The sequence below is a fragment of the Lycium barbarum genome, chromosome 8, assembly GCF_019175385.1.
Source record: "Lycium barbarum isolate Lr01 chromosome 8, ASM1917538v2, whole genome shotgun sequence".
Lineage (NCBI taxonomy): Eukaryota > Viridiplantae > Streptophyta > Magnoliopsida > Solanales > Solanaceae > Lycium > Lycium barbarum.
In genome coordinates this window covers 70836467-70908555 of record NC_083344.1, presented here as the reverse complement: position 1 = coordinate 70908555, position 72089 = coordinate 70836467, and the positions used below count along the sequence as shown (strand labels likewise).

The window sequence follows — 72089 nt, the reverse complement described above, 5'->3', positions numbered from 1 at the left end:
CATATATCGTATGCATATTCATATATCGTACCCGGCCCTTTAATGAGGGACTCGATGAATAAGATCATCATATGCCCTCCTGGCCGCCATGACATGTCATCATATCATTATATCATCATATCATCATATCATCATATCATCATATACATATATACCGTACCCGGCCCTCTAGTGAGGGACTCGGTGAACAATGCAGTGGAACTGTGCACGATAACATACCCGGCCCGGGACTCGGTGAAAGATACATCGAGGTATGCACGAGTAGAGTAGTGAGAACAATACGCAATTAAAAACGTTTTTAAGGACTCAATAGAATAGTCAATGCGAATCATCGTTCGCAATTTCAATAATAGTCATATCATTTACCTTTCGGATGTCCCTGTGGATTATGTCAAAATGGAACTTTCAAATCATGTGTACATATCAATATATATGAAGCAAAACATAAATTATGTGAAGAGAGGTCAATAGCCATCCTAGTGGCTCTAGGAACAGGAATTTCCTTTGGAATCGTATATATGTCGTATATTCATTTCACAACGATCATGCCAAAAAGAAAGAAGGGTTAGCTTCACATACCTTTAGCCCTTACTTGTCACACAATATGTATACGCTGCCCAATAATACTTCAACCTATATTAAGACGCCAACAACTACAGTTAAGCTACGGGAAGATTTAAAACGTATTCTAACGTTAGTAACTCCTTTCTAGATGTTTAGACGACATTTTCTCTTGTAGTCAAACAAACTACATACAACCAATCCCACATCAATAATTATACGTTCAATTCCAATCCGGACAGCCCACATAACATTCCAAACAGTCCACATTCACAACATTCAATCGCGATTCACATACAGCTACTACATTCTCAAGTTATTCGTAATAGTTTGTAGCCTTAACGTTTGCATGTAACAACTTTATAACAAACCATCCAACATACAACATAATGCATAAACTTAATTATCATTAATCTTCCAAGCTCAATAAGAACCACAACAATGTGTCAAAACAATCCGTACATTACAACACCCAATAATAGTCTACATGCGATTATGACAGGTCCAATTTATTCTTGTTAGTCTATAGTCATAACATTTCGTCGAAACGATTCTATAACATCCCAACCACTATGAAAGCATGATGTATATTCTTAACTATAATTAGTTTTTCCAACTTAGCCAAAACAACACGTCCAAAACAGTCCCTAACCAACAACACGTCCAAAACACTCCCTAACAGACAACATAACAATGTTCGGAATTCTTGCAAACGTTTACGAACATACTAAGCAAACCACATATGATTGTTACACATTATTTCATGTCTTCTTTTCATATAATTTCAGTAAGTTATTACCAGCAATCACATGACAACTACATCATCAATTCATACACAACTAAGCTACATCGTCATCTCTATAATCCTTACAACAACTCACAAACGACTTTAGTTCCAACTCCAACCATTAAACACCTTTATGTCCATCATAAAATTCATGAAAAAAACAATCAAAATATCAAGTAAAATCAGTTCACTAACTTCCACCCAAAACAGTCCACTACATGGCTTAACCATGCTTCAACATCACACACATAAAATCATGGATTCAACTATTTTCATACTAACACAACTTCACCTTTAACCTTCCAATTCCTTTCATTCTTTTTACCATGCAATCTATGATAGCATCATCCACAATTACTAAAGAAATCAGTCCACCTTGGCCACTAAAACAGTCCCTACGGCCACATTAACATTCCAACACCAACATTCATGATCTTATCCATGCAATTCATGTTCATCAAGTTACAACCATACTTCAACATCAACATATACAAGTTCATGTCTACTATCATGTTCCAACATCAACACACATCATTGCATGCATGAAACTTATATTCACACATCTACATCACCCTTAACACATGTAAAAGAAAGTTAGATCTTACCTTGACAATCCGACTTCTCAACTTGGCTAGAGTTTGTGAATTGAAATGATAATGGTTCTTGTTGCTCCAAAGACTATCTTCACGTTTATAGGGACCTTATAAAGGGTTGAAATGCTTGAAGAAATATGTTTTTGATCAACACACAAGCAGCTCCAAAATCAGCCCTTTGGCCGTGAGCTTTCTCTCTCTCTCTCTAGGGTTTTCTAGTTTTCTTTCTTTGTGTTGTGAAGTTGAAATGAATTGTAATGGATGATTCATTAGTCATTATTTGGTTAAATTATGATGCCTACAAGGTGGACACATGCTCCACTCATGACAATGAGTCACTCCATTAACTTTACACCAAAATTCAATATTTTTCTCCCTCACTTTCGGCTATATGCCTTGGCCGAACCCCCCCCCCCCCTGTCTCTCCTTCTTCCTTTCCTTTTAATTGTTTACAAGACAATTGCATGTGTAGTGGATGATTCATACACTAACCTTTGTCCATTGCAATCATACAAAGATGAATGTCAATATTTAAGTGTGCAAGGATTCTTCCTAACATGTGTGTCTTCATAAAATAATGCATGCTTTTATAAAGTAATAGATGCCTTCCATATTCAAATGCATGCCTCATATCGATGTCTTCTTTTTTTTAGCCACCTTGGCCGAAATTCACATGTATTTTTCTTCCAATTTAGTTGTCCACAATATGATGAAAATGTAGTGGATGAATCAACATTTAAATGCATATTTGTATGTCTTCCATAATAGTCTTATTTTAGATGACTTTGAGTCATCTTTTGGACATGGCATGTTAATGTTCATATTGGCTCATTGTTGCCACTAATTTTTACTTAACACCACAATTAAGTAGTTCCTAATTTCCAACAACATTCTTATACTATGTAAAATTTATAACCGATTAGTTCTAGTTTAGAAATTAAAAATCCGAGGTTTCTATCTCACGTCGATTCTTTCGCGAATAACTCGACGTATAAAATACGGGGTCTAACATTCTCCCCCCCTTTAAAACATTCGTCCTCGAATGTTGAATTGGTCCCGTAAGGTCCTATAAGAACTTTTTAAAAAGTTTCCCTTATCGTTATAACATATAGTCTTATCGGACAATCCATATAATCAAGTGAGGAGTCGAAGTTACCTGTAAGCGTAGAGAACAAGTGAGGATACTTGTCTTTCATCTTCTCCTCGGCTTCCCAAGTCATCTCTTCCTTAGTTCGTAACCTTCTAACCTGCCGATCAAGTATGGCTATAGGCTGCTCCTCATAGGATAATTCCTCTGTCACTTGGACATCATCTACGGGGAATACTCTGGAAGGATCGCCTATACATTTGCGAAGCATTGACACGTGAAAGACTGGATGCACTGCTTCCAAATCAGCCGGTAGGTCTAACTCATAGGCAACCTGGCCTACTCTACGGACAATCTGATATGGTCCAATATATCTCGGACTTAGCTTTCCTTTCCTGCCAAATCTCATGACACCTTTCACTGGCGACACCTTCAGGAACACCCAGTCACCAACCTGAAAGTCTAAGTGTCGACGTCGATTATCTGCATATGATTTCTGCCGACTCTGGGCTGCCAGTAATCTTTCCTGAATGAGCTTCACTTTATCAACAGCCTGCTGAATCATAACTGGGCCTATCAACTTTGTCTCACCAACATCAAACCATCCAATAGGTGATCTGCACTTCCTCCCATACAAGGCCTCATATGGTGCCATCTGAATACTCGAATGATAGCTGTTATTATAGGCGAACTCAATAAGTGGCAAATGATCATCCCAGCTACCCCGAAAATCCATAACATAGGCCCGTAACATATCTTGTAATATCTGAATGGTACACTCGGCCTGTCCGTCACTCTGAGGGTGAAATGCCGTGCTGAGACTCACTTGTGTCCCTAATCCCTCCTGGAAGGATCTCCAGAAGTTAGTGGTGAACTGGGCTCCTCTATAAGAGATAATAGTTGTGGGAACCCCGTGAAGTCTCACTATCTCCTTAAGGTACAACCTGGCATAATCCTCAGCTGAATATGTAGTCCTGACTGGAAGAAAATGTGCTGACTTTGTCAACCTATCCACGATGACCCAAACGGAGTCATATTTTCGCAGAGTGCAGGGTAAACCTATGACGAAGTCCATATTGATCACCTCTCACTTCCAGGTTGGAATCTCCATCTCCTGTAATATTCCCCCAGGCTTCTGGTGCTCGACCTTAACCTGCTGACAATTCGGACACTAAGCAACAAATTCTGCTATATCCCTCTTCATGCCATCCCACCAATACAAGCATCTGAGGTCATGATACATCTTTGTTGACCCTGGATGAATAGAATAACAGGCACAGTGTACCTCTCCCATCACCTGTTGTCGTAACCCTGCAACCTCAGGTACACATAATCTACCTTTGCATCGTAGCACCCCGTCAGGTGCAACCTCAAATGGGGTGTCTTCCTTTTTAAGAGTTGCATCCCTGTGACGTACAAGGATAGGGTCCTCGTACTGGTGTCTCTTTATCTCTCCTATGATAGAGGACTCAGTAACTCCCTTAATAGAAACCCTGTCATTATCAGAATCGGCCAAACGGACTCCCAAATTAGCTAACTGGCGAATCTCACGAACTATTTTGTTCTGCTCTGGTTGTACGTCTGTCAAACTACCCATAGATCTACGGCTGAGTGCATCTGCTACAACATTCGCCTTCCCTGGGTGGTATAGAATGTCAACATCATAGTCCTTCAGCAACTCTAGCCACCGCCTTTGCCGCAAATTCAGCTCCTTCTGCTTAAAGATGTACTGGCAACTCTTATGATCTGTATAGATGTCAACATGCACACCGTATAAATAATGTTTCCATATTTTTAAAGCTTGAATCACCGCTGCTAACTCCAGATCATAGGTGGCATAATTTCTTTCGTACTTTCTGAGCTGTCGGGAGGCATAGGCTATGAACTTGCCATGCTGCATCAACACACAACCTACCCCAACACCGGAAGCATAACAATAAATGACATAGCAATCCGGTCCCTCAGGAAGAGTCAGAACTGGGGCCGTAGTCAACTTATCTTTCAGCAACTGGAAACTCCGTTCACAAGCGTCGGTCCACTGGAACTTAGCTGCCTTCTGGGTTAGCCTCGTTAAAGGCACTGAAATTGAGGCAAACTTCTCTACGAACCTTCTGTCATACCCTGCTAGCCCCAGAAAGCTGCATACTTCCGTAGGTGTCGTAGGTCTAGGCCAAGTCTTCACCGCCTCAATCTTCTGAGTATCTACCCGCACGCCATCCGCTCCAACAATATGCCCCAAGAATGCTACTGAAGTCAACCAGAATTCACATTTAGAGAACTTAGCATACAATTTCTGGTGCTGGAGCACCCTAAGTACTGTTCTCAAGTGATCTGCATGCTCCTCTTCTGATCGTGAGTAGACCAGAATATCATCAATGAATACAATCACGAACAGGTCAAGAAATGGCTAGAACACTCTGTTCATCAGATCCATAAATACTGCTGGAGCGTTGGTCAACCCAAAAGACATCACCCTAAACTGGTAATGTCTGTATCGGGTTCTGAATGCAGTGTTCGGAATGTCTGCCTCCTTTACCCGCACCTGGTGATATCCTGACCGCACGTCTATCTTTGAGAAACACTTAGCACCTTGCAACTGGTCAAATAAATCATCGATCCTGGGGAGGGGATACCTGTTCTTTATTGTTACTTTATTCAGCTGCCTATAATCAATACACATTTGCAGCGACCCATCCTTCTTCCTTACTAATAATACTGGTGCTCCCCAAGGTGATGTATTAGGCCTTATGAAGCCCTTTTCTAATAAATCTTTCAGTTGCTCCTTCAGTTCCTTCAGTTCCGCAGGTGCCATTCTGTAAGGAGGAATAGATATGGGTTGAGTGTCTGGTAATACGTCTATCGCGAACTCTATCTCACGCTCAGGAGGAAGGCCTTGGAATTCATCTGGGAATACATCGGGAAACTCGCTAACTACCCACTGACTGAAAAGTTGGCGCCTCTGCCTTCAGGTCGTGTACCCGTACCAGATGATAAATATAACCCTTTCTGACCATCTTTCTTTAGAATTCCCTTATCATTTCTCCTGTTTGTGTCTATCTTTTATTCGGTACACGAGGAATCTTATGCTACCTATGTATCCTTCGGAACACATTACTTCCGCATAATCTCTTTCTCATTTTCACAGTGTATTTGTTCCTCCACGTCTATTCTTATCATATCATTCATTTTCTAGCACTCATTCTACCCCGTTACTCCTCTTCCTATAACCTGGCCTTTCACAGTTCCGTCACTTATAATACTCGTTTTCTCGGCTGTACATGTCATAACCTATTGCTACACTGTCATCTCGCTTTCTTCTTATTTCCTCCCTTTCAATTACTCTTTCTTTTGTCGTACTTGCTATCATTTCCGTTATCATGTACCCTTTATTTTAAACTTTCCCTATAGAACTTGATAAGTCTTTCTTATTTGTGCTATAGCTCGCTTTTTCATTTTACAGTTACCTTTATATTCTAGTCACACGGATCACGTCATGTCTTTGGCCATTTCCTCACTAGGCTTTACTTATTTTCATAACAATCCTCCTTATTATACCCTGTTCGTATTCTATCCCCTAGCGCAACACTTTTTAATCTTATTCACAATTCTTATTATGGTTTAATTACACTCTGTGGAGTAGGCGTACTTAATCCTTTTTACCCTTTCTGATTAATCTTTTATTATCACAAGCCCTTCCAAATTGTCTTAACATTTCCCTTTTTACCATATTGATCTTGACCTCATAATTATTATTACCATCTATTCAGCAGTTAACTTATTTCTCGAGGCCAGCCGTACTCGCAACTTAGTAAAATCTTGTCATTACTATTGACAGGACCTTTCAGGACATATTACAAACCTACATCTCATTCTCTTTTTATTTCTAGGAAAATTTTTGGCAGAGTTTCCTCTGTATTTCTTATTCTCTCAAAACCTGCACGCAGGAAATACCAACAATGCCTCACAGGGCCAACATATATACACATATATCATATCGTAACATAGCCACACAGGGCTCCCAACTTCAAGTGAAAGGCATAAAGGTGTCGGGACTTACCTCACATATCGCACCTCGAGACGTACCTGATCCTTTAACGATCTGTTCTGTTATACTTTCCTACCCACCTTCTCTTTCGTCCTCTAATTTTACATTTCAATCACATTTCAATATTCTTACCTTATCCGACATGCCTCTTTCGTACCGTTACTTACCTGTGTACTTTGTAATTTCTAACATCGTCAATCGCTTCCTTCTTTCGATGTCTTTCTTCAGCTGAAATCAAAGGTTAGTACAAGGAATTTCATTTCCTATGGCTAGGCTCTATTGCACGATCTGAGATATGAAAGAAAGATGACATCCTAAATGTCCTGTAGCTTCCTGTTTATAGATGTGGTGCACAACACACCGATAAACAACACTCTACTAGACACGGTCTGTAGACACTCCGAGGATAAACTGCTCTGATACGACTTTTGTCACGACCCAACCCCGTAGGCCGTGACTAATTACCCGAACTGGGTACTCATATACACTCCCGTTAGCTACATGTTCAGTCCACAATAGACACCATATGGAATTCATAACGACCAAACCATGGTCTCAGATTTGTCGCATAGTTATACATATAAAAGCAAGCCGACAAGGCTACCATCACATATCAATATCATAAGTAAGCCGACAAGGCTGCCACTATAGACGAACATCATACCACAACACATCATATAGACACAGCTAAACAGAACCCATACACAACCCACACATATGTACAATATCAAGAATACCAAAACACTTGCCTTTCTAACATAATCATATTTGTCAATATCATATATCGTATGCATATGCATATATCGTACCCGGCCCTTTAATGAGGGACTCGGTGAATAAAATCATCATATGCCCTCCTGGCCGCCATGACATGTCATCATATCATTATATCATCATATTGTCATATCATCATATCATCATAGCATCATATACATATATACTGTACCCGACCCTCTAGTGAGGGACTCGGTGAACAATGCAGTGGAACTGTGCACGATAACATACCCGGCCCGGGACTCGGTGAAAGATACATCGAGGTATGCACGAGTAGAGTAGTGAGAACCATATGCAATTAAAAACATTTTTAAGGACTCAATAGAATAGTCAAGGCGAATCATCGTTCGCAATTTCAATAATAGTCATATCATTTACCTTTTGGATGTCCCTGTGGATTATATCAAAATGGAACTTTAAAATCATATGTACATATCAATATATATGAAACAAAACATAAATTATGTGAATCAAGGTCAATAGCCATCCTAGTGGCTCTAGGAATAGGAATTTCCTTTGGAATCGTATATATGTTGTATATTCATTTCACAACGATCATGCCAAAAAGAAAGAAGCGTTAGCTTTACATACGTTTAGCGCTTATTTGTCACACAATATGTATGTTACACCTCGGAAAAAATTTTTGTTGGTACGTAAGTGATAAGTATGAGTGCATGATGTCCATGAGCAAGAAACGACGTTTGATGACCTTAGGCGAGATTTCAAAGGTATCCGATGTGAGATGAGAAAGTTGGCTAAATTAAGATGAGATATAAGGTGAGCAATGCATGTGCATGGACGTGGGTGAATAAAATGAGAAGTCTAAGAAATATGGGAAGTTGCAGAATTGCAACTGCCCAGTGGTCGTAAAGTGCTAGGACGGACCGTAAACTGGTATACGGTCCGTAAACTGCCATTCAAGGCTTCAACTTTCTGCCAGCCGAGAAATGGTAAAATACGACCTGGAGGACGGACCGTAAAGTGATTTACGGCCCGTAAACCATGGTCGTAAATCACCATGCAAGCAGCCAAAGCTTCTGGTTCTGGAAATGGTTAAAGACGATCACGAGGGACGGTCCGTAAACTACAATACGGGCCGTAAACCATGATGGACGACCACTGTTCACCTCAGCACAGATTTTGCAAGTCATTAAATAAAGGGACCAACACTTGTTTTATTTCATTACAACATTACACCACTTCTCTCTAAAACCTCTCTCTACATTTATTATACAAGTTTTCAAGGATATTTGAGGATCATTAACATAAAACAAGGTGAATCAAGAGTAAGAGCATGATCAAAGATCATCTAGGTCAAGAAATCCAAATGGAGAAAAACTAGGGTTTTGCTCAAAGTGGAGTATTATTAACCAAAGCTTGTTCCTACAACCTCTAAGGTAAGATTCATGATTTTTACATGATGTTTAAGGTATTGAAGAGTTGAAATACATGGATTGTAGAAAATATGGTCAAGTAGGTCATGAATGATGAATAGTGACATTTTGAGGAATAGTTTGAATTGAATCATGAATGTTGTTGTGTTGTGATATGAATGTATTATAAATGGTACTAAGATCATGAACTAGACACTTTAGACGAAGGGACGAAGTTGGATGTTATAACCATGAATATGGGTGATTTAGAGGCAAAGTAAGGAATCTAGGTAATGTGGACAATGTGAATGACTAATGGCCATTGTTATGATATTAATGAATGTATAGACGCTAGCATTGGAAGGAAGCGTGCAAGTGTAGAATAGTCCGACGAAAAGGTATGTAAGGCTAACCCTTCTTTCATAAGGCATGGTTCCTTGGCCAAACTCTTAAATCCTCTATATGAGTATGTTGTATTCGAATGATTGACACTCCGAGCTCATAAGCTAACGATCCTCGATATGTGCTACGATTGTACTACGCACCCCATATGACGAGTAAGCATAATATATAGATGTAGCGAAAATGATGATGATAGTGGTGACGATGATAATAATAATGATGCTAAAGGTGCCTACGGGCTATTATACTTATATGTGCCTATGAAGGGCTATAATGACACCCCGAGCTTATAACGCCGGGTAGGATATATGTATATTAATACGTATAAAGTATGTATACGATTATGAAACGCGCGCAGACCTCTGCAGATGGTACGGATAACCCTGAAGCCTTGGTAGGGCCAGGTATGAGTAACCTTGAGCGTTGGTTGGCCAAGTATGTATGAAACACCGATCCTATGAGGTCGGGGATGCTATGTAAATGCTATGTATATGAAATGACTATGTATATAATATGAATATGAATGTGATAAGACTATGTATAAGAATACGAATAAGGACATGTATACGAATATGAGCACAAGTATGGTACGAGTACTATTATGGAATATGGATAATGACGTAGGTGTACAAATACGTATGAAAAATGGAAAGTCCTACGAAAGGCAGGTAAGTACTATGACGATGATATTATTGTCTCCCCCTCCTATGCTATTTCACGTGTTGTTAAAGATGCTTATTTATTGATGTTTCTCATGCTTTACATACTCAGTAAATTCTTCGTACTGACATCATTTTGTTTGTGGACGCTGCGTCATGCCCGCAGGTGCACAGGGAGACAGACTTGATCCATAGCTGCCTATTCGGAGATTACATAGAGATCTCCATTTCCTTCGGAGCCATATCTTTTGGGTACTCATTCTTTTGTGTATATAATTATAGGCATAGCGGGGTCCTGTCCCGCTAATGTGATAAGTTGTACTCTTAGAGGCTCGTAGACATGTGTGTGTGTGGGTAGATGTGTTTGGCCCTATCGGCCTATGTTTTGTATATCATTTTGTCGGCCACGTTAGCCCATGTACATTGATGTGGCATAGATGCCTATGATAATATAAATGTGTTGTTGTCCAAATGGGACTAGTTGACGAATGAATGGAAATGCATGTATAATTATGTGGCTCACCTAGATGTAAGCATAAGGGTAAGATAAGAGGGTGCCCGGGTGGGCTAGCACCGGGTGCTCGTCGCGACCCCGAGTCGGGTCGTGACAAAAGTGGTATCAGAGCAGTTCAGTCCTAGGGTGTGTCTACGAGCCGTGTCTAGTAGAGTCTTGGTTATGGGTGTGTTGCGCGCCACACTTATAAACGAGAAGCTGCGGACATTTTAGGAATAAATGACCTTCTTTCTTCATAAAAATCGTGCGATAGAGCTATGATGTAGGAAATTCTTGCTCCTAAATCGTGTGTTGTGTATTTCAGAGATGCCTAAAAAGGGAAAGACTACGGTAGCCCAAAAGGGCAAGACGGTGGCAGAGAAGCGGGCTAAGAAAGCACCGCCACCAGTAGTAGAGGAAAGTAAGTCCCAGGGTGCGGCTCAATCTCAATCCTCCCAGACAGTGCCCGTCTCTGAGGAGCGTGAGGGAGCCTCAGCCCCAGCTCCAGCACCTCCAGCTCCTCCACCAAATGCTTCAGGCCAAGATGTAAAAGAGGCCATTACTTTATTGACTCAATTGGTTGCGGCCCAGGCTCAGAGGCACAGTTCAGGGTATGGTGATAGGGTTGTTAGTGCAAGAGCCCGTGATTTCATTACTTTGAACCCTCCGGAATTCTTTGGGTCAAAACTGGAGAAGGATCCCCAGGACTTTATTGATGGTATGCTAAGGAAGCTCCGGTTGATACATGCTTCGGACACCGAGTCAGTGGAGTTAGCGTCATATAGATTGAGAGATGTCTCGATTCAGTGGTATACAGTATGGATGGCTTCACGGGGAGCAAATGCACCTCCACCGGTATGGCAAGAGTTTGTTGATACTTTTCTCCGTCATTATATGCCCCCCAGAAGTTTGGCGAGCTAGGGCCGATAAATTCTTAAATTTGAGGCAAGGCAGTATGAGTGCCCTAGAGTATAGCCTCCGTTTTAACTCCTTGGCCAGGTATGCTTTGGCCATGGTAGCAGATATGGGCGACAGGGTACACCGATTTGTAAAGGGCCTAGGGCCCCATCTGATGGACACATGCTTGACTGCGTCCCTTCAGGACGGTATGGATATTGCACGCATTCAGGCATATGCTCAGAACTTAGAGGAAATCCTACAGCAGCGGAGAAGTTAATGTTAATAGGATAGGGGACATAACAAGAGGACCAGATCTTCGGGCCCAATAAGTGAGTCCAGAGGCGGACACAGGCAACAGTTCCCTAGACATTCGGGCTATTCTATGACCAGTGCACCTCCACGGTTTTCAGGCTAGATCCTTGATAGATCTACTCATCCCCGGCCGAGTCAGAGCTATTCGGGGTCCCAGTTTAGAGGTGATTCAGGCCAGTCAAGGCCACCTATACCACGATGTTCCTAGTGTGGGAAGTCGCATTGGGTTCATTGCCGATTGGGTTCAGATGCTTGCTATTCATGTGGTCGACCAGGCCATATTATGCGTGATTGCCCCTCAGTACATGGTAGAGGTAGGACCCAAACATCAGGGTCGGTAGCCGGATCTTCAGCATCTGTACGCCCTACGGGGCCAGGTTCACATGCTCCAGTTGGCCATGGTAGAGGTAGAGGCAGAGCTCCCAGTACTAGCGGCCCTCAGCACCGTATTTATGCCTTGGCTAGATGCCAAGATCTAGAGTCTTCCCCTGATGTGGTCACAGGTATATTATCGGTATTCTCTCATGATGTATATGCTTTGATTGATCCGGGCTCCACGTCATCATATGTTACTCCTTATATTGCGGGTCAATTTATAGTTGAGCCGGAGTCGATCAAACCTTTTGAGGTGTCCACACCCATGGGTGAATCGGTAATAGCTAGCCGAGTATATAGGGATTGTGTAGTCACGATTTGTGACCGTCGTACCATGATTGATTTGCATGAGCTAGAAATGGTAGATTTTGATGTTATTATGGGCATGGATTGGTTGGCTTCTGTTATGCCAATGTTGATTGCCGAATGAAGATGGTTCGTTTCCAGTTTCCGGGAGAACCAGTCTTAGAATGGAAAGGGAATGCGGCATCACCAAAAGGTAGATTTATTTCCTATCTAAAGGCAAGGAAGATGATGACGAAAGGATGTATTTATCATCTAGTGCGAGTTCAAGATGTAGAAGCTGAATCGTCGACTCTTCAGTCAGTTCCCGTAGTGAACGAATTTCCGGATGTGTTCCCGGAAGAGCTTCCAGGCCTTCCTCCCGAACGGGAGATTGATTTTACCATTGATGTGTTGCCAGGCACCACACCTATAGCTATTCCTCCATATAGGATGGCACCCGCAGAATTGAAAGAGTTGAAGGAGCAATTGAAGGACTTGCTTGATAAAGGCTTCATTAGGCCTAGTTCATCCCTGTGGGGAGCGCCCGTATTGTTCGTCCGAAATAAAGATGGCTCCCTGAGAATGTGCATTGATTATAGGCAATTGAATAAAGTAACGATTAAGAATAAATATCCTCTCCCAAGGATTGATGACTTGTTTGATCAATTGCAAGGCGCCAAATGGTTTTCAAAGATTGATTTGAGGTTCGGGTACCATCAAGTGAGAGTTAGGGAGAAAGATATCCCTAAGACAGCCTTCAGAACGAGATATGGTCACTTTGAATTCCGGGTGATGTCATTTGGGCTAACTAATGCGCCAGCGGTATTTATGGATTTGATGAATAATGTGTTCAGGTCCTTTCTGGACTTATTTGTAATCGTATTCATTGATGATATTTTGGTGTATTCTAGATCCGAAGCAGAACATGCGGATCATTTGCGTATTGTCCTTGGAGTTCTTCGAACTCGTGAATTGTTTGCAAAGTTTTCCAAATGTGAGTTCTGGTTGAACTCAGTGGCATTTTTAGGGCATATTGTGGCAGCCGATGGTATTTGAGTGGATAGTCGAAAGATTGAGGCCGTGAAGACTTGGCCAAGACCCACAACTCCTACAGAGGTTCGTAGCTTTTTGGGCTTAGCAGGTTATTACAGGAGATTCGTTGAAGGTTTTTCCTCTATTTCTGCACCACTCACAAAGTTGACAGAAATCAGCCAAGTTTCAATGGACAGATGCTTGTGAACGTAGTTTCCAAGAGTTAAAGGGTCGGTTGACTTCTACCCCGGTTCTGACACTTCCAGAGGGATTGGAAGGATACGTTGTGTATTGCGACGCTTCAGGTGTTGGGCTAGGCTGTGTGTTGATGCAACGTGGAAAAGTGATTGCGTATGCTTCAAGGCAATTGCGGAATCATGAGCAGAATTATCCTACCCATGACTTAGAATTGGCTGCGGTGGTCCATGCATTAAAGATATGGAGACATTACTTAAATGGTATCAACGTGGATATTTACACAGATAATAAGAGTCCTCAATACATCTTCAAGCAGAAAAAGTTGAATTTGCGGCAACGACGATGGGAAGCAAATGTGGTGGCTGATGCTCTTAGCCGTGGGTCGATGGGAAGTCTAAGTGATGTACGACCAGAAAATAAAGAGATGGCCCGTGAGCTTCAACAGTTAGCTAGCCTAGGAGTTTGAGTAGTGGACTCAGGTAGCTGTGGAGCTACTATCCAGAATACAGCAGTCTCGTCGCCAGTAGCAGAAGTGAAAGAGCGACAATATGAGGATCCCATGCTAATGCAGTACAGAAATACACTCCCTCGGAAAAAGGAGTCATAATTTGACATTTCAGGAGACGGAGTTCTCCGATGTAGAGGAAGATTATGTGTTCCCGATGTGGCAAGTTCACGCCACCAGATTTTGAGAGAAGCTCATAGTTCCCGTTATTCTGTTCACCCCGGAGCGACGAAGATGTATCATGATCTTAAGTCTATATATTGGTGGAATGGGATGAAGAAAGATATAGCGGAATTCGTAGATCAGTGTCCTAATTGCAAACAAGTGAAGATTGAACACCAAAAGCCGAGTGGATTGTTGCAAGCTATAGAAATCCCAACTTGGAAGTGGGAAGTGATTAACATGGACTTCATTTCAGGCTTACCCCGTTCTCGACGTAAGTATGATTCCATATGGGTGATTGTGGATAGACTCACCAAGTCAGCTCATTTCTTACCGGTCAGGACGACCTATGAGCAAGAAGATTATGCGAAGCTTTATCTTAATGAGATAGTAAAACTCCATGGCGTCCCGGTATCTCTTATCTCCGACAGAGGGACTCAGTTTACAATTAAGTTTTGGAGGTCTTTCCAAGAGGGTTTAGGGACCCGAGTTAGCCTTAGCACGATATTTCATCCCCAGACCGATGGACAAGCTGAACATACTATTCAGACTCTTGAGGATATGTTATGAGCATGTATGATAGATTTTGGAGGAAATTGGGACGATCATTTACCACTCATTGAATTTGCTTACAATAATAGTTATCATTCCAGCATTCAAATGGCACCATATGAAGCTTTATATGGGCGAAAGTGTAGATCCCCAATTGGGTGGTTTGAAACCGGAGAAACTAAATTGATAGGGCCAGACTTGGTCCAGCAAGCTATAGAGAAAGTCAAGCTTATACAAGATCGGTTGTTAGCGTCCCAAAGTCGTCAGAAGTCCTTTGCGAATAATCGTCGAAGAGACTTGGAGTTCAAAGTGAAGGATTGGGTATTCTTAAAAGTGTCGCCAATGAAAGGCGTTATGAGATTTGGCAAAAAGGGGAAGCTTAGTCCCCGGTATATTGGACCATATGAGATTGCGCGCAAAATAGGCAAAGTGGCCTATGAGTTAGATCTACCTCCGGAAGTGGAGTCAGTCCATCCAGTATTTCATGTCTCGAAGCTTCGAAAATGTGTTGGAGATCCCACTAGGATCGTCCCAGTAAATGATGTGCAAGTGACAGAGAAATTGACTTATGAAGAGGTACCCATTGCCATATTAGACAGTCAAGTATGGAGGCTTAGAAACAAAGAGGTGTCCTCGGTTAAGGTTCTATGGAGAAGCAGTAAGCGAGAGGAGATGACATGGGAAGCAGAAGAAAGTATGCGATCCAAATACCCACATTTATTTCAGCCCTTGGAAGAAGCCCAAGATGAGACGTCAAGATCATAAGGTATGTATATTTTCCTATTATGCTTTTGGGTCATGTGTGGCCAAAATTTTATGTTGTTATGTTGTGGCCCTGTGTGGCATCGATATTATGGGTTGTTGTGGCAGGATGGTAGCACTATATTATAAGGGAAACTCTGGCGAAAGTTTTGTAGAATTCCCGAGTACTTTAACATTCGGGGACGAATGTTCTTAAGGGAGGAAGAATGTTACACCTCGGAAAACTTTTCCATTGGTACGTAAGTGAACGAACTAGTGATAAGTATGAGTGCATGATGTCCATGAGCAAGAAACGACGTTTGATGACCTTAGGCGAGATTTCGAAGGTATCCGATGTGAGATGAGAAAGTTGGCTAAATTAAGATGAGATATAAGGTGAGCAATGCATGTGCATGGATGTGGGTGATTAAAATGAGAAGTCTAAGAAATATGAGAAGTTGCAGAATTACAACTGCCAAGTGGTCGTAAAGTGCTAGGATGGACCGTAAACTGGTATACGGTCTCTAAACTAGCAGGTCGTAAACTGCCATGAAAGGCTTCAACTTTCTGCCAGTCGAGAAATGGTAAAATACGACCTGGAGGACGGACCGTAAAGTGATTTACGGCCCGTAAACCATGGTCGTAAATCACCATGCAAGCAGCCAAAGCTTCTGGTTCTGGAAATGGGTAAAGACGATCACGAGGGACGGTCCGTAAACTGCAATATGGGTCGTAAACCATGATGGACGACCACTGTTCACCTCAGCACAAATTTTGCAAGTCATTAAATAAAGGGACCAACACTTGTTTTATTTCATTACAACATTACACCACTTCTCTCTAAAACCTCTCTCTACATTTATTATACAAGTTTTCATATGATAATATAAATGTGTTGTTGTCCAAATGGGACTAGTTGACGAATGAATGGAAATGCATGTATAATTATGTGGCTCACCTAGATGTAAGCATAAGGGTAAGATAAGAGGGTGCCGGGGTGGGCTAGCACCGAGTGCTCGTCGCGGCCCCAAGTCGGAGCATGACAATGTATACGCTGCCCAATAATACTTCAACCTATATTAAGACGCCAACAACTACGGTTATGCTACGGGAAGATTTAAAACGTATTCTAACGTTAGTAACTCCTTTCTAGTTGTTTAGACGACATTTTCTCTTGTAGTCAAACCAACTACATACAAACAATCCCACATCAATAATTATACGTTCAATACCAATCCGGACAGCCCACATAACATTCCAAACAGTCCGCATTCACAACATTCAATCGCGATTCACATACGGCTACTACATTCTCAAGTTATTCGTAATAGTTTGTAGCCTTAACATTTGCATGTAACAACTTTATAACAGCCGATCCAACATACAACATAATGCATAACCTTAATTATCATTAATCTTCCAAGCTCAATAAGAACCACAACAATGTGTCAAAACAGTCCGTACATTACAACCCCCAATAATAGTCTACATGCAATTATGACACGTCCAATTTATTCTTGTTAGTCTATAGTCATAACATTTCGTCGAAACGATTCTATAACATCCCAACCACTATGAAAACATGATGTATATTATTAACTATAATTAGTTTTTCCAACTTAGCCAAAACAACACGTCCAAAACAGTCCCTAACCAACAACACGTCCAAAACAGTCCCTAACCGACAACATAACAATGTTCGGAATTCTTGCAAACGTTTACGAACATACTAAGCAAACCACATATGATTGTTACACATTATTTCATGTCTTATTTTCATATAATTTCAGTAATTTATGACCAGCAATCACATGACAACTACATCATCAATTCATACGCAACTAAGCTACATCGTCATCTCTATAATCCTTACAACAACTCACAAACGACTTTGGTTCCAACTCCAACAATTAAACACCTTTATGTCCATCATAAAATTCATGACAATAACAATCAAAATATCAAGTAAAATCAGTTCACTAACTTCCACCCAAAACAGTCCACTACATGGCTTAACCATGCTTCAACATCACACACATAAAATCATGGATTCAACTATTTTCATACTAACACAACTTCACCTTTAACCTTCCAATTCCTTTCATTCTTTTTACCATGCAGTCTATGATAGCATCATCCATAATTACTAAAGAAATCAGTCCACCTTGGCCACTAAAACAGTCCCTACGGACACATTAACATTCCAACACCAACATTCATGATCTTATGCAAGCAATTCATGTTCATCAAGTTACAACCATACTTCAACATCAACATATATAAGTTCATGTCTACTATCATGTTCCAACATCAACACACATCATTTCATGCATGAAACTTATATTCACACATCTACATCACCCTTAACACATGTAAAAGAGAGTTAGATCTTACCTTGACAATCCGACTTCTCAACTTGGCTAGAGTTTGTGAATTGAAATGATAATGGTTCTTGTTGCTCCAAAGACTATCTTCACGTTTATAGGGACCTTATAAAGGGTTGAAATGAATGAAGAAATATTTTTTTGATCAACACACAAGGAGCTCCAAAATCAGCCCTTTGGCCGTGAGCTTTCTCTCTCTCTCTCTAGGGTTTTTCTAGTTTTCTTTCTTTGTGTTGTGAAGTTGAAATGAATTGTAATGGATGATTCATTAGTCATTATTTGGTTAAATTATGATTCCTACAAGGTGGAAACATGCTCCACTCATGACAATGAGTCACTCCATTAACTTTACACCAAAATTCAATATTTTTCTCCCTCACTTTCGGCTATATGCCTTGGCCGAACCCCCCCCCCCCCCCCCCCTGTCTCTCCTTCTTCCTTTCCTTTTAATTGTTTACAAGACAATTGCATGTGTAGTGGATGATTCATACACTAACCTTTGTCCATTGCAATCATACAAAGATGAATGTCAATATTTAAGTGTGCAAGGATTCTTCCTAACATGTGTGTCTTCATAAAATAATGCATGCTTTTATAAAGTAATAGATGCCTTCCATATTCAAATGCATGCCTCACATTGATGTCTTCTTTTTTTTTTAGCCACCTTGGCCGAAATTCACATGTATTTTTCTTCCAATTTAGTTGTCCACAATATGATGAAAATGTAGTGGATGAATCAACATTTAAATGCATATTTGTATGTCTTCCATAATAGTCTTATTTTAGATGACTTTGAGTCATCTTTTGGACATGGCATGTTAATTTTCATATTGGCTCATTGTTGCCACTAATTTTTACTTAACACCACAATTAAGTAGTTCCTAATTTCCAACAACATTCTTATACTAAGTAAAATTTATAACCGATTAGTTCTAGTTTAGAAATTAAAAATCCGAGGTTTCTATCTCACGTCGATTCTTTCGCGAATAACTCGGTCTTAAATTCTTCCCCCCTTTAGAACATTCGTCCTCGAATGTTGAATTGGTCCCGTAAGGTCCTATAAGAATTTTTTAAAAAGTTTCCCTTATCGTTATAACATAGAGTCTTATCGGACAATCCATATAATCAAGTGAGGAGTCGAAGTTACCTGTAAGCGTAGAGAACAAGTGAGGATACTTGTCTTTCATCTCCTCCTCGGCTTCCCAAGTCATCTCTTCCCTATTGTTGTTTCACCATAATACTTTGACGGAAGCCATGTCCTTAGTTCGTAACCTTCTAACCTGCCGATCAAGTATGGCTATAGGCTGCTCCTCAGAGGATAATTCCTCTGTCACTTGGACATCATCTACGGGTAATACTATGGAAGGATCGCGTATACATTTGCGAAGCATTGACACGTGAAAGACTGGATGCACTGCTTCCAAATCAGCCGGAGGTCTAACTCGTAGGCAACCTGGCCTACTCTACGGACAATCTGATAAGGTCCAATATTTCTCAGACTTAGCTATCCTTTCCTGCCAAATCTCATGACACCTTTCATGGGTGACACCTTCAGGAACACCCAGTCAACAACCTGAAACTCTAAGTGTCGACGTCGATTATCTGCATATGATTTCTGCCGACTCTAGGCTGCTAGTAATCTTTCCTGAATGAACTTCACTTTATCAATAGCCTGCTGAATCATATCTGGGCCTATCAACTTGGTCTCACCAACATGAAACAATCCAATAGGTGATCTGCACTTCCTCCCATACAAGGCCTCATACGGTGCCATCTGAGTACTCGAATGGTAGCTGTTATTATAGGCGAACTCAATAAGTGGCAAATGATCATCCCAGCTACCCCGGAAATCCATAACATAGGCCCGTAACATATCTTGTAATGTCTGAATGGTACACTCGGCCTATCCATCAGTCTGAGGGTGAAACGCCGTGCTGAGACTCACTTGTGTCCCTAATCCCTCTGTCACGACCCAACCCCGTATGCCGTGACTAGTACCCGATGTGGGCACCCAAACACATCTATCCAATGCTATCTCAACTGTTATCAAACGCATTCAAGTATAAAGCAGAAGCCGTCAAGGCTATATTTCAAATTTAAATAATTTCCAGAAAAATTTTGGCAGAGTTTCCTTTGTTTTACAGACTATCCAAAATAACCCTGTGCATAGAAAATACCAACAAAGGCCACACCGGCCAACAAAAGCAACATATAAACATATGCGGACCGGCCGCCGCGGCGAATGGGATCGCCCCAAACACAACATATACACACATCCGCACAGAAATACCCTAACCCACAAACACATCTACAGGCCTCTAACAGACATACAGAATCATATGACGGGATAGGGCCCCGCCGTACCCGGAGTTGCCATACATAGAGAATATACAGAAGACAGAAGATATATACCAAAAGTACACGCTCCGGATCAAAGGAGCTCTTCAAAATAGCAGAATCTGAGCCCTAGACTGGCGGCGTATCTTCAAGTGCGTCTGTACCTGCGGGCATGTAGCGCAGCCCCCGAAGAACCGGGGGTCAGTACGGAAAATGTACCGAGTATGTAAAGCGGAAACATAACAAACATAATCATAGTCTGAATCAGAAGCACAGAAGTATAGCAAACGGAATCGTAATCCAACGAACAGACAGAGATATACCGGACAGAGTCGTAGTTCAGATAGACAGACAGAAGGATACCGGACAGAATCATAGTCCAGACGGACGGATAAAATCATAATCCATACGGACAGACAGAATCAGAATCCAATCAGACAGACAGAATCATAATAAGGCACAAGAACGTGGTCGCCACTCCTGCCTTTGGCGCCACAACATATCACATTTCAGAAGATTTCATATCTTCGAACATCTCTGTCACATAACACATCATATCATAACCACGGTAACCCCGGGGACAGATCACACACCGGGAAACCGGACACATCATACTTCGTAACATATACACGGTAACCGGGAACGACATATACCACAGTACCCCGGAACCGGACACATCATACTTCGGAATTCATACATGGGACCCGGCCCCCGACAAGGGACTCGGCGGCCCATCCGCACGATATAAACCAGTGAAAGGAATCATAGCACATGCACAAACTGATTAATGAGAAACCACGTTCATACAGATCATTTACAGACCCAATCAAACTGAAGTAGGCCAAATGGCGAGTCGAATCGAAGTATTCGGATAGCGTTCATAAAAATGCGGCAGTATCCTGCTTGGGAAGGCACGACAGATTATTACCAGAATCAGATTTTCAGATGTCCAAAACCATTTCGCAAGATTTATATAACAACAACCATATCATGGTCAAAATGATAGTTCAGATATTTCTTGTGAAAAACGGACAAAAATAAGGCAATTTAGGCCATACAAGAGGTATCGGGGCTCCGTGGGCCCACTTCGGACCAACTCGAGGTGACATGCGTAAATTACTGATAAAAGATCTTATGAGGTCATCCATAATCATTCGGAAGTATTTCGACTACGTTTGAGAAAGTTTCGTACAAAAGTTCACTTTAAAGGCATTTTATGAGAAATTAGTTTCAATCGTACTGAAGGAATTGGAGCGGATTTCGATCTCGAATTCCGAGGAACGGAGTCGTATTCAAGGCTCGCGGCCGAGCCTATTACATTCAGAACATGCCTAAGAATAAAGGGGAAGGCTTTACATACCTCGATAGCGCCTTACGCTCGCTTGGCGTCGATTCCAATTTCGTCTAAAATCTAGAAATGGTCAAGTTTACCATTTGTTAGTTTTAACTTTTCAATAGTCCAAACTTAACACATACTTGCCTACCGAAATTTCGGCAGCATTTCCTCTGTATATATGACATCCCCAAAAGTTAAACACAGCCAAACAATCAACACAACCCAACAACAATATTCATAATAACGACAAGTAGCTCAAAATACATAATAAGGCACAATTTGCCAACTTTCCGTCATAACTTAACATTTTCCGTTCCGGCCTTACACTTCCAAACCAAACTTATTATTTTGATGTTCATTACCCATCAAATTCATTACAACACGATTCGGAGGAATATCATACCATCCTCACAAGATATACATAAGATATACAAACATACAAACTTTCCATCAAAGCCACAACTTATCCGATTCTCCTAACCTTCAACATACAAGTTCATTATACATTTCCATCTTCCAAATTCATCAACATTAATCATAGTTTGCCTCTTAATACTTTCATTTTCATTTTTTACATAAACCATAACAAAGTTGCATAATTTCCTTCAACAACTTAGTAACCATTTTTCCATGACAACAAAGGCTATTATTTTTCCATTCACTTCACCAAAACACACTTAACATACTAACAAGATTAAATTCATATTCCATAATCAACATAGTACTACACGGCCACATACTATACTCTCCAACTTTCACTAATTCATTCCACTTTCATTTCTAATACAATTTCCACCATACTATAACTAAATTACAACATGAATTTAAATCATCAAAGACATGTACATGCATTCGGCCAACATGCATAGTTCTCAACACACAAAATTTCCATGTTTTTTCATTCATTTCAACTTACTACAACATACATACACCTCTCATAACATGTCAAAAGCATAAAATTCTTACCTTTCTTCACTTGGGGTTAAGGTTGCTTTCTTGCCACAATACTTATATCAACTTGTAGAGGGCCTTGAGCTTAGTACTATTCTCACAAGAATTTAATTTTTGAACCAAGGATTAGCTCCAAGAAATTTTTTCTTTCTTTTCTTTCTTTTTCTTTCCTCACCCGAAATGCTCCCTTTCTTTTCTTTTGTTTTTTTGCTTTGTGTCTTCTTGAAGGTTTTTGAGAATTATCCAATCATATATATAATTAATTACTTACACAATTTCTTGTGGGCTTGGACACTACTATGGCCGGTTGGGCCTTGGATTTGGGCCTCACTTTCTTATTTTTTTTGAGTCCAATTTGGTTAGAATTCTTGTTTTGTAATTCCCGAAACTAATTTCTAAAATTCCAATTTTTTCCCCTTGGCCTCCTTCCATATTTCACACCAATAATTTCATAGCCAACACATTCATACTAAGCAAGGTCCAAATTTGGCCTCATTCCATACGAATCAAAATTATTTCGCATTTTCCGAATATGCAAAAATGTCGGATGTAACATCCTCCCCCCCTTTAAAACATTCGTCCTTGAATGTTAAATTAACCTCATGGGGCGTCTTACTACTTCGGGAGGGTTCTTTTTATAATCGTCCTTTGTTGACTTTCCGATATGGATTCTCTACCAAAATGATGGAGTAATTCTTGACATTACTGACTCATATGCTTTCATAACGTATTCTCTCATATCCCACACAGTCATTGGGCCATGAACTATATTCTAGTACCGGATGAATGCTTTTCGCTCTTTCACAGACGTTGTGTCCCATCTTCCTTTCCTTCAAATCTTTTCAAACATTATACTTAGTATCACCTCTTGTCACACTCCTCGATTCCTTACCACATTATCATAATCCCACGTCATACCAAACAGATTCATAACTGGGATCGGACGCACAGGAGCATATCAGACGGATTCGCAATCAGAGGCAGACGTACTAAACTATGGCGGACAGATTCGTAGTCAAAGTCAGATGTGTGGGAGTGTATCAGACAGATCCGAGATAAGAGTCAGACATACAGAGGTGTATCAGACAGGTTCGTATCCAGAGTCAATCGTACAGAGGTATATCAGACAAAAACGTAATCGGATTCAGAAGTACAGAGACGTAATAGACAGAGCCTCATCAGAATCAGAGATGCAGAAGTATAACAAGCAGAGTTTTGATTAGGACCAGACCAATCCTATTAAGGCTCTAGTGATTTACGAAAATTTCCTGAGCGGTATTGCGCTTCTTCTTTTTGCCCATTTGGTCCGCCTCAGTCCGCGCGACTTCTGTAAGGGCGCTAGCTATTCCACACATTCTCTTTTCCTTTAGGTTACCCCACATCTCCATTTTCATCTTATACTTGCACTTGTAAAAATTTTAGTATCTTTCCCAGGGGGGTCACCCATCCCAGAATTGCTCTAGCCTTAGCACGCTTAACCTTGAAACTTTCATGCGTTTGGACCCATTAAGGCCAGTATAATTTCGTCGACTGCCCCGCACGACCTTCGTCACGTAATTTAGGGCAGATCGGGATCTTAGTAAGTTTTCGGAAAATTCTCATAGTGGGTCCCACCCCGGGCTAAACCATACAATTATTATATCGCCCTTTCGAATCCTTAGTATCTATTAGGTTGAAAATTACCTTACCCTTACTAATGCCCAGAAAAGAAAGTCACATAATGTAATAGAGTATATACCCATCCATACACATATCCCTCAAGAAAAGATCACTAACATACCTGGGTGTGCACTTGAAGACGCTCCTGGGTCCTGCCGGCCGGTCAAAGCAAATACGCGGTTCGAAGGACCGCTGTAACCAGAAGCTGCACCTCGACCTCGGCCACGACTCGCTGGTGCTGGCGCTGGTGCTGGTGCTCCTCGCCCTGTGGGGCGTATGGCTGCCGAAGAAGAAGACGAGCCAGCAACTGACCCGTAAGCTGGGCTGAACCACCTGGACCACCCCTATACGGACACTCTCTCATCGTATGGCCTTGTTGGCCACAAGAAAAGCAGGCACCAGTGGCACGATAACACTCACCAGGGTGACGCCTCCTGCAATAAGGGCACCGAGGTATGGATGGTCCCATCTGACTGAAGCTCCTATTTACCTGCGAACTTGAAGCCATGGAGTCCTGTCCCGAGAACTGTGGGGGCGTACTGTGTGCTGGCTGGGATGAATACCTGTTACCCTGCCGCTGAGAAAACTCACTCTGAAATCCCCCTGAGTGCCCGGCCGATCTGGCTCTCTTAGGCCGGCTCCCGTCATGGCCCCTATCAGGCCGACGTTCCCTACGCCGGTCCTCCATGCCCTGGGCGTATGCCTGCACCCGGGAAACATGCATCCCTGGCTGAGAAGCCATCGCCAAGCAACCATCGATCAAATAAGGGTCTAGCCCCATCACATACCGGTGCACCCTGTCGGCCATCTCCGCTACTATAGCGGGTGCATACCTAGCCAGTGAGTCGAACTCTAGGCTATACTCTCGAACACTTCTACCATTCTGCTTCAGGTGCAAGAATCGGTCAACCCTAGCTCTCTGCAGCTCTGGAGGTAGAAAATGATCAAGAAAGGCCTTAGTGAACTCGGCCCATACTGCTGGGGGAGCATCGTCACCCCTAGATAGCTGTCAGGACTCATACCAGTTCGCTGCTACCTCATATAACCAATACGAGGCCAACTCGACGAACTCAGTCGGCGAAGCCTTAATCAACTGTATCGTGCTCTCCATCTTTCTGATAAACTCCTGAGGGTCCTCTTCGGGTTTTGTTCCGGAGAATTCTGGAGGATTACATGTCAAGAACTCACGAGCCCTGGAGCTTTCATACCTGTCCGAACGATCACCCCCAAATCCATGCCTACGAACATGCTCCGTCATCAGTGTGGTCAATAACTGAACCGCATCTCGCATAGCCCTGTCCTCCGCCCCTGGCTGTGGAGCTGGAGGCTCGGGCACTGGAACCCTGGGAGCTCGCGGTGGAGCCGCCCTCTGATCAGCAGCTTCTGCTGCTCCAATCTCCTCTGATAAGGGCGGTGTAACAGAGCCGGTTGACAGGGGCTTACCCTCAAGCGCTAACCGCGCACTGGCCCTAGTAATTCTCTGGGCCCTGCCGGTTTCTCCTACCTCCACCCCTGCTTTGCCCTTCTGGGCAGCTGTTGCCTTCTTCGGAGGCATCGCTGAAAACATAAAAAATCGTCAGGAGGGGATCATCCTACTAATACAGTTCTATCGCATGATCTATAACCAACGAAGGGTATCATCCTAGATGTCCTGTAGCCTCCTTTTTATAGATGTGGTGCACAACACACCGATAAACAAGACTCTACTAGACACGGCCTGTAGACATACCGAGGACTAACTGCTCTGATACAACTTCTGTCACGACCCAACCCCGTAGGCCGTGACTAGTACCCGATGTGGGCACCCAAACACATCTATCCAATGCTATCTCAACTGTTATCAAACTCATTCAAGTATAAAGCAGAAGCCGTCAAGGCTATATTTCAAATTTAAATAATTTCCATAAATATTTTGGCAGAGTTTCCTTTGTTTTACAGACTATCCAAAATAACCCTGCGCACAGAAAATACCAACAAAGGCCACACCGGCCAACAAAGCAACATATAAACATATGCGGACCGGCCGCCGCGGCGAATGGGATCGCCCCAAACACAACATATACACACATCCGCACAGAAAGACCCTAACCCACAAACACATCTACAGGTCTCTAACAGACATACAGAATCATATGACGGGACAGGGCCCCGCCGTACCCGGAGTTGCCATACATACAGAATATACAGAAGACAGAAGATATATACCAAAAGTACACGCTCCGGATCAAAGGAGCTCTTCAAAATAGCAGAATCTGAGCCCTATACTGGCGGCGTATCTTCAAGTGCGTCTGTACCTGCGGGCATGTAGCGCAGCCCCCGAAAAACCGGGGGTCAGTAAGGAAAATGTACCGAGTATGTAAAGCGGAAACATAACAAACATAATCATAGTCTGAATCAGAAGTACAGAAGTATAGCAAACGGAATCGTAATCCAACGAACAGACAGAGATATACCGGACAGAGTCGTAGTTCAGATAGACAGACAGAAGGATACCGGACAAAATCATAGTCCAGACGGACGGATAAAATCATAATCCATACGGACAGACAGAATCAGAATCCAATCAGACAGACAGAATCATAATAGGGCACAAGAACGTGGTCGCCACTCCTGCCTTTGGCGCCACAACATATCACATTTAAGAAGATTTCATATCTTCGAACATCTCCGTCACATAACACATCATATCATAACCACGGTAACCCCGGGGACATATCACACGCCGGAAAACCGGACACATCATACTTCGTAACATATACACGGTAACCGGGAAAGATGTATACCACAGTACCCCGGAACCGGACACATCATACTTCGGAATTTATACATGGGACCCGGCCCCCGACAAGGGACTCAGCGGCCCATCCGCACGATATAAACCGGTGAAAGGAATCATAGCACATGCATGAACTGATTAATGAGAAACCACATTCATACAAATCATTATACAGACCCAATCAAACTGAAGTAGGCCAAATGGCGAGTCGAATCGAAGTATTCAGATAGCGTTCATAAAAATGCGGCTATATCCTGCTTGGGAAGGCACGACAGATTATTACCAGAATCAGATTTTCAGATGTCCAAAACCATTTCGCAAGATTTATATAACAACAGCCATATCATGGTCAAAATGATAGTTCAGATATTTCTTGTGAAAAACGGACAAAAATAAGGCAATTTAGGCCATACAAGAGGTATCGGGGCTCCGTGGGCCCACCTCGGACCAACTCGAGGTGACATGCGTAAATTACTGAGAAAAGATCTTATGAGGTCATCCATAATCATTCGGAAGTATTCCGACTCCGTTTGAGAAAGTTTCGTACAAAAGTTCACTTTAAAGGCATTTTATGAGAAATTAGTTTCAATCGTACTGAAGGAATTGGAGCGGATTTCGATCTCGAATTCCGAGGAACGGAGTCGTATTCAAGGCTCGCGGCCGAGCCTATTACATTCAGAACATGCCTAAGAATAAAGAGCAAGGCTTTACATACCTCGATAGCGCCTTACGCTCGCTTGGCGTCGATTCCAATTTCGTCTAAAATCTAGAAATGGTCAAGTTTACCATTTGTTAGTTTTAACTTTTCAATAGTCCAAACTTAACACATACTTGCCTACCGAAATTTCGGCAGCATTTCCTCTGTATATATGACATCCCCAAAAGTTAAACACAGCCAAACAATCAACACAACCCAACAACAATATTCATAATAACGACAAGTAGCTCAAAATACATAATAAGGCACAATTTGCCAACTTTCCGTCATAACTTAACATTTTCCGTTCCGGCCTTACACTTCCAAACTTATTATTTTGATGTTCATTACCCATCAAATTCATTACAACACGATTCGGAGGAATATCATACCATCCTCACAAGATATACATAAGATATACAAACATACAAACTTTCCATCAAAGCCACAACTTATCCGATTCTCCTAACCTTCAACATACAAGTTCATTATACATTTCCATCTTCCAAATTCATCAACATTAATCATAGTTTGCCTCTTAATACTTTCATTTTCATTTTTTACATAAACCATAACAAAGTTGCATAATTTCCTTCAACAACTTAGTAACCATTTTTCCATGACAACAAAGGCTATTATTTTTCCATTCACTTCACCAAAACACACTTAACATACTAACAAGATTAAATTCATATTCCATAATCAACATAGTACCACAAGGCCACATACTATACTCTCCAACTTTCACTAATTCATTCCACTTTCATTTCTAATACAATTTCCACCATACTATAACTAAATTACAACATGAATTTAAATCATCAAAGACATGTAATACATGTACATGCATTCGGCCAACATGCATAGTTCTCAACACACAAAATTTCCCTATTTTTTTCATTCATTTCAACTTACTACAACATACATACACCTCTCATAACATGTCAAAAGCATAAAATTCTTACCTTTCTTCACTTGGGGTTAAGGTTGCTTTCTTGCCACAATACTTATATCAACTTGTAGAGGGCCTTGAGCTTAGTACTATTCTCACAAGAATTTAATTTTTGAACCAAGGATTAGCTCCAAGAAATTTTTTCTTTCTTTTCTTTCTTTTTCTTTCCTCACCTGAAATGCTCCCTTTCTTTTCTTTTGTTTTTTTGCTTTGTGTCTTCTTGAAGGTTCTTGAGAATTATCCAATCATATATATAATTAATTACTTACACAATTTCTTGTGGGCTTGGACACTACTATGGCCGGTTGGGACTTGGATTTGGGCCTCACTTTCTTATTTTTTTTGAGTCCAATTTGGTTAGAATTCTTGTTTTGTAATTCCCGAAACTAATTTCTAAAATTCCAATTTTTGCCCCTTGGCCTCCTTCCATATTTCACACCAATAATTTAATAGTCAACACATTCATACTAAGCAAGGTCCAAATTTGGCCTCATTCCATACGAATCAAAATTATTTCGCATTTTCCGAATATGCAAAAATGTTGGATGTAACACCCTCCTGGAAGGATCTCCAGAAGTTAGCGGTGAACTGGGCTCCTCTATAAGAGATAATAGTTGTGGGAACCCCGTGAAGTCTCACTCTCTCCTTAAGGTACAACCTGGCATAATCCTCAGCTGAATATGTAGTCCTGACTGGAAGAAAATGGGCTGACTTTGTCAACCTATCCACGATGACCCAAACGGACTCATATTTTCGCAGAGTGCGGGGTAAACCTATGACGAAGTCCATATTGATCACCTCCCACATCCAGGTCGGAATCTCCATCTCCTGTAATAGTCCCCCAGGCTTCTGGTGCTCGACCTTAACCTGCTGACAATTCGGACACTGAGCAACAAATTCTGCTATATCCCTCTTCATGCCATCCCACCAATACAAGCATCTGAGGTCATGATACATCTTTGTTTACCCTGGATGAATAGAATAACGGGCACAATGTGCCTCTCCCATCACCTGTTGTCGTAACCCTGCAACCTCAGGTACACATAATCTACCTTTGTATCGTAGCGCCCCGTCAGGTGCAACCTCAAATGGGGTCTCTTCCTTTTTAAGAGCTGCATCCCTGTGACGTACAAAGATAGGGTCCTCATACTGGTGTCTCTTTATCTCTCCTATGATAGAGGACTCAGCAACTCCCCAAATAGAAACCCTGTCATTATCAGAATCGGCCAAACGGACTCCCAAATTAGCTAACTGGCGAATCTCACGAACTATTTCGTTCTGCTCTGGTTGTACGTCTGTCAAACTACCCATAGATCTACGGCTGAGTGCATCTGCTACAACATTCGCCTTCCCTGGGTGGTATAGTATGTCAACATCATAGTCCTTCAGCAACTCTAGCCACCGCCTTTGCCGCAAATTCAGCTTCTTCTGCTTAAAGATGTACTGGAGACTCTTATGATCTGTATAGATGTCAACATGCACACCGTATAAATAATGTCTCCATATTTTTTAAGCTTGAATCACCGCTGCTAACTCCAAATCATGGGTGGCATAATTTCTTTCGTGCTTTCTGAGCTGTCGGGAGGCATAGGCCATGAACTTGCCATGCTGCATCAACACACAACCTACCCCAACACCGGAAGCATCACAATAAATGACATAGCAATCCGGTCCCTCAGGAAGAGTCAGAACTGGGGCCGTAGTCAACTTATCTTTCAGCAACTGGAAACTCCGTTCACAAGCGTCGGTCCACTGGAACTTAGCTGCCTTCTGGGTTAGCCTCGTTAAAGGCGCTGAAATTGAGGCAAACATCTCTACGAACCATCTGTAATACCCTGCTAGCCCCAGAAAGCTGCGTACTTCTGTAGGTGTCGTAGGTCTAGGCCAAGTCTTCACCGCCTCAATCTTCTGCGTATCTACCCGCACGCCATCTGCTCCAATAATATGCCCCAAGAATGCTACTAAAGTCAACCAGAATTCACATTTAGAGAACTTAGCATACAATTTCTGGTGCTGGAGCACCCTAAGTACCGTTCTCAAGTGATCTGCATGCTCCTCTTCTGATCGTGAGTAGACCAGAATATCATCAATTAATACAATCACGAACAGGTCAAGAAATGGCTTGAACACTCTGTTCATCAAATCCATAAATACTGCTAGAGCGTTGGTCAACCCAAAGGACATCATCCTAAACTCGTAATGTCCGTATCGGGTTCTGAATGCAGTCTTCGGAATGTCTGCCTCCTTTACCCGCACCTGGTGATATCCTGACCGTAAGTCTATCTTTAAGAAACACTTAGCACCTTGCAACTGGTCAAATAAATCATCGATCCTGGAGAGGGGATACCTGTTTTTCTAGCACTCATTCTACCCTGTTACTACTCTTCCTATAACCTGGCCTTTCACAGTTCCGTCACTTATAATACTCGTTTTCTCGGCTGTACATGTCATAACCTATTGCTACACTGTCATCTCGCTTTCTTCTTATTTCCTCCCTTTCAATTACTCTTTCTTTTCTCGTACTTGCTATCATTTTTGTTATCGTGTACCCTTTATTTTAAACTTTCCCTATAGAACTTGATAAGTCTTTCTTATTTGTGCTATAGCTCGCTTTTCCGTTTTACAGTTACCTTTATATTCTAGTCACACGAATCACGTCATGTCTTTGGCCACTTCCTCACTAGGCTTTACTTATTTTCATAACAATCCTCCTTATTATACCCTGTTCGTATTCGATCCCCTAGCGCAACACTTTTTAATCTTATTCACAATTCTTATTATGGTTTAATTACACTATGTGGAGTAGGCGTACTTAACCCTTTTTACCCTTTCTGATTAATCTTTTATTATCACAAGCCCTTCCAAATTTTCTTAACATTTCCCTTTTTACCATATTGATCTTGACCTCATAATTATTATTACCATCCATTCAGCAGTTAACTTATTTCTCGAGGTCAGCCGTACTCGCAACTTAGTCAAATCCTGTCATTACTATTGACAGGACCTTTCAGGACATATTACAAACCTACATCTCATTCTCTTTTTATTTCTAGGAAAATTTTGGCAGAGTTTCCTCTGTATTTCTTATTATCTCAAAACCTGCACGCAGGAAATACCAACAATGCCTCACAGGGCCAACATATATACACATATATCATATCGTATCATAGCCACACAGGGCTCCCAACTTCAAGTAAAAGGCATAAAGGTGTCGGGACTTACCTCACATATCGCACCTCGAGACGTACCTGATCCTTTAACGATCTGTTCTGTTATACTTTCCTACCCACCTTCTCTTTCGTCCTCCAATTTTACATTTCAATCACATTTCAATATTCTTACCTTATCCGACATGCCTCTTTCATACCGTTACTTACCTGTGTACTTTGTAATTTCCAATATCGTCAATCGCTTCCTTCTGTCGATGTCTTTCTTCAGCTGAAATCAAAGGTTAGTACAAGGAATTTCATTTCCTATGGCTGGGCTCTATTGCACGATCTGAGATATGAAAGAAAGATGACATCCTAAATGTCATGTAGCTTCCTGTTTATAGATGTGGTGCACAACACACCGATAAACAAGACTCTACTAGACACGGTCTGTAGACACTCCGAGGATAAACTGCTCTGATACTACTTTTGTCACGACCCAACCCCGTAGGCCGTGACTAATTACCCGAACTGGGTACTCATATACACTCCCGTTAGCTACATGTTCAGTCCACAATAGACACCATATGGAATTTATAATGACCAAACCATGGTCTCAGATTTGTTATTATACATATAAAAGCAAGCCGACGAGGCTGCCATCACATATTAATATCATAAGCAAGCCGACAAGGCTGCCACTATAGATGAACATCATACCACAGCACATCATATAGAAACAACTGAACAGAACCCATACACAACCCACACATATGTCCACACCCCTCTAAGAGTATCAACAGTGACGTAACATATGACGGGACAGGGCCCCGTCGTACCCTTAAACAACATATGCATATATTTAGATAAAAAAAGATCTATACCAAAGTCTGGGCTCCGGAACAACGGAACTCTCCAAGATAGCAGAAGGGAAATCTTAAGCTGGCGGTTCACCAAAGCGCGTATATGTACCTGCGGGCATGAAACGCAACCCCCGAAGAAAGGGGGTCAGTACGGAATATGTACTGAGCATATAAAGAGTGAAATACAGTAAAAGAATCATAACTGAAATATGGAGTACAGTAGATGTGTACAATATCCAGAATACCAAAACACTTGCCTTTGTAACATAATCATATTTGTCAATATCATATATCGTATGCATATTCATATATCGTACCCGGCCCTTTAATGAGGGACTCGGTGAATAAGATCATCATATGCCCTCCTGGCCGCCATGACATGTCATCATATCATTATATCATCATATCGTCATATCATCATATCATCATATCATCATATACATATATACCGTACCCGGCCCACTGGTGAGGGACTCGGTGAACAATGCAGTGGAACTGTGCACGATAACATACCCTGCCCGGGACTCGGTGAAAGATACATCGAGGTATGTACGAGTAGAGTAGTGAGAACCATATGCAATTAAAAACGTTTTTAAGGACTCAATAGAATAGTCAATGCGAATAATCGTTCGCAATTTCAATAATAGTCATATCATTTACCTTTCGGATGTCCCTGTGGATTATATCAAAATGGAACTTTAAAATAATGTGTACATATCAATATATATGAAGCAAAACATAAATTATGTGAATCAAGGTCAATAGCCATCCTAGTGGCTCTAGGAATAGGAATTTCCTTTGGAATCGTATATATGTCGTATATTCATTTCACAACGATCATGCCAAAAAGAAAGAAGGGTTAGCTTCACATACCTTTAGCGCTTATTTGTCACACAATATGTATACGCTGCCCAATAATACTTCAACCTATATTAAGACGCCAACAACTACGGTTAAGCTACGGGAAGATTTAAAACGTATTCTAACGTTAGTAACTCCTTTCTAGATGTTTAGACGACATTTATTCTTGTAGTCAAACCAACTACATACAACCAATCCCACATCAATAATTATACGTTCAATACCAATCCGGACAGCCCACATAACATTCCAAACAGTCCGCATTCACAACATTCAATCGCGATTCACATACGGCTACTACATTCTCAAGTTATTCGTAATAGTTTGTAGCCTTAACGTTTGCATGTAACAACTTTATAACAGCCCATCCAACATACAACAGAATGCATAACCTTAATTATCATTAATCTTCCAAGCTCAATAAGAACCACAACAATGTGTCAAAACAATCCGTACATTACAACACCTAATAATAGTCTACATGCGATTATGACACGTCCAATTTATTCTTGTTAGTCTATAGTCATAACATTTCGTCGAAACGATTCTATAACATCCCAACCACTATGACAAAATGATGTACATGCTTAACTATAATTAGTTTTTCCAACTTAGCCAAAACAACATGTCCAAAACAGTCCCTAACCGACAACATAACAATGTTCGGAATTCTTGCAAACGTTTACTAACATACTAAGAAAACCACGTATGATTCTTACACATTATTTCATGTCTTCATTTCATATAATTTCAGTAATTTATGACCAGCAATCACATGACAACAACATCATCAATTCATACGCAACTAAGCTACATCGTCATCTCTATAATCCTTACAACAACTCACAAACGACTTTAGTTCCAACTAGAACCATTAAAGACCTTTATTTCCATCATAAAATTCTAACAATCAAAATATCAAGTAAAATCAGTTCACTAACTTCCATCCAAAACAGTCCACTACATGGCTTAACCATGCTTCAACATCACACACATAAAATCAAGGATTCAGCTATTTTCATACTAACACAACTTCACCTTTAACCTTCCAATTCCTTTCATTCTTTTTACCATGCAATCTATGATAGCAACATCCATAATTACTAAAGAAACTCAGTCCACCATGGCCACTAAAACAGTCCCTACGGCCACATTAACATTCCAACACCAACATTCATGATCTTATGCATGCAATTCATGTTCATCAAGTTACAACCATACTTTAACATCAACATATATAAGTTCATGTCTACTATCATGTTCCAACATCAACACACATCATTTCATGCATGAAACTTATATTCACACATCTACATCACCCTGAACACATGTAAAAGAAAGTTAGATCTTACCTTGACAATCCGACTTCTCAACTTGGCTAGAGTTTGTGAATTGAAATGATAATGGTTCTTGTTGCTCCAAAGACTATCTTCACGTTTCTAGGGACCTTCTAAAGGGTTGAAATGCTTGAATAAATATTTTTATGATCAACACACAAGGAGCTCCAAAATCAGCCCTTTGGCCGTGAGCTTTCTCTCTCTCTCTCTAGGGTTTTCTAGTTTTCTTTCTTTGTGTTCTGAAGTTGAAATGAATTGTAATGGCTGATTCATTAGTCATTATTTGGTTAAATTATGATGCCTATAAGGTGGACACATGCTCCACTCATGACAATGAGTCACTCCATTAACTTTACACCAAAATTCAATATTTTTCTCCCTCACTTTCGGCTATATGCCTTGGCCAACCCCCCCCCCCCCCTTGTCTCTCCTTCTTCCTTTCCTTTTTATTGTTTACAAGACAATTGCATGTGTAGTGGATGATTCATACACTAACCTTTGTCCATTGCAATCATACAAAGTTGAATGTCAATATTTAAGTGTGCAAGGATTCTTCCTAACATGTGTGTCTTCATAAAATAATGCATGCTTTTATAAAGTAATAGATGCCTTCCATATTCAAATGCATGCCTCACATGGATGTCTTCTTTTTTTTAGCCACCTTGGCCGAAATTCACATGTATTTTTCTTCCAATTTAGTTGTCCACAATATGATGAAAATGTAGTGGATGAATCAACATTTAAATGCATATTTGTATGTCTTCCATAATAGTCTTATTTTAGATGACTTTGAGTCATCTTTTGGACATGGCATGTTAATATTCATATTGGCTCATTGTTGCCACTAATTTTTACTTAACACCACAATTAAGTAGTTCCTAATTTCCAACAACATTCTTATACTAAGTAAAATTTATAACCGATTAGTTCTGGTTTAGAAATTAAAAATCCGAGGTTTCTATCTGACGTCGATTCTTTCGCGAATAACTCGACGTATAAAATATGGGGTCTAACAGCAATCTTCTTAGACCTCAACTTACGAACCTTTCTATCTAGAATAGTAATAGGCTCTTCCTCATAAGACAAGTTCTCATCCAACAAGACTGAATCCCAATGAATGATAAAAGAACCATCACCATGATATCTCTTCAACATAGAGATTTGAAACACCAGATGAACGCTAGAAAAACCTGGAGGAAAAGCCAACTGATTGGCTACATCCCCCACACGGCTAAGAATCTCAAAAGGACCGATGAACCTAGGACTGAGCTTGCCCTTCTTCCCAAACCTCATCACACCCTTCATGGGTGAGACTTTCAACAAAACCTGCTCGCCAACCATGAACTTAAGATCTCGGACCTTTCGGTCCGCATATTCCTTCAGTCTACTCTGAGCCGCCAAGAGCTTTTCCTGAATCGCCTTAACCTTGTCTAATTACTCTCTCAGAAGGTCAGTACCCCATGGCCTTACCTCAAATGCATCAAACCACCCAATAGGAGACCTACATCTGCTCCCATAAAGAGCCTCAAACGGGGCCATATTAATGCTTGAGTGGTAGCTATTATTATACGCAAACTCTGCCAATGGTAAGAATTGGTCCCAATGACCACCGAAGTCAATCACAAAAGCTCGGAACATATCCTCTAGAACCTGAATCATCCGCTCAGACTGACCTTCTGTCTGGGGATGAAAAGTTGTACTAAGATCCAATCGAGTGCCCAACTCAGACTGCAAAGTCCTCCAAAACAGGGACATAAACTGAGTGCCTCTATAAAAAATGATAGAAATAGGGACCCCATGCAAATGAACAATCTCACGGATATAAATCTGGGCCAACTTCTGAGCAGTATAGGTGATCTGAACCGGTATGAAATAAGCAAACCTTGTCAATCTATCAACAATTACCCAAATCGAATCAAACTGGCCCAAGGTATTCGGAAGACCAATGACAAGGTCCATGGCTATCCTCTCCCACTTCCACTTGGGGATGGTCATCCTCGGAAGCGTACCCCCAGGTCATTGGTGCTCGTACTTAACCTGCTGGCAATTTAGACACTGTGAAACGAACTCAATGATATCATGCTTCATCCTAGCCCACAAATAGTGTTGTTTCAAGTCACGATACATCTTGGTAGCACTAGGATGAATAGAGTGTCTAGAACTGTAGGACTCCTCCAAAATTGTCTAATTCAAGTCATTAACGCGAGGACCACAAACACGCCCCTTAATCCGCAGGACCCCCTCCCTATCCATCATGTCCTCCTTGGCTTAGCACTCAAAACCTTATCACGAATCTTACACAAACTTGCATCCTCGAATTGTTTTGACTTAATCTGCTTTAGAAACGACGATCTAGCCTCAACACAAGCCGATACTCCGCCCGAATCAGACATATCAAGCCTCATGAAACTGTTAGCTAGAGACTGGACCTCCCTGGCTAACGGATGCTCTGAAACAATAAAATGAGGCAAGCTACCCATACTAGCAGATTTTCTGCTCAAAGCATCCGCTACCATGTTTGCCTTGCCCGAATGATATAAAATAGTGATGTCATAATCTTTAATCAACTTCAACTATCTCCATTGTCTCGAATTAAGATCCCTCTGAGTACACACATGCTAAAGACTGCGATGATCGGTAAAAACCTCGTAATGGACACCACAGAGATAGTGCCCCAAAATATTCAGAGCGAAAACCACCGCTGCCAACTCTAAGTCATAAGTGGGATAGTTCTTCTCATGAATCTTCAGCTGTCTGGAAGCATAAGCAATAACTCTCTTTTCCTGCATCAACATAGCACCCAAACCAGAACGTGAAGTATCACAATAAACCATAAAATCCTTGCCCTCCACGGGCAGTGCTAGAATTGGAGTTGTAGTCAATAAAGTCTTCAACTTTTGGAAGCTCTCCTCACACTAATAGGACCACTGAAAAGGTACCTATTTTTTATTCAAACGGGTCAAATGAAGAGCAATAGAAGCAAACCCCTTCACGAACCGACAGTAGTAACTAGCTAACCCCACAAAGCTGCGAATCTCTGTCACTGACGTAGGCCTAGCCCAATCTCTCACTGCCTTAATCTTCTTAGGATCAACCATAATCCTCTCTTTCGACACCACATGGCCCAAGAATGATATAGACTTAAGCCAAAACTCACACTTAGAGAACTTAGTATACAACTCCTTGTCTCTCAGCAACCCAAGAACAACCCTCAAGTATTTTTCATGATATTCTTTACTCTTTGAATAAACCAGCATGTCAGCAATAAATACTATGACAAAAGAGTCTAAGTATGGCTTAAAAATTCCATTCATCAAATCCATAAAAGCAGCTGGGGCATTAGTAAGCCCAAAAGACATAACAAGGAACTCATAATGCCCATATCTAGTCCTGACGGCTGTCTTGGGAATATCTTCGGCCCGAATCTTCAACTGGTGATAATCCGATCTCAAATCAATCTTGGAAACCACAGAAGCCCCTTGAAGTTGGTCAAATAAATCATCAATACGGGGAATGAGATACTTATTTTGAATGGTGACTTTATTTAACCGGCGGTAATCAATGCACATCCGTATAGTCCCTTTTTTTTCACAAAAAGCACAGGAGCGCCCCACGGGGAGACACTCAGACAAATAAAACCCTTACTAAGAAGATCCTGAAGTTGTTCTTTCAATTCTCTCAACTCTGCTGGTGCCATCCGATATGGCGGAATAGATATAGGGCGAGTTCCTAGCTCTATGTCAATACAAAAATCAATATCACGGTCAGGTGGTATGCCTAGAAAGTCCGCGGGAAACAACTCCGCAAACTCACACACTACCGAGACTGACTCAATAGATGGACTCTCTGCACTACTATCACAGATATGCGCCAAATAAGCCAAACACCCCCTATCAACTAGCTTCTTTGCACGAACAAAGGAAATAATTTTCTTTGGGGAGGGACTAATGTTACCCTTCAACTCACGTCTAGGCACCTCGGGCATAACTAAGGTGACTATCGTAGCATGACAGTCCAGAATCGTATGGTAAAGAGCTAGCCAACTCATACCCAGAATAATATCAAAATCTACCATGTCCAGAATCACTAAATCCACCCAATTACCATACCCCATAAATGTGACAGTACAAGACCGGTATACTCTATCTATAACCATAGAGTCTCCAACTGGAGTAGATACATGAATAGGGACATCAAGCAAATCACAGACCAGATCAAGACCCATAGAGAATTATTTAGATACGTAAGAGAATGTAGACCCCGGATCAAACAATACAGAAGCCATCCGGTGACAAAGTGAGATGTTACCCGTGATGACTACATCTAAGCCCTCAGCATCTGATCTGTCAAGAAAGGCATAACAATGAATCCGTACACCACTAGCCCGCGAACCTCCACGATCAACCTTTCCTATCTGAGCCTCGCCCCTACTAGGCAGATGTCCCTCTCTGCCTGATTGTAATCCGCCTTACTGGGCTGGGTGCCACCTCTAACAGTTGTGTGACTTTTATGCCTAATTGGAGCATGGTTTCCACCATCAGATCCTCCTCCCTTGGCTGATGAAACTGGAGCCCTGGGAGTCTGGTACTGAGCACTCTAGCCAGTCTGCCTATGTTTGGGACAGTTTCTCTTGAAATGTCCCTGCTCACCACACTTAAAGCAAGAACAGCCAAGAGTAAGCCGTTGTACAGAAACTGAAGAAGCCGAATAACCACTATAGTTTGGAAATCTGGCCTTCGAACCCCCCTGGTTGACTAGAAGAGTATTAACCGGCCCCTCATGGTCCTCAAACAGAAACCTGCATAGCTGACTGAATAGGGTGTCCCGAATAAACCTAGGAATCTAGCCCCTAGAGAATGAACCACTGAAGCAACCACCCTTGCTGGCCTTTTTCTCTGCATACTTATTATAACCATCCAGTCGAACACCTTTGACGGTCCTAACATGATCCACCATCTCCGGGAAGGAAGCACCTGCAGTCGCAAGCTGAAGAGCTGACAGCTGAAGGGCAGTGTTCAACCCTTTCACAATTCGCCTAACTCTCTCCTCCTCAGCAGGTACAAGATGGGGAGCATTAAGAGACAAAAAATGGAACCGGGCCTCATAAGCAGTCACTAAAGAATTACCCAACTCAATATGACTGAACTCATCACGTCTCCTTTCCCTCAAAGTACGCGGAACGTACTTCTCAAAGAATACTGCATAGAACTGATTCCAAGTCAATGGAGGCGACCCAGCCAGTCTACACTCCACAAAAGCCCTTCACCACAACTTGGCATCACCCAAGAGTTGGAAGGTCACGAACTCAACATCGTACTTCTCCACCGCCCCCATCTTATAGAGCCTCTCATGACATTCCATGATGAACTCATAAGCATCCTCAGCCTCAGTGCTTAGAACTCTGGAGGCATCATCTTAGTGAACCTCCAAAACAAATCATGCTCATCACCGGTCATCACCGGACCTCCTACTGGTCTAGGAAATACCTCAGGTCCTGGAGCCTCATCCATATGGGGAGCCATAGCTACAACAGGTCGGACCCCTGGAGCATGAACCCCGCCAGGAGCCGGATCACCCACTCTCACACTCTGGACACCTGGAGCGGCCAGTAACACACCTGCCTCTGTTAAACCGTTTAGCATCACTAGAACTATGATGTCTTACAATACTGGAGGAGCTATAATATCTGGTTGAGCTGGTGTTGTTGCAAACTCTGTTGCCTCATCTAAAACTACCTGATGGGCGGGGGACCCAACGCTAGCCTGACCAGCAGCAGGAGCCTGCCCCTAGCTGGTGCTGCTGCCCCTGCCTCTGCCATGGCCCCTGGCCTCCATCGCGAGTCGTGGGCCCAGCGGCTTGCTCAGGCGCCTCGTTCATTGCTGCTCTCATACGATTCCTCATCATCTGTGAGAGAATAGAATGAAAAGTCAGATATCAATTTGAATCATCCAGATACCAATTGGAATCAAGTGGCACGAAAGAAAGAAAGAATTTTGAATTTTCCAACTATCCCATAGCCTCTCAAAGATAAGTACAAACGTCTTCAGACCGATCCACAAGACACTACTAGACATGTCCTTGTACAACGAGATTGACGAACCTAGGGCTCTGATACCAACTTTTTCACCACCCAATTAGGCGTGAGTGGCACCCACACTAATTCCCCTAGTAGACGAACCATCCCCTTAAGCAATTACTTAATTATTTAAACAATCAAAAATCAATAACCAGAATTAAATCATAAATCTTGTCTAATCATGCAATAAATAAATAAAATACAGAAATCCTAAATAATACAACCCCAAAGATCCGAAGGTCATCATATAAGTACTCTAAAACATAACTGTCTAAAGAATGAACAAATGTCTGAAATGAAAAAGACATCCAAATTAAGAAAGATCTTTAGGAGGCATAGCATTGATAGAAGCTCACCCTCGGATTTGATCAGGAACTGGCCTCACGCTAAATATGAGGTCTCAACGAAGGCTCTGGCATACAATCCGCACTCAAATAAAAGTGCAGCAAGGTAGTATCAATACAAACACTATGTACCCATAGATATCATAGGCCGACTAAGATTAGTATCACACATACGTTCATTAAATTAACAAGATAGGTATATAGGCACAACAACACATAACCAAATAATGTCCTCAACAGAAATCAGCAAGCACAGGAATAAGATAAGTCCAGCCATCAACTATCACAGGAATAATACAAGTCCGATGCAATGCAATGAAACAATGATAGAATCTCAACCGTACACACATGCTACTGGAAATTTTCATAGTCATGACCTACAGGGGACCCATGTTGTCCATGTACCTCTCGCTCCAAAACTGACCTCGGATCACGAGCCCATAACTAGGCCACATTCTCACCCCTATCAAATGTACCTTTATATATATATATATATATATGTATGTATGTATATGTATTGCTGTATTTATCACGTTATGTATCTCAACACATTTCCAGCCCAACAGTCAATATGGGATATGACTAGTCCATAAATTCGATGTCAATAATTGCAAGGCACTATGCCACAAGTCATAATACAACTCAGATAATCAACTCAACATAGCATGAATATGCAACCATCTCAATCAACAAGAAGAGTATATATTGACTCCTTCCTTCTCAAAACACAACAATTTCACCTCAAGTTTCGGTATATAAAGAAATGGCCACAAGCCTACATAATCATAATTCATACGAACCTTATCGTACTTTCTCCTATCAACTTTACTATATATTCAATCAACTAACCAAAGTCTAACTCAAGAAAAACCGAAACCTACCTCAGATGGAAAACTAGAACAATGCAAGCTACTCCGCAACAGTTTTTTCCCTTCCGTAATGCTTCGAAACATTCAAAGTCTAGCAATGTAATGCTAAGTGAGTAATGAATCATCTACTCGAACAAGAGCAACAGTTGGGGAAGAAAACCCAATTACATCTACCCTTTTCAAATGGGTGAACTATCACTTATAGCAATTTCATCATCATCTTAGTCCCAACGATCATACTATTGCCAATTCATGGGTTTCTAATCAATTCAACCACTTTCAAAAATATTTTAGGCTAAAGGTTCCATTTTTATGAGAATCCTAAGTTTCAATATGCAATTTCCACCATTAATAATCAAATTATCATCCGAGAAAGTACTAATCTACACTCTTAGATGAATAAATAACAATAAAATGAACCCCCCCCATCAATTACACAAGGGTTTACAACTTGTAGGGTTCTACCCATTTTCTCCACCATTGGAGGACCTTCAATCAATGTAGGAACTTAAGATGAATAAGGAATGAACAATGAAAAGGGTTGAGACTTACCTTCAAAGGAGAACCCACCAAGACTCTGGAAATTTCGCCTCTTACTTTCTAGGGAACAGTCTTTAGTGTTATGTGGTGAATTACTCGATATTCCACAATATAAAGGTCAGTTTCTCCCTTCCATCGATCATTGCAGCGGTTAATGTTTCGCTGCAGCAGTCTCGCTATTACGGAATTTCTCCTGCTACGGCGGACCTCATTAACTCCCCGACTCCCTGCAACAACAGCCATCACCCCACTATTGCGGGCTTGCTACAGCGATATTACACCCGTTGTAGCGGTCACATCCGACCATTGAGCTCTGATTTTTCACTAGATTTTCACCCTAAATCCCAACATCAATCTGAGGCCCTACAGACACAAACCAGACATGCACATCAATGCAAAAACATGCTACGTACTCACTCATGGCCTCAAAATTCCCAACGGAGGTCAAATTTACTAAGTCGCCCCTAACGAAAATGAAACAAGTTTTCACACAATGCACAACATACACACAAGATAAAATTGAGGCCTCAATTTTTTTTTGACCTGTAACTCTTTGAGCTTTCACTAAGCTTATTCTTAGTCTCGGAAGGGTACAGGTAGGGGTAAAATGGTCAAGGCTCCCATAATGACCTAGCGGGTCATTACATTTACTTAAGGTTATCATGAACTTGTCTAGAACCCTATTTTTGGGTAAAACTTCGTATAATCATGGAAGAACGTGACGTGGGAAAGAACAATGATGTTTCAACATGTAGATAGAACCCTACATACCTGTAACACTCCAAAACTTTTATAAAATTCTGAACTTTGAGAAGAAGCCCAAAAGCCTTAGAGCCCGTTTGGATTAGCTGAAAAAAAAGTGGCTTTTAAGCATAAATGCTTAAAGTACTTTTTAAGTGTTGAAAATTATTTCATAAATAAGTAGTTAAGTGTTTGGATAAAAGTGTTGAAGCTCAAATAAAATTGTTGATGTGTTTGGTACACAAGTGTTGTTAAGCACTTTTTTTAGTAGTGAGGGTAATATTAGAATTCGAAGAAAATATAATGGATAAAAGAGTAAAATTGTTGTCAAACAACACTTTTTTTAGTAGTGAGGGTAATATTTGAATTAGAAGAAAATATAAGGGATAAAAGAGTAAAATCGCTGTCAAACCAAAATAGCTTTTAAGCCAAAAACAAAAAGTTGGAGTTCCCAACTTATTGTTTTTGGCTTATTTTAAGCACTTTTTAACTTATTTTAAGCATTTTGCTGTTTTACCAAACACCCAAAAAAGTTTAAAATGGCTTATAAGATATTTTGACCAGCTTATAAGCTAATCCAAACGGGCTCTTAGTCTTGAATATTTGTGATGGGTTATCTTGAAAACCCTTCAATAAGGAATTCTCATTTAGAAATCATTGATATAGGTTAGAATTCACTTGAAAGACTTGAAATAGGCTTACCTTAGTGTATCGTGACGGTGGGAGAAAAAGAACTTCGTGCTAGGGCTTGGGAATATGAAAAGTGGGATTAAAAACTAAACACCCACGTATTTAAAGTTTTACTGAAGCGGGAAGAAGTACGGGCACAATGTACGGCTCGTACATTATTGTACGTCCCGTACATTATGGACATACCTCGTATGTCAATTTCCAGAAGCTACGATTTTTAGTCTGTGAGGTACGTGATGAAAAGTATGGCCCGTACATTAAAGTACGGCCTGTATATATTGTACGTCTTAAAAGTACGGCCCGTATAATTTGCCCGTACCTGGAATTGTCAAATTCTAGTGACTTCTGATTTTCCCATATGAGGTACATTCAAGAAGTACGTCCCTTACATAAATGTATGGCCGGTACATTTTGACGTAGACGTACTTTTATCGTTCTGAGGAAAATTTTCTAATCCCAATACTTCTGTCATGGTTTCTAAGTCTCGAATCATGAACGTAACTTAGTTAGGAGATACAAGGTGTTACAATATCTCCCCCTTGGGATCATTCGTCCTCGTATGATGGGTCATGGTTAAGAATATGGCTGGATATGGCTGTAGACACGTAATTTTGACCCTCCCTGGTGTTTCACCTTATAGTGTTTAAATATTTCTTTTAATATTTTATTTTTTGATGGGTCGATATTATTCTATTTTTATTTTAGTAGGCTTATTTATGAGAATAAAAAGCAAAAGGTATTTACTATTTTTAGAGTATAAGTTTTCTGTTCAAGAAAATGAAAAATTACAAAAATATGTTTTTTTGTAGAATTTAATTTTGTTTAGCTAGTTATTTTCTTTTAAATAGTATATTTTTCTCTATCTAGGAGTATTTATTAAGTATTTCTAATTTTTACATTTAAATAAAAGATAAATAAAAAAAGATGCCAAAAAGGGAGAAAGGGGAAAATGGGATTATACCACCTCATCACAAAATGACAAAGGTTATAACAAATTTTATCACAAAAAAATGGGAGGGGACACGTGGTAGAGGGGGAGTATTATTGTTGGGGGTGGGACTCGCAAAAAAAATGAAAAAGAATAAAAATAAGCAATACACAGATGGGATAAACAGAATATCGATAGAGAAAGTGGGGACACGGAAAAGCAGAATAGAAAACGAAAAGGAATAGATAGAGAATACATAGAATAGAGATAGAGAGAGAAACGAAAAAAAAAAGAAAAAAAAAAAGGAAAAAAGATCATCTTCTTCATTGTTGTTACTCACCTGCAAACAAACCCACCACTACACCACCATCTTCTTCACCACCTCGCACCCATCGGAAACCTCCTCAACCACCATGACCCTTGTTCCCGTCTGAAAACCCAAAATGATTAAAAAAAACCATAACTCAACTTAAACCACCCATTTAACCACCGAAAAACCCCGCTGAAAAACCCCCATAAACACCCCAAACCCACACTGTGAAACCAGATATAAAACATCCCTGTTCCACCACCAAAATCATAGACCGACCACTATTTTTCCCGTCTCTGCTTTCGGTTTGGAATTCCGGGAAAGCTTAATATCGTGGTTGAAGATTGCTCGAGTCGATGTCTTCGATCGGCGGTCCTGTTCGTGGTTCAAAAAATTCAAAATTGCTTTCCTTGAATCAACTTGTGGTCGAGTAATTGAGGTTCTAATCGCACAGTGAAGGTCCAATTTCTATTTCTTTTCCTTTAATTTTTAGCTTAATCTGTGATTATCAGGTTTATTTGTTTTCGATGATTTTATGATTGGTTTACTGTCTAATATGCTGATCCAATAAATTAATTATTATTTCTTTGAGTTATTAAACAAATTGATCACGGGGGCGTTTAAGAAGTTGAATTCGGACTAGTTACAACTTAGGGGTAATTGCGTTTAAGACTCGTTATTAATTTCATGTTTAATTTCTCGATTCGCTAGTAATATTTTCTCAACGTTGGACATTTTGGGTAGGCAACTTTTAGGGTGCGGTGTATGAATTTTGAAGGTGAAAGGTTGTCCCTTTTGTTGAATTAATTTGATCCGGGGAATGCCCCGAGTACTTGTATTAAATTTCGGGGAATGCCCCAACGTACTTGTGATGTAGCTCGAAGTGGACATTGATCAAAAGTTAGTATATGATAGCTTAATTTAGTTTTCCTTTCATTTTCTTTTTGACATTTTTTAGAAAGGGGTAACCTCGAACCATTTGGTGTGTGCGCTTGCTTGTTTGTTTGAGTTTTTATTTTATTTTATTTATCTGATTGAGTTTTTATTTAACCCAATATGAGTTAATTAAAGCGACCGTGCTAAAACCATGGGACTCGAGGGATGACTCACACCATCCCCTCGGTCAACAGAATTCCTTAACCGGAATCTCTGTTGCTGATCAGTTTCTAGAGTCAAACTTGTTTTGAAAGGGATATTGATTTTACAGTGATTTGGCACACCAAAACTCGATGCCAGGTGGCGACTCTTTTTCTCAAAATAAAATCCCTTTTCGAAACACAATTTTTTGTCACGTTCGATTTGAAAACCCTTTTGAACTTAACATAATAAGTCATATTTTTGTGGGAAAAAAAGGATGTGACAGCTCTGGCGACTCTGCTGGGGACTTTTAGAATTCGAGCTTTTCAAAAAATGACTCGTATTGGCTTAGTTAGAAACTCTTGGGTGAATGTTTTGTTTGGTTAGTCATTTTTGCTTTATTTGCTATTTTCTTGAGTTTATTTGTTGCTCGCATTTTCATTGTCTGTTACCGCTTTATATCTGGCATCATTTGCATAACCCCCAATTCTTTTTGCAACAAGTTTCGGAGTACGTTGTAAGCGTACACGACCTTTTCGAGAGTCTTCCAAAATTTTAAGCAGGGGGCATTTCAAGCGTGGAGTAGGCGGAAAGCAAAGCAGCTGCTATGGACCACGTGCCCCCTCGAACAGCCTTGTTAGTGAGCCCCAGCCTAGGTCAGCCTTTAGGACACTATTATTTGCATCATATCATTTGGACCTATCAGGACTCGATCCTTGATATCGTGTTCCTTTGTAGGAGACTTGTCCCAAAGTAATGTCAAAACTGAGCCCGCGGCCCAAAAAGACATGAATCATCCTATGTGCTATTTGTTGAATTTTTAAGGTAAAATGAACATTTGGCGGACTGATTTGGGGAGGAGTGTTTGAAAAGAAAATGAGAAGATTAGAGAGTGTTAGTAGGTGTTGAAAAGGATTTCGCACCTTCAGGAGTCTTAGTGTCTTATTTTTTTTAAAAAAAAATTCCCTTTCTTTCAAAAAAACAAAAACAAAAACAAAAAAGAGAGATTTTCTTATTTCTATACATTTTTTAAAAAAAAACAATTCCAAAAAGATTTTACTTTGGTTACTTCTTAAAAAAAAAGTGTTTTGTTAGTTTAGTTTCTTTAGTACATGTCTTAGTCAAAAACCCAAAAAGATTTTATTTTTGTTTTATTTCATGTTTTTGAAAAAAAAAATAATAACAAAAGAAGAGAGCAATATCTGTTTTTTTTTTTTTGGAGTCAAGAGTCAATTTTTCAAAATGGCCTTAACAGTCTAATCGGCACGAACTACGCACACCTGATTCCCGTCCCTCGGGGCGACAATATGTAGGCAGCCCTTCTCGGATTCGATGATCTTAAAAAAAAAGAGTTTTGATCCTTATTAAAAATTAAAATAAAAGAGAGAGAGAGAGAGAGAGAGAGAGTCTTCTTCATCTTTATTCAAAAATTCAAAAAAAAAACGCATAAAAAGATTTTTCGTTTCGATAGTTGAGTTCCCTTTGGTCGGAATAAACGAGACTCTGCTGGAGACGGCTCGTAGACACACCGTAGGACAGAACTTCTCTGATACCACTTTTGTCAAGACCCGACTAGAGGGCCATGACGGGTACGCGGAGCTGACTACCGAGCACCACTCATTATGCTAATCATCATACCCCACCTAAACACATGTACTCTTCAAAGCAATATATAAATATACATAGGCCCTCACGGCTGCAAAAATGATATACAAGAATATACAATGAAGTTATCATGGGACATCTACTACCCACACATACGCATCTACGAGCCTCTACTAGAGTGCTAGACATACGGACGGGACAGGACCTCGTCGTGCCCAAATATGTGTACACAAAATAATATCTCAAAAATGGCACCTTCGGAATAATGGAGTGCTCCGGTAAATCTGTTGAGTAGCTCCTAGAAATCTGGGTCACCTCCCTGTCTACCTGTGGATATCAACACAGCGTCCAAAAATAAAAGGACGTCAGTATGAACATTGTACTGAGTATGTAAGGCATGAACAATAAAAACATATCGAAGAGATAAGGAAACATCAAGTAAGAAAACAACCTGTAGCTAAATGTCACTTAGACTGAATAATGCATGCTAACAAACATCATAAACATCATCATATCATGTACGCATATATAAGCTGCCCGACCATATAGGTACGGTGTGATCATCATTAGCCCGCGTCCAGGCCTCCCGCGTCCGGGGTAACCATCGCATGCCGCCCACTAGTGGTGTATGCTCATGGCCTTTAGACATGGTGTATATGTCGCTCGCCTGAGGGATGTCTGCCTGGCCATATAGGCACGGTGTAATCTCATTATCATATACTTGTCATAAGCATGCATTAGAACTCAAATACAAACTATAACTCTATCGGGGTGACGTAAGGTCGAGAACCCCCGATTCCATTGTGGAGTAATCATAGTCATCTTGCCTCACCTTGAAGGAACTAGCATTATAAGGTGAGTCTAGCAACAATGGATAACATCAAAGGATCATGTAAGGATCGTTAGCTTCATAGGAATATCATATCATGAGCTTTAGAATCTCTAGACTTTGCTCATCATCATCATTATCATATTCGTAACATATCTCTTAACTTTATCTCATGAGAAGCTCGTTATAAACATAGACTCATAGTTTCCGGAATATAAGAAAGTTATGGAAAGATAAGGAAGTCATAATACGAGGATCATGCCTTAGAAAAAGAAGGGACTAGCCTTACATACCTTGATTTCGCTCTAACTTTATCAATTAAATGCTTCCCTCCAATGTTCACAATTCTACATTCAAGAGAATTCGTACTAGAATTAGATAATCAGACGTATACTTTGGCTTAAGCTAAAGTTAACGAAAATTGGGCAGCATCTCCTTTGTTTCTACAACATTCTCCATATGATATAACAACTCCCAAACATCCATAACAACATTCATAATATCGTAATGTTACATCTCGAAAAAATCCTCCAATGTTGCCCAAGTGAATGGACCCATGAGGGGTACAAGTATCCGATATTTTCATGAGTAAGAAATAACATTTGACGACCCTAAGTGAGATTCCGAAGGTAATTGCAATAAGAGATAGGTTATGCTCCATAATGAATAATTATAGGTTCTGAAAATGTGGAAAGTTGCAGATCTGCACTTTGGCCAGTTGGTCGTAAAGTGAATTACGGACCGTAAAGTGGTATACGGTCCGTAAACTGCCATGTCGTATTTCGGCTTCCAAAACTTCAACTTTCTGCCAAATGATCAAATGGTTAAATACGACCTGAAATAAGGATCGTAAAGTGGTTTACGGCCCGTAATCCGTGATCCTAAATCACCATGTCTCAGCCTGAGTTTCTGGTTCTATTATGATTAAATACGACCACGAAGGACGGTCCGTAAACTGGAATACGGACCGTAAACCCAGTTTACGACCACTGTACTGTTTATTCCGGATCAGGTTTAAGTCATTAAACAAGGGATCCAAGTTTATTATCTCATTTCCACATTTCATCCCTTCTCTCTAAAAACATCTCTCTACATTTATTTCCACAAGTTTTCAAGGGTTTTTTGTGACCAACAACATAAACCAAGTGAATCAAGTGTAAGAAAACCCATTAAAATCATTCAAGTCAAGAAAACTCATCAAAGGGAAAATTAGGGTTTTTGCTCAAGTGGAGTATTTTGACCAAGGCTCGTTCCTACAACATCTAAGGTAATATTTATGGTATTTATATGTTGTTTAAGGTATTTGAGAGTTAAAATGCTTGGAAATTAGATGAGTATAGGAAAATGGGTCGTGAATGATGAATAGTGACGTTTTGAGAAATAGTTTGAATTGAATTGCGATTCTTGTGGTTAATGTAAACGATTAATGGCCATTGTTATGGTACTGTGAATGTATTGTTGACGTTTGGGAGTTGAATTACAATATGGAGGAATGTTGCTTAAATAAAGGAGATGTTGTCCGATTTTCTCTAGCTTTAGCCATGTGTGCTAGTTGTCGATTCTAATGATAGCATGATTTTAATGAAGGTAGACACATAAGCTTCGGAGGAGAACAAGCAAGTATAGAATAATTGATCGGAAAGGTATGTAAGGCTAACCCTTCTTTCATAAGGCATGGTTCTTTGACCAAACGTCTAAATCTTCTATAAGACTATGATTTCTTCAAATGACTTGATCTTTCGAGCTAGCAATCTCACGATCCTCGATACACTATGATTGTACTAGATCCCTTGTATGACGAGTACGCCTAGAAAGATAGACATGACGAATGACGATAATAGTGATAATGATTGTAATGATGATGAGAATAATATGATGCTAAAGGTGCCTACGGGCTATTGTATGTACGCGTGCCTATGAAGGGCTATAATAAGACCCCGAGCTTATGATGCCGGATAGAATACATGTATATGAATATGTATAGAGTATGTATATGATTATGAAACGCGCGTGCACTTCTGCAGAAGGTACGGATCACCGTGATGCCTTGGTAGGGCCAGGTATGTATGACCTTGAGACTTGGTTGGCCAAGTATGTATGAAACACCGAACCGTCGTGGTCGGGCATTCTATATTTGTATATATATACGCTATGTATATGACATCTATATGAGTACGAATATGTTATGTATATGAGATGTAAACGATATGAATGTGAGTAAGGATATGTAAATGGTTACAGGTACAGGTATGGAGCTATGTACACAAATACGCATTAGAAATGAAAAGTTCCTATGTAAGGTAAGTAAGTGCCTGTGACGATGATATTACTATTTCCCATCTTGTGCTAAATCTCATGATTGTTCATTATGAATCTATATCGATATTGATCATGCTTTACATACTCAGTACATTCTTCGTACTGACGTCCTTTTGTTTGTGGACGCTGCGTCATGCTCGCAGGTGCACAGGGAGATAGACTTGATCCTTAGCTACTTTATCAGAGATTACATAGCAGAGCTCCATTTCATTCGGAGCCGTAGCTTTTGGGTACTTATTCTTTTGTGTACATAATTATGGGCATAGCGGGGTCCTGTCTCGCTTATGTGATATGTTATACTATTCTTAGAGGCTCGTAGACATGTGTATGTGGTTGGATGTGTTTGGCCTTGTCGGCCTATATTTTGTATATATTTTGTTGGCCTCGTCGACCCATGTACATTGATGTGGCATAGATGCCTATGATGATATAAGAAATGTTATCGTCTAATGGGACTAGTATGATGGATGACTAGAATTCATGATTTGATTTATGGCTCACCTAGATGTTATGTGAAAGTATGTCAAGGGGGTGCCCGGGTGGGACAGCACCGGGTGCTCATCGCGGCCCCCTATTCTGGTCGTGGCAAAAGTGGTATCAGAGAAGTTCAGTCCTAAGGTGTGTCTACGAGCCGTGTCTAGTAGAGTCTTGGTTATAAGTGTGTTGCTCGCCACACTTATAAACAAGAAGCTGCGGACATTTTTAGGAATAAATGACCTTCTTTCTTCATAAGAATCGTGCGATAGAGCTATGGTGTAAGAAATTCTTGTTCCTAAATTGTGTGTTGTGTATTTCAGAGATGCCTAAAAAGAGAAAGGCTACAGCAGCCCAAAAGGGCAAGACGGTGGTAGAAAAGCGGGCTGAAAGAGCACCGCCACCAGTAGTAGAGGAAAATGAGTCTCAGAGTGCGGCTCAATCCCAGTCCTCCAAGACAGTGCCTATTACTGAGGAGCGTGAGGGAGCCTCAGCCCCAGCTCCAGCACCTCCAGCTCCTCCACCGGATGCCTCAGGCCAAGACGTAAAAGAGGCCATACATTTGCTTACTCAGTTGGTTGTGGCCCAGACTCGAAGGAAAAGTTCAGGGCAAGGTGATAGGGCTGTTAGTGCAAGGGCCCGTGACTTCATTACTTTGAACCCTCCAAAATTCTTTAGGTCCAAGCCAGAGGATGACCCTCAGGATTTCATTGATGGTATGTTGAGGACGCTTCGATTGATACATGCTTCAGACACCGAGTCGGTGGAGCCAGCGTCATATAGATTGAGAGATGTCTCGATCCAGTGGTATACGGTTTGGATGGCTTCACGGGGAGCCAATGTACCTCCCCCAGTATGGCAAGAGTTTGTTGATGCTTTTCTTCGACAATATATGCCTCTGGAAGTTCGGCGAGCTATAGCCGATAAGTTCTTAAATTTGAGGCAAGGTAGCATAAGTGCTCTAGAGTATAGTCTCCACTTTAACTCCTTGGCTAGGTATGCTTCAGTCATGGTAGCGGATATGGGTGACCGGGTACACCGATTTGTGAAAGGCCTAGGGCCACATTTGATGGATAGATGCTTGACTGCGTCCCTTCAGGACGGTATGGATATTGCACGCATTCAGGCCCACGCTCAGAACTTAGAAGAAAGTTTGCAACAGCAAAGAAGTGAACGTGAGCAAGATAGGGGACATAGAAAGAGGGCCAGATCTTCAGGTCCGATGAGTGAGTTTAGAGGTGGGCACGGGCAGCAGTTTCCCAGACATACAGGCTATTCTATGACTAGTGCACCTCCATGGTTTTCAGGTCAGAGATTTGTTAGATCTACTCATTCAGGGCCTAGTCAGAGTTATTCGGGGTCTCACTTTAGAGATGATTCGAGTCAGGCAAGACCACCCGCACCACGATGTTCTCAGTATGGGAAGTTGCATTGGGGCAGATGCCGGATGGGTTCAGATGTTTGCTATTCATGTGGTCAACCAGGCCATATTATGCGTGGTTGCCCCTCAGTTCATGGTAGAGGTAGGACCCAGCCATCAGGGTCGGTAGCCGGGTCTTCAACATCTGTACGCCCTATGGGGCCAGGTTCACATGCGCCAGTTGGCCATGGTAGAGGCAGAGGGAGAGCTCCCACTTCTAGCGGTCCTCAGCACCGTATTTATGCTTTGGCTGGACGCCAAGATCTTAAGTCTTCTCCTGACGTGGTCACCGGTATATTATCGGTATTCTCTCATGATGTATATGCTTTGATTGATCCGGGCTCCACATTTTCATATGTTACTCCATATATTGCGGGTCGATTTAGAGTCGAGCCGGAGTCGATCAAACCCTTTGAGGTGTCTACACCCGTGGGTGAATCGGTAATAGCTAGCCGAGTATATAGAGATTGTGTAGTTGTGATATGTGACCGCCGTACTATAGTTGACTTGCATGAACTAAAGATGGTAGATTTTGATGTCATTATGGGCATGGACTGGTTGGCTTGTTGTTATGCCAATGTTGATTGTAGAATGAAAATGGTTCATTTCCAATTTCCGGGAGAACCAGTTTTAGAATGGAAAGGGAATACGGCATCACCAAAAGGTAGGTTTATTTCCTATCTAAAGGCAAGGAAAATGATCAACAAAGGGTGCATTTATCATCTAGTGCGAGTTCAAGATATAGAAGCTGAGTCGCCAACTCTTCAGTCAGTTCCTGTAGTAAATGAATTCCTGGATGTGTTCCTGGAAGAGCTTCCAGGCCTTCCTCCCGAGCGGGAGATTGATTTTACTACTGATGTGTTGCCAGACACTAAGCTTATATCTATCCCTCCTTATAGAATGGCACTTTCAGAACTGAAGGAGTTGAAGGAGCAATTGAAAGACTTGCTTGAGAAAGGCTTCATTAGGCCTAGTTCGTCCCCGTGGGGAGCGCCCGTATCGTTTGTCCGAAAGAAAGATGGCTCTTTGAGAATGTGCACTGATTATCGGCAATTGAATAGAGTGACGATTAAGAACAAATATCCTCTTCCGAGGATTGATGACTTATTTGATCAGTTACAAGGTGCCAAGTGGTTTTCAAAGATAGATTTGAGGTCCGGGTATCACCAAGTGAGAGTTAGGGAGAAAGATATCCCTAAGACAGCCTTTAGGACAAGATGTGGTCATTTTGAGTTCCGGGTAATGTCATTGGGCTAACCAATGCACCAGCGGTGTTTATGGATTTGATGAACAATGTGTTCAGGCCCTTTCTAGATTTGTTCGTGATTGTATTCATCGACGATATCTTGGTGTATTCTAGATCCGAGGCAGAGTATACGGATCATTTGCGTATTGTCCTTGGAGTTCATCGAACTCGAGAGTTGTTTGCAAAATTCTCCAAGTGTGAGTTTTGGCTGAACTCAGTGGCATTCCTGGGGCATATTGTTGCAGCCGATGGTATTCGAGTGGATAGTCAAAAGATTGAGGCCGTGAAGACTTGGCCAAGGCCCACGACTCCTATGGAGGTTCGTAGCTTTCTGGGCTTAGCAGGATATTACCGAAGATTTGTTGAAGGTTTCTCTTCTATTCCAGCCCCACTCATAAAGTTGACCCAGAAATCAGCAAAGTTTCAATGGACAGATACTTGTGAACGTAGCTTTCAAGAGTTGAAAGATAGGTTGACTTCTGCCCCAGTCTTGACACTTCCAGAGGGATTGGAAGGATATGTTGTATATTGCGATTCTTCAGGCATTGGGCAAGGCTGTGTATTGATGCAACATGGTAAGGTGATTGCATATGCTTCAAGACAATTACGGAAACATAAACAGAACTATCCGACCCACGATCTAGAATTGGCCGCAGTGGTTTATGCTTTAAAGACATGGAGACATTATCTATATGGTGTCCATGTGGATATATATACAGATCATAAGAGCCTTCAGTATATCTTCAAGCAGAAAGAGTTGAATTTGCGGCAACGACGATGGCTGGAATTGCTAAAAGATTATGACGTTGATATCTTGTATCACCCCGGAAAGGCGAATGTGGTGGCTGATGCTCTTAGTCGCAGATCTATGGGAATTTTATGTGATGTATGACAAGAAAAGAGAGAAATGACTCGTGAGCTCCAACAATTAGCTAGTCTAGGAGTCCGAGTGATGGATTCGGGTAGCCGGGGAACTACCATTCAGAATTCGACAGTTTCGTCGCTAGTGGCGGAAGTGAAAGCACGACAATATGAGGATTCCATGCTAATGCAATACAGAGATTCACTTCCTCAGAAAGAGGAGTCATTATTTGATATTTCAGGAGACGGAGTTCTCCGATGTCGAGGCAGATTATGTGTTCCTGACGTGGCAGGTCTACGCCACCAGATTTTGAGAGAAGCTCATTATTCCCGTTATTCTATCCACCCCGGAGCGACGAAAATGTATCATGATCTTAAGTATATATATTGGTGGAATGGAATGAAGAAAGATATAGCAGAACTGTCAACAAGTGAAAATATAACAATAAAAGCCGGGCGGATTGTTGCAAGCTATCGAAATCCCAACTTGGAAGTGGGAAGTGATTAACATGGATTTTATTGCAGGCTTGCCCCGTTCTCGACGCAAGTATGATTCAATATGGGTGATTGTTGATAGACTCACAAAGTCAGCTCATTTCTTACCCGTCAGAACGACATATGTGGCAGAAGATTATGCAAGGCTTTATGTTAAGGAGATAGTGAGACTTCATGGTGTTCCAGTATCGATTATCTCCGATAGAGGGACTCAGTTTACAACTAAATTTTGGGAGTCTTTCCAAGAGGGTTTAGGGACCCAAGTAAGCCTTAGCACGGCATTTCATCCACAGACAGATGGACAAGCTGAACGTACTATTCAGACTCTTGAATATATGTTACGGGCATGTATGATAGATTTTGGAGGTAGCTGGGACGATCATTTGCCACTATTTGAATTTTCTTACAATAATAGTTATCATTCTAGCATTCAAATGGCACCATATGAGGCTTTATATAGGCGAAAGTGTAGATCCCCAATCGGGTGGTTTAAAACTGGAGAAGCTAAATTGATAGGACCAGACTTGGTCCAGCAAGCCAAAGAGAAAGTTAAGCTCATACAGGATCGATTATTGGAAGCTCAAAGTCGTCAAAAGTCCTGACGACTTTTGATCCTGACGTCCGGCTAGAGCATAACTACGGGGCTGGGTGCCGGAGTCTGTCCTACGAGGCGCACAGACAAGGAAGAACCAGCTGCTGACCCTGTGGGCTGAATCCCAACTCTACTATTCACCGATAGACAATCTCGCATCATATGCCCAACCTGACCACAGGCACAATAAGCATTTGAACCTCGGCGACACTAACCAGAATGTAATCTACCGCACTGGCTACATCGTGACACTGGTGGTCGCCGCTGGCTAAGATCACCTCTAAACTGAAGACCTAAGGCTCTCGAACTCTGACCCGAACCTAAATTAATAGGGCGATCAAATCTTCTGCCCATGAACTGAGAAGGTGCACTAGTTACGGACTGGCCCGAATATTCAAAATATTGTTGCCGCTGACCCCCTCTATACTCACTACTAGCACCGGCAGATCTGGCCTTCTTGCTCTGCCCTCTATCAATGTCACGCTCACTCCTATGCGGATGCTGCTGCTCTTCTAAATTCTGGGCGTGAGCCTGAATACAAGAGATGTCCATCCCCTCCTGGAGTGAAACTGTCAAATAGTCTTTGAACAAATGTGGCCCCAAGACATTCACAAATATATGTACCCTATCTCCCATATCAGCAACCATAGTCGGAGCATACCTATCCAATGAATTAAAGTGAAGACTATACTCCCGAGCACTCATATTCCCTTGCTTTAGATTCAGAAATTTATCCGCTCTGGCCCTCTGAACCTCTGGTGGTAAATAGTGGCGGATGAAAGAATCTACGAATTCTTGCCAAACAGGGGGAGGTGCATTTTCCTTTCTTGAAGATATACAATTATTATACCATAGGACCGCTACATCCCGGAGTCTATAATATGCCAACTCCACAGATTCAGTATCGGAGGCATGGATGATTACCAACGTCCTCAGCATCTCATCAATAAAACCTTGCGGGTCTTCATTCGGCTTTGACCCAAAAATTTCTAGAGGATTTAAACTCATGAAATCACGGGCTCTAGCACTAGTCGCCCTGTCACCTGGGCCCGTACTCTGCCGCTATGCCTGAGCGGCAACTAGTTGTGTCAATAGATGAATAGCTTCGGTCTCCACAGATTCAGTATCGGAGGCATGGCTGATTCTCAATGTCCTCAGCATCTCATCAATAAAACCTCGCGGGTCTTCATCCGGCTTTGAACCAAAAAACTCTAGAGGATTTAAACTCATGAAATCAAGGGCTCTAGCACTATTCGCCTGTCACCTGGGCCCGTACTCTACCGCTGTGCCTAAGCGGCAACTAGCTGTGTCAATAGATGAATAGCTTCGGTCATTTGTTGACCCGAAGTACCGGGTGGAGGAACTGGACGCATAGGGGCTGGAGCTGAAGCCTCCTCTTGTTCTTCTAGAATAGGCAGAGTGTGAGAGGTATTCGATAAAGCCTCATTATGAGATTCACCTCCTTCTATATTTGTTGGTGGCTCTCTTTCCATCCGCCTTTCTGTCGTAGTCCTGCCTTCTGGGCGGCTGTAACTTTTCTCTTTACCGGCATCGCTGAAATCATAACACATAATTAGGGATTAGAAAATCTTATAACATGGCTCTATGGCACGATCTAATAAAAAGAAGAATGGTCATTTTTCCTAAATGCCCCGCAGCTTCTTGTTTATAAGTGTGGCGCACTTCTCACCCATAAATGAGACTCTGCTGGAGACGACTCATAGACACACCGTAGGACATAACTGCTCTTATACCACTTTTGTCACGACCCGACTAGGGGGCCATGACGGGTACCCAGAGCAGACTACCGAGCACCACTCATTATGCTAATCATCATACCCCACCTGAACACATGTACTCTTCAAAGCAATATATAAATATACATAGGCCCTCAAAAATGATATACAAAAATATACAATGAAGTCATCACGGGAAATGTACTAGCCACACATACGCATCTACCAGCCTCTACTAGAGTGCTAGATATAAGGACGGGACAGGACCCCGTCGTGCCCAAATATGTGTACACAAAATAATATCTCAAAAATGGTACCTCCGGAATAAAGGAGTGCTCCTGTAAATCTGCTAAGTAACTCCTAAGAATCTGGGCCACCTCCCTGTCTACCAGTGGGCATGAACTCAGCGTCCAAAAAGAAAAGGACGTCAATACAAACATTCTACTTAGTATGTAAGGAATGAACAATAATAACATGTCGAAGCGATAAGGAAACATCAAGTAAGAAAACAACCTGTAGCTGAATGTCACTTAGACTGAATAATGCATTCTAACTGACATCATAAACATCATCATATCATGTATGCAAATATAAGCTGCCCGACCATATAGGTACAGTGTGATCATCATTAGCCCGCGTCTAGGCCTCCCGCGTCCGGGGTAACCACCTCATGCCGCCCACTAGTGGTGTCTGTCCATGCCCTCTATACATGGTGTATGTGCTGCCCACCTTAGCGGTGTCGTCCCGGCCATATAGGCGCGATGTAATCTAATTGTCATATACTCGTCATAAGCATGCATTAGTACTCAAATACAAACTATAACTCTATCGGGGTGACATAAGGTCGAGAACCCCCGATTCCATTATGGAGTAATCATAATCATCATGCCTCACCTTGAAGGAACTAGCATTATAAGGTGAGTCTAGCAACAATGGATAACATCAAAGGATCATATAAGGATGGTTAGCTTCGTAGGAATATCATATCATGAGCTTTAGAATCTCTAGACTTAGGCTCATCATCATCATTATCATATTCGTAACATATCTCTTAACTTTATCTCATGAGAAGCTCTTTATAAACATAGACTCATAGTTTCCAGAATATAAGAAAGTTATGGAAAGTTAAGGAAGTCATATTGCGAGGATCATGCCTTAGAAAAATAAGGGACTAGCCTTACATACCTTGATGTCACTCTAACTTTATCAATTTAATGCTTCCCTCCAATGTTCACAATTTTACATTCAAGAGAATTCGTATTAGAATTAGATAATCGGAATTATACTTAGGCTTAAGCTAAAGTTAACAAAAAGTGGGCAGCATCTCCTTTGTTGCTAAAACTTTCTCCATATGATATAAAAACTCCCAAACATCCATAACAACTTTCATAATATCGTAATGGACAACTTCTTCAAGTTCAACTGTTACACCACGGAAAATTTCCCGTTCATGCACAGTGAATAGACTGACGAAGGGCACAACGCATACGATGTTTTGATAAGAAAGAAATAACATTGGATGACCCTAAGTAAGATATCAAAGACATTCGTAGTACGAGGAGAAAGTTTTCCAAGAGAGGGCAAGGCATGTGATGTGTATCGGAAAGGATTGACGAGCAGCATGTTAATGATGATTAAACAGCGTCTTGGAGAAGAATTATAACGTCCTTAGATTGTTAATGAGGTGATAAACAAGTGTCAATAAGGTTCCATAAGGATTGGAGATCACACCAAGTGACGAGAACAAGATCAGAGAGAAGATGAGTTATACGGTCGATTATACGGTCCGTATAATGGTCTGCAGAATTGTCACAGTGAAGTCCCTCATTGGTGAAATCATACGGTCACTTATACGGACCGTATAAAGTTATACGGCCCGTATAATGCTCACAGAGGCAAGATGTTGAAGAGGTCATTTTACGGTCACTTATACGGACCGTATAAAGTTATACGGCCCGTATAATGTGTTGTATAATGAACACAGAAGCGAGAATTTCACGGGGTAATTTCACGGTCAGTTATACGGACCGTATAAGTGTCCGTATAATTATGTTAGGACAGATTTTAAGCTTTTAAATAAGAGACCCAAGTTCATTATTTTCATTTCCATTTCTCCTCCACGACTCAAGAGTTCTCTAGAACCTTCCAAACGCTTCATATACAGGAATCCAAGAGAAATTAAGGATCAACTTCATCAAACCAAGGAAATCAAGTGCAAGAAACTCGTTAAAGCTCATCCAAGTCAAGGAATATCAATGGAAGTGAACTAGGGTTTTGGTGCAAGAGAAGTATTTCAACTCAAGGCTTATTTCTACACTATCAAAGGTAAGTTTTATGGTATTTACATGTTATTTAAGGTATTGAAAAGTTGAAACACTTGGATTGTAGAAGGAGATAGAAAATGGGTCATGAATGTGTGAATAGTGACATTTTCGGTAGTAGTTTGGAGTGAATCATGAATATTGAGATGTGGTGATTATAAGTAATCTATAAATGATATTAAGGACATGGTATAAGCATTATATGTGAGAAAACGTACTAGTATACTATGACCATGAATATGGATGAATTGAAATGGAATTATGAAATGAGGTAATGTAGATGAATAAAGAATGTTGGTTATGGTATTGTGAATGTTATTATAAATGTTTGGGAGTTGATATACAATATGGGGAAAGTAGTAGAAACAAAGGAAATGCCGCCCAATTTTCTCTAGCTTTAGTAATCACATTCATATAATCGATTAGCTAATGTTAATGCGAATTCTCTTGAAGAAAGAAACGTGGGCATTGAAGGAGAACAATCAAGCGATGGAATTGTTAAATGAAAGAGGTATGTAAGGCTAGTCCCTTTCTTTCTGAGGAATGACTCTTATGGTATGAATCCTCCTATCTTTCCATGGTTTTCCCACATATCGGTAATTATGAGTCTACGAATATAAAGAGCTTCATACATGATAAAGAAAAGAGATACGTTACGAGCATGACAATACCGATGATGAATCTAAGTCTAGAAGTCCTAAAGCTCATGATATGATATTCCTACAAAGATAATGATCCTTATATGATTCCTATGATATTGTTTCCCCTACCTCTCCATAAAAAGCTTCTTATGAGATAAAGATGAGAAATATGTCATGAATACGATAATAATGATGATAAGTTTAATCCTAGAGATTCTAAAGCAAGATATGATGTCTAGGAAACTAATGATCCTATTTACGATCCCTTGATGTTGTTCATGGTGTACACTCACCTTAAAATGTTAGTTCCTTCAAGGTGAGATATAATGCATATGATCACTCCATAATGTAATCGGGGGTTCTCGACCTTATGTCACCCCAATATTGTCACAGATTGTCTATAAGCTCTAATATATGCCCTACGACAAATGTTCCGGAAGAACTACGAGTCTATGTTCATAGAGGATTTCATATGCGATAAAGGTACAAAATATGCCATAGATACGATAGTGGTAATGATGAGCCTAAGTTTAGAGATTATAAGGTCTATCATACGGTATTTGATGAAGTTCATGCTACGAATATGATATGATTTTCATAGATTTTCTTTAAATTCAAATGCATGCTCTATGAAAGGTTATGATAAGCTTATGAGATGTATGTTTAATGATGAATGTATGACGATGCTAAGTTTACGACAAGGTTATGATATGCCTATGATATGTATGATAATGATAAGTTTATGTTGACTATATGACGACGACGATAATAGTTATAACGATAATGATGACGATGATAATAATGCTAAGTCTATGATATGATCACGATGATACGATTCCACCGTACCTAAATGGCCGTACATGTCACCGCTAAGGCGGGCTGCTTGTTATTCCACCGTGCCTAAATGGTCGGACACGTCCCCACTAAGGCGGGTTGCTTACAATTCCACCGCGCCTAGAAGGCCGGACATGATCACCACTACTGGGTGCCATATGATGGTTACCCGGACGCGGGTTAACGATGATGATTTATATGACACAATGATGAATGCGCTATAATGATACATGCACTATGATTATATATATGATATATGTATGAAAAGACTGGAAGATATGTATATGATATTGTCGAGCCACTACGGGGCCGAATACGGATAATGTTTAATGTGTATGAGCAGATAAGGTATTATGATATATGTATGATACGATGATTTATGCGCTATGATGATACATGTACTGCGATCATATATGATATAGGCATGAAAGGTATCCTCCCTTAAAAGTTACGCAGGTTATATCTGTATCTTATGTCTTATGATTTCTCTATTATGTTCATTTCCTTCATGCCTTACATACTCAGTACAATATTCGTGCTGACGTCTGTTTTCTTTGGACGATGTGTTTGTTACATCCGGTATTTTTGCATATTCGAAAAATTGGAGATAGCTTGGCTTGTAATGAATGAAGCCATAATTGGACCTTACTTGGTATGAATGTGTTGGCTATGAAATTATTGGTGTGAAATACGGAGGAAGGCCAAGGGCAAAAATTGGAATTTCGGAAATTAGCCTAGGGAATTTTAAATTAGCCATAAGTAATTGGGCTTGGGGAATCAAAAAAAAAAAAAAGAAAGAGAAGGCCCAAATATGCAAATGGTGGCTGGCCATGGTAATTAAAATGGTCCAAGCCCACAATAAATTTAACTCATGTATTAATAAGAAGATGATCCATAATTCTTTCCTTTTCAAGAAGTTTCAAGAACATAAAATTGTGAGGAAAAAGAAAGAAGGCCTACGGCCAAAAAGCGAAAGAGAAAAGAAAAGAAAAAAAATTCTTGGAGTTAAATCCTTGGTTCAAAAATCCATTTCTTGTGGGATTAGTACTAAGTGCAAGATTCTCTACAACTTGGTACAATTATTTTGGAAAGAAACTATCTTTGGTAGCAAGGAGAATTTGTTGGTAAAAAGGTAAGAATCTTATGTTCTTTTCATGTTATGAAGCTTTGTTTATGTTGTGGAATGTAGGAATGGGTAGAAACTATGGAAATATGGAAGTTTGTATGGTATTGGTATGTATGCATATGTATGGCCGTGTGTGTGCATAATTGTGTGGTTGAGATGTGTTGAATTTTGCATTGTATCCTAGTTGTGATTATGATGGAATTTATAATGGAAGGTGAATTAAATCTTGTTAGTATGTTAAGTGTGTTATTGTGAAGTGAATGAAAAACAATAATGGTTTTTGTTATCATGGAAGAATGGTTGTTAAGTTGTTGTAGGAAATTATGCAAATTTATTGTCACTTATGTAAAAATGGAAATGAAAGTATTAAGAGGCAAATTATGGTTGTCATTGATGAAGTTGAAAGATAGAAATATATCATGAACATGTTTGCTAAAAGATTGGAATTTGTGGGTGAATTATGCTTTTGGTAGGAAACTTGTATATTGTGTATACTTTATGTATATTAGGTGAAAACGATAGGATATGCCTTTAAATCATGTTGTAGTGATCTTGATGAGTGATGAATATGAAAATAATAAGTTTGGTTTGGAAGTGTAAGGTCGGAATGAAAGATGTTACGTTATGACGGAAAGATGGCAAATTGTGCCATATTATGAGTTTTGAGATACTTGGTGTCATTATGGATATTGTTGTTGGGTTGCGTTGATTGTTTGGCTGTGTTTAACTTTTGGGGATGTTATATGTATAAAGGAAATGCTGCCGAAATTTCGGTGGCAAATATGTAATGAATTTGGAGTCTTAAGTCTTGAATTTAACAATTGGTAAACATGACCATTTGTAGATTCTGGACGAAATTGGAAGTGAAGCTAAGCGAGCATAAGGCGCAATTGAGGTATGTAAAGCCTACCCCTTCATTCTTAGGCATGTTCTGAACATAATAGGCTCGGCCGCGAGCCTTAGTTACGACTCCGTTCCTCGGAATTCGAGATGGAAATCCGCTCCAATTCCTTCAGTAAGATTGAATCACTTTCCTTATAACTTGTCCCCAAAGTGAACTTTTGTATGCAATCTTCCCAAACGGAGTCGGAATAATTCCAAATGACTATGGATGACCTCATAAGGTCTATTATCAGTAATTTACGCATGTCGCCTCGAGTTGGTCCGAGGTGGGCCCACGGAGCCCCGATACCTATTGTATGACCTAAATTTTCTTATTTCTGTCCGTTTTTCACAAGCAACATCTGAACTATTATTCTGATCAAGATATGACTACTGTTTATATAAATCTTGCAAAATGGTTTTGACATCTGAAAAATCTGATTCTAGTTATAATCTGTCATGCCTTCCCAAGTAGGATATAGACGCGTATTATGAACGCTATCCGAATACTCTGATTTGACTCTCCATTTGGCCTACTTCAGTTTGATTGAGTTGGTATAACGATCTGTATGTATGTGGTTTCTCATTAATCTGTTCGTGGATATCTCAAAGCTTCCTTTCACCGGATCCCGGGCCGGTTTATATCGTGCGGATGGGCCGCCGAGTCCCTTGTCGGGGGCCGGGTCCCATGTATGAATTCCGAAGTATGATGTGTCCGGTTCCGGGGTACTGTGGTATATGTCCATCCCCGGCTACCGTGAATATGTTACGAAGTATGATGTGTCCGGTTTCCCGGCGTGTGATCTTTCCCCGGGGTTACCGTGGTTATGATATGATGTGTTATGTGACGGAGATGTTCGAAGATATGAAATCTTCTGAAATAGGATATGTTGTGGCGCCAAAGACAGGAGTGGCGACCACGTTCCTGTGCCCTGTTATGATTCTGTCTGTCCGTATAGATTCTGATTCTGTCTGTCCATATGGATTGTGATTCTGCCCGTCCGTCTGGACCATGATCCTGTCCGTCCGTTTGATTTATGGTTCTGTCCGCTATATTTCTGTGCTTCCGGTTCAGACTATGATTATGTTTGTTATGTTTCTGCTTTACATACTCGGTACATTTTTCGTACTGACTCCCGGTTCTTCGGGGGCTGCGTTACATGCCCACAGGTACAGACGCACCTGAAGATACGCCGCCAGTCTAGGGCTCAGATTCTGCTATTTTGAAGAGCTCCTTTGGTCCGGAGCGTGTACTTTTGGTATATATCTTCTGTCTTCTGTATATTCTGTATGTATGGCAACTCCGGGTACGGCGGGGCCCTGTCCCGTCATATGACTCTGTCGGTCTGTTTAGAGGTTTGTGCACATGTTTGTGGGTTAAGGTCTTTCTGTACGGATGTGTGTATATGTTGTGTTTGGGGCGATCCCATTCGCCGCGGCGGCCGGTCCGCATATGTTTATATGTTGCTTTGTTGGCCGGTGTGGCCTTTGTTGGTATTTTCTGTGAGCAGGGTTATTTTGGATAGTCTGTAAAACAAAGGAAACTCTGCCAAAAATTTTCTGGAAATTATTTAAATTTGAAATATAGCCTTGACGGCTTCTGCTTTATACTTGAATGCGTTTGATAACAGTTGAGATAGCATTGGATAGATGTGTTTGGGTGCCCAGATCGGGTAGTAGTCACGGCCTACGGGGTTGGGTCGTGACAGAAGTGGTATCAGAGCGGTTAGTCCTCAGTATGTCTACAGGCCGTGTCTAGTGGAGTCTTGTTTATCGGTGTGTTGTGCACCACATCTATAAACAGGAGGCTACAGGGCATCTAGGATGTTACCCCTCTTTGAATCTTAGATCGTGCGATAGAACTGTATTAGTAGGATCATCCCCTCCTGACAATTTGTTATGTTTTCAGCGATGCCTCCGAACAAGGCAACAGCTGCCCAGAAGGGCAAAGTGGGGGTGGAGGTAGGAGAAACCAGCCGGGCCCAGAGAGTTACCAGGGCCAGTGTGCGGTTAGCGCGTGAGGATGAGCCCCTGTCAGCTGACTCTGTTACACCGCCCTTATCAGAGGAGATTGGAGCAGCAGCAGCTGCTGATCAGAGGGAGGCTCCACCGCGAGCTCCCAGGGTTCCAGTGCCCGAGCCTCCAGCTCCACAGCCAGGGGCGGAGGACAGGGCTATGCGAGATGCGGTTCAGTTATTGACCACACTGATGACGGAGCAGGCTCGTAGGCATGGATTTGGGGGTGGTCGTTCGGACAGGTATGAAAGCTCCAGGGCTCATGAGTTCTTGACATGTAATCCTCCAGAATTCTCCGGGACAAAACCCGAAGAGGACCCCCAGGAGTTTATTAGAAAGATGGAGAGCACGATACGGTTGATTAAGGCGTCGCCGACTGAGTCCGTTGAATTGGCCTCGTATCGGTTATATGAGGTAGCGGCGAACTGGTATGAGTCCTGGCAGCTATCCAGGGGTGACGATGCTACCCCAGCAGTATGGGCCGAGTTTACTAAGGCCTTTCTTGATCATTTTCTACCTCCAGAGCTACGGAGAGCCAGGGTTGATCGATTCTTGCATCTGAAATAGAACGGTAGAAGTGTTTGAGAGTATAGCCTAGAGTTTGACTCATTGGCTAGGTATGCACCCGCTATAGTAGCCGAGATGGCCGATAGGGTGCACCGGTATGTGATGGGGCTAGACCCTTATTTGATCGATGGTTGCTTGGCGATGGCTTCTCAGCCAGGGATGCATGTTGCCCGGGTGCAGGCATACGCCCAGGGAATGGAGGACCGGCGTAGGGAACGTCGGCCTGATAGGGGCCATGACGGGAGCCGGCCTAAGAGAGCCAGATCGGCCGGGTACTCAGGGGGATTTCAGAGTGAGTTTTCTCAGCGGCAGGGTAACAGGTATTCGTCCCAGCCAGCATACAGTACGCCCCCACAGTTCTCGAGACAGAACTCCATGGCTTCGAGTTCGCAAGTAAATAGGAGTTTCAATCAGATGGGGCCATCCATACCTCGGTGTCCTTATTGCAGGAGGCGTCACCCTGGTGAGTGTTATCGTGCCACTGGTGCTTGCTTTTCTTGTGGCCAACAAGGCCATACGATGAGAAAGTGTCCGTATAGGGGTGGTCCAGGTTGTTCAGCCCAGCTTACCGGGTCAGTTGCTGGCTCGTTTTCTCTTTCGGCAGTCATACGCCCCACAGGGCGAGGAGCACCAGCACCAGCGAGTCGTAGCCGAGGTCGAGGTGCAGCTTCTGGTTACAGCGGTCCTTCGAACCGCGTATTTTCTTTGACCGGCCGGCAGGACCCAGGAGCGTCTTCAAGTGCACACCCAGGTATGTTAGTGATCTTTTCTTGAGGGATATGTGTATGAATGGGTCTATCCTTTATCATATTATGTGATTTTCTTCTTCTAGGTATTAGTAAGAGTAAGGTAATTGTCAACTTGATATATATTGAAGATTCAGAGAGACAACATGATAATTGTATGGTTTAGCCCGGGGTGGGACCCGCTACGAGAACTTTTCGAAAATTTACTAAGATCCCGATCTGCCCTAAATTAACTGACAAAGGTCGTGCGGGGCAGTCGACGCAATTATATTAGCATTAACGCATCCAAGTGCATGAAAGTTTCGAGGTTAAGCGTGCTAAGGCCAGAGCAATTCTGGGATGGGTGACCCCCTGGGAAGTAATACAAAAATTTTCACAAGTGTAAGTATGATATATATAAATGTGGATATTAGAAAAGATGAAGGATAAGAGATGTGATTAAGCAGAATCTTTGAAAGAGTCGATAAGCGACACGTAAGACGATTTGTATGACAACTTGGCGAACAAGTTTATGAATGAGTGAACAGGTTTCGGTGAGATAATCGGTGATATAATTGTCGAGGTGAATAATGAGAGGTCGACAAGGGGAAATTTTCGTAAATCACTGGAGCCTTAATAGAAGTGGTCTGGTCCTAATCAAAATTCTGTTTGTTGCACTTCTACACCTCTGATTCTGATAAGGCTCGGTCCATTACGCCTCTGTACTTCTGAATCCGATTACGTTTCTGTCTGATACACCTTTGTCCGATTGACTCGGGATATGAATCTGTCTGATATAACTCTGTATGTCTTACTCTGATTACGAATCTGTCTGATACATCTCTGTACGTCTGACTCTGATCTCGGATCTGCCTGATACCCTCCCATACATCTGACTTTGACTACGAATCCGTCCGCCATAGTTTAGTACGTCTGCCTTCAATTGCGAATCCGTCCGATATGCTTCTATGCGCCCGATCCCAGTTGTGAATCTGATTGGTATGACACAGGGATACTATGATGGGGTAAGGAACCGAGGAGCGTAACAAGAAGGGATATGGATTATGATGTCTGAAAAGCTTGGAAGGAAAGGAAGAAGGGACATAACGTCCGTGAAAGAGCGAAAAGCATTCATTTGTTACCAGAATATAGTTCATGGCCCAGCGATTATATGGGATATGAGAAAACACGTTATGAGAGCATATGAGTCAGTAATGTGAAGAATTACTCCGCCATATTGGTAAGGAGTCCGTATCGAAAAGTCGACAAAGGACGATTATAGAAAGGACCCTCCCGAAATAGTATGACGCCCCATGAGGTCAATTTAACATTCGAGGACGAATTTTTTAAAGGGGGGGAGGATGTTACATCCGGTATTTTTGCATATTCGAAAAATTGGAGATAGCTTGGCTTGTAATGAATGAGGCCATAATTGGACCTTACTTGGTATGAATGTGTTGGCTATGAATTTATTGGTGTGAAATACGGAGGAAGGCCAAGGGCAAAAATTGGAATTTCGGAAATTAGCCTCGGGAATTTTAAATTAGCCATAAGTAATTGGGCTTGGGGAATCAAAAAAAAAAAAAAAGAGAAGGCCCAAATATGCAAAGGGTGGCCGGCCATGGTAATTAAAATGGCCCAAGCCCACAATAAATTTAACTCATGTATTAATAAGAAGATGATCCATAATTCTTTCCTTTTCAAGAAGTTGCAAGAACATAAAATTGAGAGGAAAAAGAAAGAAGGCCTACGGCCAAGAAGAGTAAGAGAAAAGAAAAGAAAAAAAATTCTTGGAGTTAAATCCTTGGTTCAAAAATCCATTTCTAGTGGGATTATTACTAAGTGCAAGATTCTCTACAACTTGGTACAATTATTTTGGCAAGAAACTATCTTTGGTAGCAAGGAGAATTTGTTGGTAAAAAGGTAAGAATCTTATGTTCTTTTCATGTTATGAAGCTTTGTTTATGTTGTGGAATGTAGGAATGGGTAGAAACTATGGAAATATGGAAGTTTGTATGGTATTGGTATGTATGCATATGTATGGCCGTGTGTGTGCATAATTGTGTGGTTGAGATGTGTTGAATTTTGTATTGTATCCTAGTTGTGATTATGATGGAATTTATAATGGAAGGTGAATTAAATCTTGTTAGTATGTTAAGTGTGTTATTGTGAAGTGAATGAAAGAATAATGGTTTTTGTTATCATGGAAGAATGGTTGTTAAGTTGTTGTAGGAAATTATGAAAATTTATTGTCACATATGTAAAAATGGAAATGAAAGTATTAAGAGGCAAATTATGGTTGTCATTGATGAAGTTGAAAGATAGAAATATATCATGAACATGTTTGCTAAAAGATTGGAAGTTGTGGGTGAATTATGCTTTTGGTAGGAAACTTGTATATTGTGTATACTTTATGTATATTTGGTGAAAACGATAGGATATGCCTTTGAATCATGTTGTAGTGATCTTGATAAGTGATGAATATGAAAATAATAAGTTTGGTTTGGAAGTGTAAGGTCGGAATGAAAGATGTTACGTTATGACGGAAAGATTGCAAATTGTGCCATATTATGTGTTTTGAGATACTTGGTGTCATTATGGATATTGTTGTTGGGTTGCGTTGATTGTTTGGCTGTGTTTAACTTTTGGGCATGTTATATGTATAAAGGAAATGCTGTCGAAATTTCGGTAGGCAAATATGTAATGAATTTGGAGTCTTAAGTCTTGAATTTAACAATTGGTAAACATGACCATTTGTAGATTCTGGACGAAATTGGAAGTGAAGCTAAGCGAGCATAAGGTGCAATTGAGGTATGTAAAGCCTACCCCTTCATTCTTAGGCATGTTCTGAACATAATAGGCTCGGCCGCGAGCCTTAGTTACGACTCCGTTCCTCGGAATTCGAGATGGAAATCCGCTCCAATTCCTTCAGTAAGATTGAATCACTTTCCTTATAACTTGTCCCCAAAGTGAACTTTTGTATGCAATCTTCCCAAACGGAGTCGGAATACTTCCAAATGACTATGGATGACCTCATAAGGTCTATTATCAGTAATTTACGCATGTCGCCTCGAGTTGGTCCGAGGTGGGCCCACGGAGCCTCGATACCTATTGTATGACCTAAATTTTCTTATTTCTGTCCGTTTTTCACAAGCAACATCTGAACTATTATTCTGATCAAGATATGACTACTTTTTATATAAATCTTGCAAAATGGTTTTGACATCTGAAAAATCTTATTCTGGTTATAATCTGTCATGCCTTCCCAAGTAGGATATAGACGCGTATTATGAACGCTATCCGAATACTCTGATTTGACTCTCCATTTGGCCTACTTCAGTTTGATTGAGTCGGTATAACGATCCGTATGTATGTGGTTTCTCATTAATCTGTTCGTGGATATCTCAAAGCTTCCTTTCACCGGATCCCGGGCCGGTTTATATCGTGCGGATGGGCCGCCGAGTCCCTTGTCGGGGGCCGGGTCCCATGTATGAATTCCGAAGTATGATGTGTCCGGTTCCGGGGTACTGTGGTATATGTCCATCCCCGGCTACCGTGAATATGTTACGAAGTATGATGTGTCCGGTTTCCCGGCGTGTGATCTTTCCCCGGGGTTACCGTGGTTATGATATGATGTGTTATGTGACGGAGATGTTCGAAGATATGAAATATTCTGAAATAGGATATGTTGTGGCGCCAAAGACAGGAGTGGCGACCACGTTCCTGTGCCCTGTTATGATTCTGTCTGTCCGTATGGATTCTGATTCTGTCTGTCCGTATGGATTGTGATTCTGCCCGTCCGTCTGGACCATGATCCTGTCTGTCCGTTTGATTTATGGTTCTGTCCGCTATATTTCTGTGCTTCCGTTTCAGACTATGATGATGTTTGTTATGTTTCTGCTTTACATACTCGGTACATTTTTCGTACTGACTCCCGGTTCTTCGGGGGCTGCGTTACATGCCCACAGGTACAGACGCACCTGAAGATACGCCGCCAGTCTAGGGCTCAGATTCTGCTATTTTGAAGAGCTCCTTTGGTCCGGAGCGTGTACTTTTGGTATATATCTTCTGTCTTTTGGATAGTCTGTAAAACAAAGGAAACTCTGCCAAAATTTTTCTGAAAATTATTTAAATTTGAAATATAGCCTTGACGGCTTCTGCTTTATACTTGAATGCGTTTGATAACAGTTGAGATAGCATTGGATAGATGTGTTTGGGTGCCCAGATCGGGTACTAGTCACGGCCTACGGGGTTGGGTCGTGACAGTGTTCATGCCCACAGGTAGACAGGGAGGCGACCTAGATTTATAGAGGCCGATAAGCTGACTTTTGAGAGCACTCTATTATTCCGGAAGTGCCATTGATTTACTGTTTAGTGTACATATATGTTTGGGCACGACGGGGTCCTGTCCCGTCCATATGTCTAGTATTCTAGTAGAGGCTCGTAGATACGTATGTGTGGGTAGCATGGTCTCACGATGTTACAATTGTATGTATATTATTTTGATAGTCGAAGGGCTTATGTATATAAAAGTAATTATGTTTGCAAATGAAAAATGATTTTTCCTATGATTTGAGTATGAATTTGATGAATGAACGCTTAATGAGTATGATGAGTAATAGAATGAGTGGTGCTCGGTGGTTAGCCCCGGGTACCCGTCATGGCCCCCTAGTCGGGTCGTGACAAA

General features: G+C 41.2%; 1 long non-coding RNA gene across 2 annotated transcripts; it reads left to right on the top strand.

Annotated features, from left to right (window-relative positions):
• Window positions 1-45321: 45321 nt before the first annotated feature.
• On the top strand, window positions 45322-65683 carry LOC132605097 (uncharacterized). Of its 2 annotated transcripts, none has more exons than XR_009569029.1 (3): window positions 45322-46095; window positions 64057-64107; window positions 65265-65683. It is a non-coding gene; the product is annotated as an uncharacterized LOC132605097 (long non-coding RNA). The 2 variants fall into 2 exon arrangements; XR_009569030.1 differs by lacking the exons at window positions 64057-64107; window positions 65265-65683 and adding exons at window positions 51389-51447; window positions 51610-51866.
• The last annotated feature ends 6406 nt before the right edge of the window (window positions 65684-72089 follow it).